The sequence below is a fragment of the Eriocheir sinensis genome, chromosome 62 (assembly GCF_024679095.1).
Source record: "Eriocheir sinensis breed Jianghai 21 chromosome 62, ASM2467909v1, whole genome shotgun sequence".
Classification (NCBI taxonomy): domain Eukaryota; kingdom Metazoa; phylum Arthropoda; class Malacostraca; order Decapoda; family Varunidae; genus Eriocheir; species Eriocheir sinensis.
In genome coordinates, this window is record NC_066570.1 from 8,262,250 (window position 1) to 8,334,338 (window position 72,089).

Genomic DNA, 72,089 nt, shown 5'->3' on the forward strand with positions numbered 1-72,089 from the left:
TATTATTATTATTATTATTATTATTATTATTATTATTATTATTATTATTGTTATGCCGGACGTGTTACTTGGGTTCCGTGTCACCGTCAGGAGACTCCGTGGGAGGGAGATATGTAAACACTTTGCACAGTTTCTGTAGTTTAATGTTCTTCCTTAGTAGTACACTTCACTCTGACTCTTCACTTACCACTAGCTTACTATCACTGGGACTAGACTCTCTCTCGCCCTCTTCTCCTATATATATCCAGAACAGTACAGTCTAGAATATTACAGTATATTTCAGATCATACAAGAAAATGTAGCAAAAATATATGCAAGTTGGCAATACTTCCCGCCTGGCGCCTGGCCGCGCCCCGTGGGGCGCGGACGGCTCGCCTTGCTCTCCGCCCCTTTGCTCGTTTCTCCGGGAGCCTTCTAGAGGCCTATGGTCGCCGGGGGAAGCTTCCAGCACAACACTATCCCCCCCCCTAATTGTGATCGTCCCGATCACACACTTAACTATGTACAAACATAAGAGAATTAATCAAAAACATAATAATCGTCGTATCGCTGTGGACGCCTGCGTTGTCTCTGTCGTCTGTTCGTTGCCTCCTGCGCGTCTGTCTCCTGGTGCGCCTCGTCGTCGTCCGCTTCTTGGGGTGTCCCTGGAACATCTGCCGAAGCCGGGAGGTTATCTCCCTCGGCTGAAAGGGCCAGGAGGCCTACGTCGTCGTCGACCTCCTCTCGGTCCTGGACGTCCCTTGCGTTTTCGTCGGCTGCTGGGTGTCTGTAGTTGTTCCAGGTGTAGTTTCCCGGACCGTGGTACCTCCATAGGCGGTTGACGTGGACAACTTTCGGCTTGGTCTTTTCCGTTCTCCGGATTCGGTAAGTCACGTCGGAGAGGCGTTCTAGCACAGTGTAAGGGCCTTCCCAGGGGCTCTGTAACTTCGGAGACTGTCCTTTCTTCCTCTGCGGGTTGTAAAGCCAGACTCGGTCTCCTTCCTTGAAGTCAACGTGGCTTGCCCTCATATTGTAACCGCGCTTCATGGCCTCCCGGAGAACTTCAAGGCACCTCGGACTTGATGGTGCACCTCTTCCAGCCGTTCCTCTAGTTGACGGGCAAAACTGGAGGCGTCCCTTGGAAGGCTTTCCCCAGGAGGCCTTCCTGTCAGTAGGTCCACCGGCAATCGCAGCTCACGTCCAAACATCAGCTTTGCCGGTGAATACCCCGTAGTCTCGTGGGCGGCAGACCTGTAGGCCATGAGAAGCGCAGGCAGCTTCTGATCCCATGAAGACTGATCATTGTTGCACTGCTTGGCCAACTCCTGGCCCAACGTCCAATTAAACCTCTCCACCATTCCATCTGACTGTGGGTGCAGAGGAGTGGTCCGGGTCTTCTTGATACCCAGAAGCTTGCAGCACTCAGCAAGGACTGTTGACTCAAAATTCCTTCCCTGGTCGGAATGGAGCTCGTTAGGCACACCGAAGCGACAGAAGAACTCCTCCACCAAAACCTTGGCGATGGTAGTGGCTTCCTGGTCAGGGATGGCGTAGGCTTCCGGCCACTTGGTGAAGTAATCCATTGTGACGCAGATGTACCTATTTCCGTTCGTCGTCAGAGGCAAGGGTCCTGCTATATCCACTGCCACCCGTTCCATGGGGGCTCCAACCTGGTATAGTTGCAGTGGGGCACGGTGACGCTTCTTGGGGCCCTTCTTTGCACAGCACACCTCACACGCGTGACACCATTCTTCCACGTCCTTCCTCATGCCAACCCAGTAGAACCTTTGGCGCAGGCGACTCAGTGTCTTCTTTACCCCAAGGTGTCCGCTGGTGATGCTGTCATGCATTTCTTTCAAGACGCCTTCCCGGGACTTCACAGGTAACACCGTGGACCAGTAGTGGTCAAGACCATCATGAGAGACCCAGCGTCGCTGCACCACCCCGTCGTCTATCCGAAGAGTGTCCCACTGAGTCCAGTAATTCTTGGTGGTAGGGCTTTCTCTCGAGATTACTTCCCACCCAGGTCGCGTTGACGACTGACTCAGCCACTCCATAATTGGTCTCAGATCTCGGTCCTCCCGCTGCAGTTTTCCCAAGTCTTCCCATGGCACCTCCGCTGTCTGTTCCACTGTCGGCGGCGGCACATATTCTGGACGCTTTCCCTCTGGAGGCAATGTTGACACTCAGGTAGGCAGGGGCGCCGGCTCAAGCTGTCCGCGTTACCGTGTGTTAGTCCAGATCGGTGCACAATAGAATAGTGATGCTGCTCTAGTTTACCTATCCAGCGAGCAAGCTGGCCCTCAGGGTTTTTCAGTGACTTCAGCCACCGCAATGCAGCGTGATCCGTGCGGATGGTGAAAGTTGCACCGTACAGGTAAGCATGGAAAAAGTCAAGGCTCTTGACTACTGCCAGGAGTTCTTTCCGGGTCACGCAATAGTTTTTCTCGGCTGGAGTGAGCTTCTTGCTGAAGTAGGCCACAACCCGTTCCATGTCGGCACATGCCTGGGACAGCACTCCACCAATCCCCTCGTCACTGGCATCACAATCCAGTATAAAAGGCTTAGAGGGGTCTGGGTAGGTGAGTACGGGCGAGCTGATGAGGGCCTCCTTGAGCTTCTCAAAGGCAACCTGAGTTTCCGCTGTCCACTCAAACTTGCGCCCCTTCTTCGTCAGGAGGTGCAGTGGTGCAGCAATCGTAGCGAAGCCTTTCACAAACCTGCGGTAGTATAAGCACACCCGAGGAAGCTCCGCAGCTCCTTCACGTTGGTGGGTGTCGGCCAGTCCCTTACCGCAGCCACCTTCTCAGGATCAGTGCGTACTCCAGCCTCGCTCACGATGTGTCCCAAGTATTGGACCTCCTTTTGGAACAGACAGCATTTCTTCGGGCTGAGCTTAAGGTGTGCAGCTCTAAACCGGGCGAAAACCTCTGATAGCCGTTTCATCTCCTGCTCGAAGGTCTGGCCAAAGACAATCACGTCGTCGAGGTAGATGAGTGCCGTCTTCCAGTGAAGTCCCTCCAGCACCCTCTCCATCAGCCGCTCGAACGTGGCCGGCGCGTTGCACAGGCCAAAGGGCATGACCTTAAACTGCCACAGGCCTTGACCGTAGGAGAAGGCTGTTTTCTCTTTGTCCTGCTCCGCCATTTTGACTTGGTGATACCCAGACTTCATATCCAGTGTTGAAAACCACTTGGAGCCCACCAAGGCGTCGAGCGTGTCGTCGATCCGTGGGAGTGGGTATGAATCCTTGATGGTGAGATCGTTGAGGGCTCGGTAGTCCACGCAGCACCTGAGGGAACCGTCCTTTTTCCTGACGAGCACTACAGCAGACGCCCACGGGCTGCTGGACCGCTCGATTAACCCTTGTTGCCGGAGATCATCCATTACCTCATCCATCTCCTTGCGACGGGCTGGTGCCATCCTTCGAGGAGCTTGCTTCACTGGGCGGTGGCTACCTGTGTCGATGTGGTGCTCTACCAGGTCCGTACACCCCAAGTCCAGGTCTCCTGTGGAAAACACATCTGCATTTCTCACGAGAAGCTTCCTGAGCTGTTCCACTTGGGGTTCCTCTAGACACTTGGAGCTCCTGTCAAACAGATCGCGCAGGTAGTCAGGCAGCTCCTCCTGGGGCTTCGTCAGGGTTCTCCTGCAGACACAGGTTCTTGGTTTCTGGTCGATCTCTTGGCACAATCCCACCATGGTCCCTTGTTTTATTTTCTTTGGGCTGAAGGAGACATTGGCCACGACGACAGGCACTTCCGCTGCAGCAGGGTCTACCAAAGTACTTCCTACAATCACCCCGTTTTCTACCGGGCATCGACTTCACTCTCTACCACACACAGGCTAGCCGGGGGGGCACCCGTAATTTGACAGGGTAACAGCATCTCCGACCTCGGGGGAATAATGGTGGTGCGCTTGACCGTCACTGGCAGGTCTTCCTTGTTCACAGTCGTCAGTGGCACCTCCTTCCTCCTACAGTCAGCTGCTTAGCGCGGAAGTCCAGCTCGCACCTGTGGGAGACAAGATAATCCATACCTAGGATGCAGGGTCATCCATGTCGGCCACGTACACAGAGAGGAACTCTTCCTTTCCTCCGAGCTCAAACTTCACGTCCACTGGGCCTCTGAGCTCTGCGTAGTGTCCTGTGACTCCGCACAGTCGATGCGGCGTCTTAGGAAGCCGACGATGACTCACCACGTCAGGCCGCACCAATGTGCGTTCCGAGCCTGTGTCGACGACCACAGGCCACAACACTCCGTCAACCTTGCCCTCCACTTGGCAGCTTGTCATGGTGGTTCTCCTGCACACTGATATCTTCGGGGCATGTACAGGACAGACTGGTCGTTGCCCCGTGAACCAGTCCTTCTTAGTTTCCCAGTGGTGGTCCCTCGTTGGGGGCACATTTTTCCGACACTCATTCTTCCAGTGCCCCTTTTCTCCACAGGTCCAGCACTTGGGTCCTTCCCTGGGCTTCTTCTTAGCGGCACCTTCATATTCCTTCTTCCTCTTATAGCATTCGTTCTCCTTGTGCCCAACCTTCTCGCAGTACCAGCACGTTCCTTGGAACCTGTCTGTGTCGCTGACAGCGCCCTTTCGTGCCCTAAAGCCAGAAGTCGAGTCGTCCCTGAAGCTTGATAAGCTAGAACTAACAAAGGACTCAAACTCCATGGCACGTGCCAGAGCTTCCTGCATTGATGTTGGCTTAGCTTCACTTGTATCTTCAGCTGAGGGCTGTCCAGGGCATCGATGAATTGATCACGCAGCAAAACCGTCAGCAGGTCAGGGTGGCACCTGGGTATGCCTTGTGCGCCATGCTCTCAAGGTCCTGAGCGAGTTCCTGAGAGACTCGCCGCGCCTCCTGTTGCGGGTTCTGAACCTAACCCTGAAGAGCTCGCTCTGGTGCTTGGTCCCATATCGTTGCTCCAGCGCCTGTGCCAGCCCGCTGTAGCTGCCCTTTGTCGCATTGTCGAGCTGAGCAAGGACCTCCAGCGCCGCCCCTTTCAGGCTAGTGGCCAGCTGTACCGCGCACTCTTGGTCATCCCATCCGTTCCGAGCTGCCAACAGCTCAAACTGAGCGCGGTAAGCCTCCCAGGAGACCTTGCCATCAAACTCCTGAGGCTTCTTTCTAACAGGCGAACCCAGCAGACCCATGGGGTTGGCGGAACTTCTTGCGGGGATAAACTCAGGCGAAACAGGGCTCAAACTACCCCGGACTTGCGTAGGAGAAGCATCTTGGGTACAACTAGCCCCTGCAGGCACTGGCTGTCCGTTTCCAGCCAAGCAGTCTTCAAGGGCCTTCACTCTGTCACTTACTTCTAGTATTTCTTTGTGTGTCGTCTCCCGTACCACCTCCATCTCTTGTTGAAGATTTGTGTGTTCTTTCTCCACTTCTATCAGGCGTTGTCCCAAGTTCGTGGTCACATCAGTCATTTCTCTTCGCACTGATTCACTTCCATCTTGTACTACTTTTAGCTGTAGCTGTAATCCCGTGAAGCGATCTTCTAGCTGTTCTTTGAGTTCTTGGAGTGTTCCTTCTTGTTGTTGCTGTGCTCTTTCTTGTTGTTCTTTGAGTTCTTGGAGTGTTCCTTCTTGTTGTTGCTGTGCTCTTTCTTGTTGTTCTTTGAGTTCTTGGTGTGCTTTTTCTTGTTGTTCCTTGAGTTCTTGGAGTGCTCTTTCTTGTTTCTCCCCCTGTAGTCTCAAGGCTTCCAAAAGTTCAGTCAACATGTCGTCCCTCTGTGCAGCTTGGGAACGAGTCTCCATGGCGAAAAACAAATGCCTACACTCCTGACACCAGTGTTATGCCGGACGTGTTACTTGGGTTCCGTGTCACCGTCAGGAGACTCCGTGGGAGGGAGATATGTAAACACTTTGCACAGTTTCTGTAGTTTAATGTTCTTCCTTAGTAGTACACTTCACTCTGACTCTTCACTTACCACTAGCTTACTATCACTGGGACTAGACTCTCTCTCGCCCTCTTCTCCTATATATATCCAGAACAGTACAGTCTAGAATATTACAGTATATTTCAGATCATACAAGAAAATGTAGCAAAAATATATGCAAGTTGGCAATACTTCCTGCCTGGCGCCTGGCCGCCCCTGTCAGGCGCGGACGGCTCGCCTTGCTCTCCGCCCCTTTGCTCGTTTCTCCGGGAGCCTTCTAGAGGCCTATGGTCGCCGGGGGAAGCTTCCAGCACAACATTATTATTATTATTATTATTATGCATTGTCGTGCACCATACTCCCCGAATGAAAGTAAAACCCCACTTTTTCTCTCTCTCTCTCTCTCTCTCTCTCTCTCTCTCTCTCTCTCTCACACACACACACACACACACACACACACACACACACACACACAGAGAGAGAGAGAGAGAGAGAGAGAGAGAGAGAGAGAGAGAGAGAGAGAGAGAGAGAGAGAGAGAGAGAGAGAGAGAGAGAAGGGTGTGAGAGGTACGGTGTGCGAGGTCAGTTGGAGACGTGGCAACAGGGTCTAGTGAACTGTCTACGTCAGAGCCGCCACTTAAGATTTGCCGGACGTGGGATTGCCTTTGTAACGGTTCCCACTTATGTCTTTTTTTTTTTATTCTTGATGTTGATTGGCGTTGTCGTCTTTTAGTTTTGTTCAGTTTTCTTTTTTCTTCTGTTCCATATTGTTGTAATAAGGATAGCTTACTAAGCATTTGTTTTACCCACAATGCACCGCGTATAGAGGGGTTGCACGTGACGTCATCATCAGCGATCAGCTGATCTCTTCTCAGCTGCCCCGCCATTTTGGGAGGCACATATTTACCGCAAGAGAGCTCCTCAGCTTTTTCCCGCCATGTTACTGTGTTGGTGTTTGTGTTAGTGGCCCATCTATTACTGTGTGGGTGTGGGTGTTAGTGTCCATCTATTACTGTGTGGGTGTGGGTGTTAGTGTCCACCTGTTACTGTGTGGGTGTGGGTGTTAGTGTCCATCTGTTACTGTGTGGGTGTGGGTGTTAGTGTCCATCTGTTACTGTGTGGGTGTGGGTGTTAGTGTCCATCTATTACTGTGTGGGTGTGGGTGTTAGTGTCCACCTGTTACTGTGTGGGTGTGGGTGTTAGTGGCCCATCTATTACTATGTGGGTGGGTGTGTTAGTGGCCCATCTATTACTGTGTGGGTGTGGGTGTTAGTGTCCATCTATTACTATGTGGGTGGGTGTGTTAGTGGCCCATCTATTACTGTGTGGGTGTGGGTGTTAGTGTCCATCTATTACTGTACGTGTTTGTGTGGGTGTTAGTGTCCATCTATTACTGTGTTTGTGTGGGTGTTAGTGTCCATCTATTACTGTGTTTGTGTGGGTGTTAGTGTCCACCTGTTACTGTGTGGGTGTGGGTGTTAGTGTCCATCTATTACTGTGTTTGTGTGTGTGTTAGTGTCCATCTATTACTGTGTTTGTGTGGGTGCTAGTGTCCATCTATTACTGTGTTTGTGTGGGTGTTAGTGTCCATCTATTACTGTGTTTGTGTGGGTGTTAGTGTCCATCTATTACTGTGTTTGTGTGGGTGTTAGTGTCCATCTATTACTGTGTTTGTGTGGGTGTTAGTGTCCATCTATTACTGTGTTTGTGTGGGTGTTAGTGTCCACCTGTTACTGTGTGGGTGTGGGTGTTAGTGTCCATCTATTACTGTGTAGGTGTGGGTGTTAGTGTCCATCTATTACTGTGTGGGTGTGGGTGTTAGTGTCCACCTGTTACTGTGTGGGTGTGGGTGTTAGTGTCCATCTATTACTGTGTGGGTGGGTGTTAGTGGCCCATCTATTACTGTGTGGGTGTGGGTGTTAGTGTCCACCTGTTACTGTGTGGGTGTGGGTGTTAGTGTCCATCTATTACTGTGTGGGTGTGGGTGTTAGTGTCCATCTATTACTGTGTGGGTGGGCGTGTTAGTAGCCCACCTATTACTGTGTAGGTGTGGGTGTTAGTGGCCCATCTATTACTATGTGGGTGGGTGTTAGTGGCCCATCTATTACTGTGTGGGTGTGAATGTTAGTGTCCATCTGTTACTGTGTGGGTGGGTGTGTTAGTGTCCATCTATTACTGTGTGGGTGTGGGTGTTAGTGTCCATCTATTACTGTGTGGGTGTGGGTGTTTAAACTGTTAGTGTCCCTCTATTACTGTGTGAGTGTGTGTGTTAGTGTCCATCTGTTACTGTGTGGGTGGGTGTGTTAGTGTCCATCTGTTACTGTGAGGGTGTGTGTGTTTGTGTCCATCTATTGCTGTGTGGGTGGGTGTGTTAGTGGCCCATCTATTACTGTGTGGGTGTAGGTGTTAGTGTATCTATTACTGTGTGGGTGTTGGTGTTAGTGTCCATCTATTACTGTGTGTGTTAGTGGCCCATCTATTACTGTGTGGGTATGGGTGTTAGTGGCCCATCTATTACTGTTACTGATAGGTGCTACACTGCCACTCGCGGCAGGTAGACAGGGGCTACCAAGTATAGGTCAGTGGGCTTTTTGCGAACCCCTTACGTTCTTATGCTTTTGCTAAACACCGCCCGGGGATGCCCGGGGTTAAATTAGTCATATATTCATTGTTCTTATCATCAAGTATATCTTGAAGTTTGATAATAAATGTATATACTGTATGTCCATCATCCTTTGGCAGCATAATGGATGGTTATATAACGAAGCCTAGCCTCACTGTCCAGATTTTTTGCATATTCACTTAGATTGTGATATGAAGACGGGAGGCACGGGCCAGCCATCATCAGAGAGCAGGGGCTCAGCTGATCGCTCTTGCCTTCCAAAATGGCTGACAGTTGTTTTTCCTAAAACAAAAGCGAAGCGGTGTGACGTCGATGCAACCCCTCTATAACTGTCTTGGTGATGGTACCTGTAGTTATAATGACAGTGAAGATCTACTGGTGGTCAAGGTTGAAGGATTCCTTGGTTCTTTCCAGTGGCTAGATTTGTTTCTTTTCCTGTTTCCATCAGGAACACCTCTCACTTTACAAAGCCGCCTGCCCTCTACTTTTTCATTAATCTACCCTGGATCCTCATCATCATTAGTGACTCATTTTCTACCATGGGGGCAGGGTCAAAAAGGTTGTGTCACCATTGTAATAAGTGTTCCAAAACAAAGAATAGTGAAGGGAGTAAGTCTGGGCATTGCTGGCTGAGCCTCACATGAAGGGCATGTCAAGGCATGATGGCCACGCGGTGGTGCTAATGTGTCGTGCCTTGCCTGTCTTCAACAGGAATTTTAGTAAAGTTTGACTCATGATCCAAAGCTGTGATTCACAGGTTGTCTTGATGGTGACTGGAGAGTAAAATTAAGGAACACATGCTATTTTCTTATGATCACAAAACTCGTCTCTCGGAATGCTTTTTTATCTTTACATAAATTCCCAAGTGGTACACTGAGATTTGAGGACATGTAAATGCAACCTGTTATAATTTTGATTGGGGGAAGAGAGGAGATGGGGGGGGGGGGTGGTGGTAGAACACGTAAGAGAAGTAGGGGAGGGAAGAAGAAGACGGGAGTGTATGGAAAGAATTGATAAATCGCCTTTGCATTACCAAACTTCTCCTTTATTCCTTTCTCCCGTTACTTCTCTCATCCCTCTAAGGAAGTGGTGACAATGCTGTGGCCCCCCCCCCCCTTCCCCCCCCAGGCTGCCGTGGTATTTGACTTGTTTGTTGAGATGGGACGTCACATGGGTAGAAACAGGAAAGTGACAACACCATAAGACATCAATTACCATGGCCTACCCCTCCCAACAGCCAGTTTGGTGTGGTTTGCCTACAGTGCGAGGTGCATGTCCAATGTACTCTTCAGTTTGAATCTTTTCCCACAAACTTCACACTCATGATTTCTTTCACCAATGTGTGTAAGGGCATGGTTCTTGAGGGTACCCTTCTCACCGAAACATTTCCCACAAACTTCACACTCATGATTTCTTTCACCAGTGTGTGTAAGGGCATGTCTCTTGAGGGTACCCTTCTCACTGAAACATTTCCCACAAACTTCACACTCATGATTTCTTTCACCAGTGTGTGTGAGTGTGTATTGTGAGGGTATTCTTCCGCCTGAAACATTTCCCACAAATTTCACACTTATGATTTCTTTCACCAGTGTGTGTAAGTGTGTGTAATTTGAGGGTACCCTTCTCATTGAAACATTTCCCACAAACTTCACACTCATGATTTCTTTCACCAGTGTGTGTAAGGGCATGTCTCGAGGGTACCCTTCTCACTGAAACATTTCCCACAAACTTCACACTCATGGTTTCTTGCACCAGTGTGTGTTAGGGTGTGTCTGTTGAGGGTACCCTTCAGACTGAAACATTTTCCACAAACTTCACACTCATGGTTTCTTGCACCAGTGTGTGTAAGGGTGAGACGTTTGGGGTTACTCCTATTACTAAACCTTTTGCCACACTCCCGGCTTTCATGAGGTCTTAAGCCAGAGTGTGTGGGTGTATTTGTTGAGGTCATCCTTCCCTGCATGTCTTTTCTCACACTCTTGGCTTTGGTCAGTAAACTTGCTCTCACTCTCAGATCTTCTCACATTTCCTTTGTGGATGAAGAGGCCAGCAGTTGTTTTTGGTGTTGGTAGTGGTGGTGGTGGTGGTGGCAGGAGTGGTGGTGGTGGAGGCAGGAGTGGTGGTGGTCCTTCTTGATTCTTTATTATTTCTGTGTACCTATATTCAGATTTTCCTGTTTTCCTTTTTTCTGATTTACCTATTTTCCCATTTTTCTTTTATTTCCCTATTTTCTTCTTTTGATCTGATCCGTTTTTTTTTTTTTTTTTTTTTCTCTCTCCACACTGTTCCACGAGAGTTGGCCGGCCTTCAAGGATGGACTCGCGGACTTTGTATTATTGCTTGGGTGATCGAAGGTCTCATTGGCTGTTGTTCTTGACATAGCCTCTCGCTCTCGCTTTCTGCTACCTCTTAAAATCAACACGTACTCTTGTTACCTAAATTTAGTTATTCTTATAATATCTCTTCCTGATGGCTATTTATTAGAATATTACCCTAAGTAATGGAAATATATTTCAGGATTAATAAAAGTACGATGAAAGAGAAGGTTCTTGCCTTGACCCAGTGTCTACGTTTTATTTTTTTTTTTTTTTTTTTTTACGTCTACGCCTATTGCGCCGGTTGACTTGCTTGAGGGGCCTGGATGGTAGTCGTCCCCAGCCTGTCATGGCGCAGGCAAGTGTATATATAGTGGCGCCATCTCCTCTTGTTACGCCCCCCCCCTCCCCAACAACAACACCGGGCAGGCAGGAGGCGTGGTTAAACACACGGTAGTGAAACCCGGAACAGGCTCCACAGGAGGGCCACCGAAACACAGAGGGAAGGCAATTGAAGGGAGGCACAAGGAAACGCACGTTAAAACTAGTTCCTCGTTTAATAACAGAATCCAACCACCGTTCACCAGTCCTCTGGGCACAAGTACCTACAGTCATTATTGGGCACACCTAAGGAGGCACAACAGGCACTTCAGGCGGGTAGGCACACAGTACACAGACGCCGCACGTGTCCTTTCACTCGTCTCTCGCAATAGTATTTTTACTCCCTTGTGACGTTTTCATGGCGTCACGAAGTAAACATGGCCGCCACGGCCCGGGTGACAGTCTATCCTTGCTGGGGGACCAGCGAGTGAGTAAGAGACCGTGCCTCGTTGGGGAATCGTAGTAAATGGAGTACTCCAAATATTATTTTTTCGCTCTCTCTGCTGGACAGAACTTATTATGAGAGAATGGTCACTTAAGGCAGGCTAAGTTGCCGCCTAAAATACGGCAGCGTTACGTGGAAACCAAGGCATGCATTAGAGGAAGAAGTGCATGGCTTTCACAAAGATGCGTACTGTCTACATACCTAACAATTACTGCATAGTGCTTCAACAAAGAATTTATCTACATATTTAACAAGAAGTGATGTTTCAGAGAGTGCCAACATTCCTCGATCTCCACTTGTACTACCACACAAGTGAACCCACTTTTTGGGAGTTGGTAAATTCACAAAGAGTGTGTCTGCATATCTGACAGTAACTAATACTTGAGCAATGATGCTGGCAACATATCTAATAATAACTAATGTGTCAAAATGCCAATATTCATCATCACACAACCCTACCATACATTAATAACTTTTGGGGCTGGCCACTACTAAAGCTAGTCATGAGGAATTAACTTTTAATAAAGGCTAAATAACGTGACAAACAAATGAAAATTCACTTCACTGTCGTGCAATGTCACCAATTTTTGCTTGACACCACTGGAATAAACTATCTGAATCTGCAGGTGTGTTATATGTTGACACTGGAAGCACCTACAAGGCCTGAGGAAACACTGTCTCTACTCGTTATTGTGTATGACTGAAACATCATTCTTACGTGTCATGAAGTGCTTTCCGCAGACTCTCCAGTGTTCAGGGTTTGAAGTATGGGCTCTGTAGATCCTCGATAACCATAGACTTTTTCTTTGAGCGATCAAATCCCTCCGCTCACCTTGCCGCGTTGGTATTTTAGATACGATAAACTTGGGTGTTTATTTGACCTATAACCACACCCAACAACGCAGCAAAGATGTGGCACCAGTGCCGTGAACACAACAAAATGAGGCTGGAAACTTGAGTCCCGTCAATCCAGTGGCCATGAAACCAAGGATTATATACTATAAGGATAGCTCACTAAGCATTAAATTTTGTTTTACCCACAATGCACCGCGGATGGCGTCACACACGACACAAATGGTGCTGGGGCTGGATGTTCAAAGAATCGTAACTTTCCGTCACTTAAGATCTTAAGTAGCCCTCTCGTAGCCGCCATTTATTTTATCGTGGGCTACGATCACCACCAAGATGTATTTTCAAAAGACCGTCCGGATGCTCGTAGCTCACGATGATGCGATCGTAAATCGTGGACAATCAGAGGGACATAATGGGTGATGAAGAAAACGAGATTTAAGAGAGGAGGATGAACCACTGACACGATCTGGTATTTACTAAAGGAATAGAACCAGTTGTAGAGCCAGATTATAAAGATCTCACATAGCAATAGAGATGGAATTGCGGGAGAACCAAGTTGAAAGCAAAGACGAACTTTATCGAGAGAATAGAAGAAACTATGCAAAGGCTAATATTTTGGTGAACTAAAGAAATATTGTGAAGAAGTAAACTGAACTATGAGTGAAGTTGGGGCATTCAAGGAAATATGAATTATTTCTAAATGCTCATGAAAAAGTAGAAAAATATGCTCCGTGGTATAAGGTCAGGAAGAAGGGCAAAAAAGACTGGTTTAATAAAAGGTGTGAAACAGCAAAAATGCTTATGAAAAAGTAGAAAAATATGCTCCGTGGTATAAGGTCAGGAAGAAGGGCAAAAAAGACTGGTTTAATAAAAGGTGTGAAACAGCAAAAACAAAGAGATGAAGAATGGAGGAAACTAAAGAGGAACTGAGCACAAATAAAGACATGAGTAATATATACCAGCAAGGAATTAACCTGTAAATATAAGAGAAGAAAGGATATAGGCTACAAGAGAGATAGAGCAGAAAAATGTAAGGACGACACGCTCCAAGTTATTCTGTTGATTTATTAATCAAAAGATTAAACAAGAAGTAACCATACAGAAATTGAAAGACGAGGGAGAAGTGATTGACAGCTATAAAAATAAGCGAAGTATTATTTAAGAGTTTTCAACATGTTTACTGACGAAAGTGACTGGTATGATTAAAATGGAGCATATTAAGGTAACTAAAAATGAAATTGAAGATTAATGAAACACCTGAAAGAAAGGAAACCCATGGGACCCAATGGTCCCTAAAAATTAAATTGAAGATAATCAAATGAAACAAGATCAAATGAAACAAGTGGAAGGAAGAATACTATGGGACCCAATGACGTATCTGGACAGGTATTGAAAGAATGCATGCAGACATCAATTGGTGAAACTTATATGACATCATAGATAGTTCTTTGAGAAGTGATATGGTGCCAATCAAATGAGAGAGCAGATATAATGCCAATGTATAAAACTGGGAACAAAGAAGAGCCGTTCTAAATTTTATTTATTATTTCATCGAACTTTAAAAAATACTTTTTACTATTGTAAAAAACTTACCGACAGCAAACGTTAATCTCCCATCCTTCCTGATTAAAATGCTTTTTGAATGAAAAAAATCGGCCCGAAAGTAAGGGAGGAGATACGCTTAGAACATAAGGAATTTAGCATGGGATTTGAGAGTTTACAACCCCCCTCAAGTGGAAGGAAGAAGCTGTTGTAGGTACGATCTTGGCTTCAAAGACAGGAGTGTTTCCCAAACCAACAACTCACTCCCAGTTAGGCGTACGGGCAACCATGATTGCTCCTAGCTCCAATGGTTGGAGGAAAACGTCCAGTGCAACGCCGCCTGCAGTCAGAGTTGTACACTCGCAGAGGTAGCAACTGCACGCTCGTGTCCACTTATGTTTGTGCTCTAGTGTGTGATCTTTGTGTTTGTAGAACTGTATTATTACTCTATTATTCATATATTATACTATATTAGTTATATTATTTATATTTGTTATTACATAATATTATTTATATTATTTATCATTGCTATTTGTTAGTAAGTTTTATTCTGAATAAAATCACAATGGGGAAATTTGTTTTGGTTTGCGAGCAAAATTCCGAAATGAATTGAGCCCGTAAACCGAGATATGACTACTTTATTGATCAGACCAAAATTGGAATATGCATTAGTAGTATGGCAACCACATAAAAAGAAACACAAAGGAAATTAGAAAAAATACAATGAATAGCAACAAAAAATGGTTCCCGAACTAAAGATTTTACTTATGAAAATAGATTGCAGGAAATAAATTAGAGAACTTTGGAAGAAAGAGGAGCAAGATAATTGGCCTTGAAGGACAGAGACAGAATCTGCTATTATCAAGAGAGCAAGGAGCAAGACAACTAAGAGGATGCAGTATGAAGTTGATGAAAAAGATGTTTAAACAATGTCAACAAATTCAGCTTTCCATAGAGCAGTAGATTTGTGGAATGGATTATATGGGAAGATGTTGTGATGGCAGAGTCAAACATTTTAAGGAAAGACTAGACAATTATAGATATGGAGACGGGACCACACAAGTGTGGCTCAGGTCCTGTATACTACAACTAAGTAAACAAAACTAGCTAAATACACACACATACACACACGTTGGCGTAAGGCGCAACTGGCAACTCCAACTTTTCTGGGTGTGCGTCACACACGACCAAGGTCGGTTGCCCGTATCCACAATGCAAACAAGCAATTCCGCCACTCCGCGCCATACATACACCAGTGTGAATGGGTTAATATCAGTGCAGATGGAACTAAATGACTACCTAAGGGAAAATGAACCAGATGTTATGGGAATTGTTGAAACTAAGTTAAGTGATTCAATCATGTCCCTAGAAATTGGGGAAGGAAAATATGTGTGGAAGAAAGACAAAAGGGTAAAGCAAGGAGGGGGAGTAATGATAAGGGTAAGGAAAGACCTGAGAGTTGAAGAAGCATGCTATGGTAAAAGAAGTGCCGAAATGATAATAGTAGGAGTAAAACAGGAAGACGAAATAGACTTTGTTGTAATGTATGTTCCACCCCAGACAAGATCTTGGGGCAGGGAAGAATATAAAAGTATGTGAAAGACACAAGTGAAGGTATGGAGGAACTAATAAGTGGGAGTGACAACCAAGCCATGATGGGGGACTTAAACTGCAAAGAGGTGTGTTGGGAGGAGTGGATGTCGGAAGGAGCTGAGAGGTCATGGGGGAATATGTTATTGAAGATGGTAATGGATAACACACTGATACAATGCATCAAGGAAAAAACAAGATTTCAAGGGAGCGACAAACCACCAAGGCTGGATCTAGTGTTTACAAAAGAACCAGAAATAGTATAAAAAGTGTCATATAAAAACCCTTTAGGAAGAAGTGATAATGTGGTTTTGAGTTTACAATGAAATATAGAAGTGAGATGAGACCACAGAATTGGGAAGTACAATTATAGAAAGGCAAATTTTGCACAACTGAAAAAGGACTTTGAACAAGTGTACTGAAGTAAATTCAACAGAGCTGGAGGAGTGGAAAAGAAGTTGCTGTCTTTACTTGAGATCTACAATGAGGAAATAAGGTGACATGTATGAAAAATGGGGAAGAGAGAGATTAGAAATAAAGCTTGGTTTACTAGATGCAAAATAGTGGAGAGAGAGAGAGATGTAGCATGGAAAAGGTACAAAAGAAGGAAAACACAGGACCAATGGGTAAAGTACAAACAAGCAAGAAATGAATACAAAAGAATATGAAAAGAGGAACAGAGGAACTACAAAAGGAATGTAATAGAAAATTATAAAGCCTAAGTAACTTCATAGATATGTCAACAGCAAGCTAAAAAATAGAGAAATGAATAAACTTAATATGGAGAACAAGGATGCGGCAGCAATGGTGGAAGCTATGAATGGCTGTTTTCAGGCAGTAAGTACTAAGATAAGTAATGAACATGAAGGAAGAGCAGAAAATATAGACTACCTGGAAGAAATACAAGTTACAGTCCAAGAAGTGAGAGAATAATGGAAGGTCTGGATGCGAGAAAAGCACTGGAACTGGATGGAGTGTCAGGTTGGGTCCTGAGAGAGTACAGTCAGCAATACACTGATAAGATCCAGTGCATCATTGTCAGTTTGATGGCAGAGGGTACATCCCGGCAGACTGGAAAAGAGCAGATATCGTACCAATTTATAAAGGAGGATGCGGGGATGGCCCTTGGAATTATAAGCTAGTTTCTCTGACGAGTGTGATAGCTAAGATTAGCAGAAAACTAATTAAAGCTAAGTAGATGAATTACCTGGAGAAGAACAGACTGATGGACAAATAGTTTGCCTTTTGAGGAGGAAGATCTTGTACAATGAATTTGACGTGTTTTTAATCACAAGTGATAAGACATAGTACAAGAAAGGGACGGTTGGGCAGACAAAATTTACTTGGATCTACAGAAAGCATTCAATAAGGTATCACATAAAAGACTGCTGTGGAAGATGGAGAACATCAGAGGACTGAGAAGAGAATTTATGAAGTGGATGAAGGAGTTTTTGGAGAACAGGGAAATGAGGACATTGATCAGAGATGTGAGGTTCTTGTGGAGGAAAGTGATCAGTGGAGTTCCACAAGGGTCAGAGCTGGCTCCAATCATGTTTGCAATTTATATTAACAACATGATGGAGGGAGTGAAGAGTTATATGAGTTTGTTTGCTAAGGATGTCAAGTTACATAAGATTGGAAGTGGCGAGGATTGTCAAGCACTGCAACAGGACCTCAGCAGGATATAGGAGTGGAGTCATAGATGGGAAATGGAATTTAACACCAGAAAGTGTAGTGTGACAATTTGGAAAAAGTAAAATGAGAACTTTAGGTAACTATACAATGGAAAATGAAAGCATTAAGGAAAAGTCAATGGAAAAGAAAATGGGAGTAACTGTATGGCATAATTTGTTGCCAGAGACACACAAATAGAATTGTAGGTGAAACATACAACCTGGTGAGGAATGTAAAAGTTGCTTTTTAATATTTGGATGAGGAAATGAAGAAACTGATTATGACAATGATACGTTGAAGATTGGAATATGCAGCAACAGTATGGTCACCGAGTACAAAGTTGAATATAAGGAGAGAGGATTCAGAGGGCAGATATAAAGCTGGTTCCAGGACTAGGAGACTTAACTTACTAAGAAAGAGGTAATTGAATTAATCAACGTTGGAGCAGAAGAGGGAGAGAGGAGATCTGATTGCGGTGTATAGGGTGCTGAATGGGATGGAGAAAGTGGACAAGGAAGATCTAAGAACATGGGACACAAGGGAAGGAAGATAAAAAATGATGCCTGTACAAGAGATATTAAGGACAGCTTTCCTCAATGAGTAGTGGAGACCTGGAATGGCCTGGAAAAGGATGTGGTCCATGGAAAGACGATTCATGAATTTAAGGCAAAGTTAGATAATAGTAGATATAGAGATGGGACACTACGAGCATAGCTGCTTTCCTGTATATCACAACTAGGTAAATACACACACAAGACATTCATTACATACTCTCCCTTTCATTTTGTCAGGACATTAGTCATATTTCAGCAATCTTTTAAAACTCGAAAACAGAAAAATCAAGAATATGGCTTCTGGGAGCATAAATTTATCAATCAATGGGGGCAGATGCCATGGGGAGGTGGGAATCACCTCACTAACCCTATCACATCCAACCTAATAGTTCCTCTGGGCAAGCCTCCATGCAGGCCCTTTCTCCATCCTAAGTACCTCATGGCAGGATCTATTGACTTGCTTAAGCCACAAACTCTGAGGGCATCCCCTTGGCCTCCTCCACTCGGGGTTATCTCTTACAGAAACACAGTGAGCAAGGTTGGCTTTTGGGTAGCGTGCCCCATGCCGATACACCCAGAGTTGGTGTGCTCAAACTATGCAGGTAATAGGTCTTGAAGTAGCCTCACAGGGTAATCGGCAGTTTGACACAAAGCCATTCATGCGATTTCCCATGATTCCGCATAGGCATTTATTACCAAAGACGTTAATCCACCTCTTCCAGTGACTGTCATGCCTCACAGACATAAGGTAAGATAGGGAGCACAAGCAACTTGAAGATCCAGGGCTTTGTCCTGCTCAGGTACTGACAACTCCTTATGCTTGTGCTTATGAGTGAGTTCATAACACCATAGGCCCAGACAATCTGCCATTAAGACTTCTTGACAAGCCCTACCATTATTCTGAACTACATTCCCAAGGTATGTGATATTTTCCAAGATATCAATGACCTCACCACATGTATGGACAAACTGTACTGTTTCAATAGCAAGGCCCCAAACTTTAGTTTTGGTCCAGGAGACCTGGAGCCCCAAGGGCTTCATCTAGTCATGCAGTGCCATAAGAGCCATCATCAGAACCTAAAAAAAAAAAAAGTGACACTGCAAGGATAACTGCATCGTCAGCAAAACAAGGTCAGTGACCCTGGTACTGCCAACTGATGCTCCACAATGACTGATACACAACTCTGCTAAACACCCAGTCCATACAAGTGATGAAAAGTGACGGGGCAAGGACACAGCCCTGCCTCACTCCTGCATTCATGAGAAATGGGACATGCCCACCCAACACTTCACAGAGCTCTCAGGCTCAGAGTACACCCTAGTCAATAAACCAACTGTCCCTACAGGAATCTCACGGAGTCACAGATCCCAGAGTGCCTCATGATGCAGTGAATCAAGTGCCTTCTTGAGATCAACATAAGACTGCATGCATCCCCTGTCAAAATTCCCATTGATGCTCCACCAGTATGCAAAGCACTAGGATATGGTCAATTGTCAACTTACCAGGCATGAACCTAGCCGGACCAGGTGCCTTTCCACTCCTTAACCATGCCACAGCTTCTCTGACCTCATCAAGAGAGCAGGCTTTCGTTGATGGGTAGATCAGTATCTGCCACATGCAACCCACTGCTGGCAGCTGTCCAATCAGAGAGTTCACCATGTACAACTGCTCAAAGTACTTACGGCCATACCATAACACAGCCTCCTCGACTGTAGAAGCTCTTTGGCCATTTTCTCATACCATAATCTTCGAGGGGCTCTCTCTGTAAGCGAAGGAAAGGTGTTGACAGGCGAAATTGTTGGAATCTGGCAAGGGGTCGAGATAGGTACATCTACGTGAGCCCCTTTGCATATTTTATGTGTCAATTCTGCATTTCTCTCATTAATATAGTAATAAATGATCCAGGAATTATAATAAAACGTATTTGATCTAATATGAATCTGCAAAAGTTTTTTAAATAAATGATATAAGATGTTGTTTAAGACTTTAGGGTTGTATCATGATTTTTAACCCTTGCCGACAGTTGCTGTGTCAACACGCCTCCTTGATCAACTCAAGGAGGTAGTCTTTTGCTATAGCTCTGATGGGGTTCAATCACTTTTCTAACGGCCCCTTGCTTGACGGGATGGTAGCGAGGGGCAGAGAAGTGATAGCGCCGGGCACATGTGGACTCCTGGCTGTGTGCGTGAGAGAGGTGGAAACCAAGGGGTGCTGACGTCACTCCCCATTCCCTAGGCCTCCCCTCTTGTAGGCCTTGTGGAAACACGGGCCGCGCAGGGATGCCAACCCTATCACTCACGCTATGTTCCCAATTATACCTATATTTGTCTTTCAATCAACCATTTTCTTTGTGATTATACATTGAAAAATATGTATGATTACACTAATATATGTAAAATGCTTCAATTATCAATATTTCCATGTAGAGACGTTTACAGAGGCTACCAACCCAACTCGGAAGAAGCTCTAGTGGAGGAAGAGGCCGAGATCACCTTATAGTATCTGGCAGAAAGGGGACACTGTTTAAGGGAAGAGGAAGAGGAAGGTTTAGAGGCTGCCTAATGGTACGGCCGTTAGCCCAGCACGCCCTCTCCCCATCATTGTCTGGCACAAGGCAATCATCTGCTGTTCAGAAAGCACTCACCTGAGAGGGAGGCTCGGAGTGAAGCTTTTTCAGGCTTTGGCAAGCAGGTCAGAGATCACTTCCATTGAGATGGCCCTCGACATCCTCAGCAAGACTGCTGACATACCTCATATATAAACAGCACGTAACATACAGTCTGACTGCTCTCTTGCAAACCAGTGGTGGTCATTTCTGCATTTTGTGTTCACTTTTGTTGTGAAGAGATGTAGCATCATGTACATGAATATTTTTAGTCTCAATATGAGGTGTTAATCCATTAGATAATTTATACATGTACGATGAATTTGGCTAATCCAGGTTGCAAAAAAAATCATGAAAGTACAGGAAATAGTAATTATTTTTTATACACAATTATGTCAATATATTATATGAAATACATTGCATACTCATAAAAATAACCATTTCCTATTCTAAAGGTCAAATTAAAAGTATGAAGTACGGAAATTATTCCTCTTACTATTTTTTATTTTTATTTTAATGCAAAGTAAAAAAAAATATTTTCAAAGCTAAATATTCCTTTTTTCCCATAAGAAAACTGCATGAAATAGCAATGGAAGATATTAAAATAATCTGGTTTTGCACAGCAAAAAATATTCCTTTTAGAAAGAGTGCACTGTAAAAGTTGAGAATATACTGTCATGCCTTTGTTGAGCATATCACAAAGTTACAACAGTTCCATCATGAAGCAAATGGAAAGCATTGTTTGACTTACCACCATATACTTGAAAATTTCATGTCTATGCCTCCGAAGTACAAGGTTTGAATATATAAAAATTGCATTGTGGGCAGCCATAGCTTGAGGCATCATCTTTGTCATCAGATTCTTGTTGTATCAGTGTTAATTTATTGCATCTAACTCCATACATCTTCAAAAATCATTAAGAGATCATGGATGTGTGCATATGGATTGAGTGATACATAAACAGACTGAAATATATGGGAAACACATCATAAATTTGGTGCCCATCGGCGAGTAACTGCACAATACTAACGAAAAATTCAAAATGCCTGTGGAATGACTCACCAGTGGGGCACACTTTTTATACCTTTATTGCATGCAGTATAACTCTCAGAGACAATGTACAAACCACCGCTTTCATAGCTGGTGGGAGACTAAAATTAAAGCTCTTGGAAATCTCCCACAGTGGGTGGGATTTGCAGTTGCCAGATGTTGCATGGAAAGTGTTTATACAGAAAATAGAGATGACAACTGGATTATTTTTTCCATGAAGTGGCAATCTTAACCCTTTCCATCCGTGACGCAGATGTCGGCATCACTGTATGGAAAGGGTCGAGGAAATGGAAGAGGATTAATCCTCTTCTAAACCTCTCAATCCTCCTCTAAATTCCTCTTAATCTTCTTCCATTTCCTCTTAAAAGGTTTAAAAGAGGATTAAGAGGAAATGGAAGAGAATTAAGAGGTTTAGAAGAGGACTAACGGTGACACCGTTGGACGCCGACGTCAGCGTCGCCGGAGTGAAGGGGTTAAACCAAGGACAATTTTGTTTCCTCTGAAAGTTTTCTGCTCAAGCTTTGTGTGAGAAATTCTGAAAAAAAAAAAAAGAGAACCTGACACAATATACATGAAACAAATAGCAAATGATTTACTGTGCAAATTTGGTATGTATGGCCTTAACAAGTCTGAACACATGATATGACTTTTCCAGTGAAAAATTGAACAACCTATTTCTTCCCATCTTCAGGAGTTTAACCCCTTGCCTTCAGTATGTGGGAAATGAGGTTTATGTTGGTTGCTTTCTCATTACTGCCAATAATAGAAAGCATAAAAAGCAGAATTCTTTTAAAAGTGAAACTTTAGTTTCCACATAGCTAAAGGATTGAGGAAGCAATCTAAGGCAATAAGTGAGGAAATTGAGGTTCTGATGGTTACTTGGAAAGGGTTTTATTAGTACAAAGATGGAGGACCAAACAAACTGTTCTGATAACAAAAAATAATAATAATAATAATAATGATTATGATAATAATAATATTTTCCCTCAACTTCTATGCAAGTAATGTGAAACTGCCATTTTATATGGAATTTCTTGGGCAAATGGAACAAGGCTCTATGAAGTGTAATGATAAGAGAGCTCCTTTCATTCTGAATTGGAACTTTTGTTCTTAGCATTGATGGATCAATTCCTACCACCTCACTAAAGCTTTTATTCTGATACAACTACTGACAAAACTGAGTTCTCATCTACCTAGATTAAAAGTATAGAGCACGACGAGCATCATGCTCAAATAAGTTTTTTAAAGAAAGTTAAGAAGTCTTAAAAATGTATAATTCCCAACCATAACAGATGATGAAACAATATACTACATGTACCTTCTGATAACAGTTCAGGATGGCGTGATCACATAAGTGCTCCAAAAAGGACAGGTGGTTGTCCTGGCGTCACAGCGGCCGAGGGGTCTGGTCTGAGGAGCATCCAGCCCTCCAGTCCCCAACTTTCCTGCTCAACATAATAAGCTCACTTGCAATCAATATGCTGGTACAAGTTGGACCCAAACCAGCAGTGAAACCTAACATAGTACGACACAGAGTAGTAATGAGAGAATTCACCAAGCCCCCTGAAGGGGCTGGGGACTAGAAGGTCCAACAGCACCGTGATAGGCTGTGAACGAATCACCAAACCACATTCGGTTGGGGGACTGAAACCCAACAGCCCCTGGTGCTGTGAATTCAGCCTACCTGGTGGCTGCTGGAAGACTGAGATGCTCATTTTGGAGCAGCTAGGGCTACTGAGCAACAAGGCCAACTTGAGTCACCTTCACTAAAACCACACTCACTCTATTACTGATAGTCATCATTCAAGTGCAGAATGTAAGTCTGTCTAATAAAACATTTGCAACCTGAGTCCCAAAAGAACTGAGAACAATTTAGTGAAGCAATATCCAAAAAACAAACTTCATTCTATCCCTACAATGCCCAAAAGGGTAGAAGGAAATCATTGGTCAAGCTACTAGTGAGTGCAGCTGGTGAGAGGTGCTCATGGGCCCCAAACTGAGATGTGGCCTCACTTCCCAGATTCACCATCACCAACAAGCTAATCAAGAGCGGAGTGCCATGCGGAAACATAACAGGGCTCCAGAGAGGCTGCAAGCTGGGGAAACTGAAACTGTTGTGACTGCTGGCGTGTGCATCGGAGTGTCACGTTAGGTTAGTTAGTCAGGGGCATGGCACAGCTAACCAACCTACTAATGGGTCTCTGCTTTGTCAACAATGATATACAGTTTGACTTTACAAATTGCTGTGGGATGTATTTCTTATTTACTTAAACAACCAGCAGTGTGACGTGTACAACTCTTTAGTATGCTCTTTTCGTTCACTTGAAAGGTTCACTCAATTACGATGTGAAGCACATGTACTGAGAAAAAGCTAATCTATTTTAACTAGTCTGGAAATTTTATTCTTGATTTTTTGTCTTCTCACCTGGTTGTAATACACCCTGCTAGTTAGCCTTGCATCAGTTCCCAATGATAACACTGAATTGGAGGGCAAGAAGCACTATAGTTTCCAGTCACTATGAGAAACTAAATAAATATTAATAAAATAAATAAATAAACAAAAAGAGCTTGGAGAGCCCATGAGGCATCAACTACAAGTCTTGGGGAAAGTAATTTTCACAACTCCCAAGGACACATCTTCAGCAATTCATTTATATTCTGATTTCTTTTTTAACTAGCAATTTCTATTTGCAGAACCAGTAAACCCGTTTTCACTGTAAGGAAATAATTTATAAAACTATTCAACAAATATTGACCTCTGTTTCTTTGAGTTTGTCCTCAAATTAATTACCGAATAAAAATACAATAACCATGACTGCATCACTGTAACCAAGGGTTTAGTGTTCCCAATAAAGAGTGCAGCTTGATCAATATTTGTATCATGAGATTTCCACAAAATATTTTAATTTCATAAAAGTGACTCCTACTATTCGGCAAACTGTATTTGAAACTAATGCACCCAAACTTCTCAACTATCCATTTGCAGTCAAGTTGGCTAGCCTCACCACCCCCTGTGTGGTCCCTGTAGCCAGCCAATACAGCTTTTTTCACCTGGCGATTGACAATTTTCTGGCCCTTATTTTTTTTCTATCCTTCCATGCATATACCCAATTAAGAGTTAAAGTTCCATTCATTGCCCAGTTACTGATATTTATGATAATTAGCAATTCCATGCACACTGAGGTGATACTTGTGGTAAATCTACAGCAAAGATTTTACATTTAATCCCATGGAACAACCTAGTTAAGTGGCCAAGGTATATGTAACTGAAGAGTGAACAAGTCTGTACAGAATTCTCAGTAATATGAGGCTGGTAGGAGTATTAATAGGACAAGACATCCTGAGAGAGAAGCCGGTCTACAAAAACAGCTTGAAGAGTACAACCGTGAGACTACTCAGCATGGGGAACAATATTAATGCTCTCATCTCTCCCAGCATCGCGTCCTCTCCTCTGGGCTCACCTGTTGCGAATTTCCACACTGACTGTTCCTTTGCTCCACTCCTTCCACCTTTTTAACAATACAAAAAATCCATTACTCTCAAGAAAAAATTATATGCATTGTAACAAAATATAAAGCCTGAAATGAACTAATACATGACAGACAACTTAATCTGTATTTATTTCACAACATACAGTAAATAGGATATAGTAATTTAACAAAGCTGATCACTGGAGTCTGCTAGTTCTCCAGGCAGTAAATAATGTGACAATAATAAATACAAAAAAATGTACTTACGGGTGCTAATGGGATCCCCCTTTCAACAATTTACAAAGTTATTTGTACAACTTGCCAAAAAATTATGTAAATGGACTAACCTGCTGTAAACATCTGTATTGGTAAAATTTCCAACAGTGCTTCAGTCAAGAACTACTTCATCTCTATACTAAACACTTTCTTACCTTATCAACTAAACAGTTTCTTACCTTAAGAGAAATTTCACAATACACATTTGTCACTGAAAAGAATGATGGAACCTAAAACACTATGATACAAGTGCTCCCACGCTCAAGAGGAAAGTTGAGTTCACACCTCCATCCGGGCCCAAGTAAGCACCAGAATTTCACTCCACAAGCCACATCCACACAGGAATCAATCCCCATGTTAAGTTCCCAACAATTTTGATAACTGTGATTTATTTGAAGCAGATGAAGGAAATTAGGAGGCACAGATGTGGCACCTGGGAGACTGTTCCTGCACACTTGAGCTGGATCAGGGCAAAGATACATACAGTCAAGTGTGGGTCCCAAAAAGCACGTATACAGGAGCAACTATACAGGCACCACTTGCTCAAACACAAGTTCCACGTATGCACACAAACGACAGTCTTGTGGGTAAACATTTTAACACTGATAAAAGAGCAATGATGGGAGACAAAGAAGTCAATAACAGATGATAAAAGATGCTTGCTGCAGAATGATGCAGTGTTAGCTTGTCCACACAGGACTAACCCAACTGTGATGGAAAACCAACAGTGTTAGGGACCAATGATAACTTCATATCATTACTGCAAATCAAAATTAAATCCACACAAAGACGATCACTCAAAGCATATATAGACCTATTAGGTGGATGCGACTATTTCCTACATCATCTTTTTTCCTAAATGTGGACATTGCTTAGCCTGAGTGGTGTTTGAAGGTTCTTGCCTATTGCAATGCATGAGGACAGCAGACTTATCTTGGGTTGTCCCAGATGTGTGTTGGTTTGCCACACAGGCCAACTTAGTGACTGACTGCGCTAGTGTGCTTAGCGAGCGAGCGAGGGAGGGTCGGTGAGGAGGCTATCAGTCATGACGAGGGCATGCGTGTGTTGCCTCACCAGCATCGGCCTGCTGCTGCTGCTGCTGCTTCTGCTGCTGCTGCTACTACTGCTGCTGCTGCTTCTGCCACTGCTGCTGCTGCCCATCCTGTAGCTCCTACCTGCTGGTTACATACCAGGACCAGGTGGTCACCTGAAGCGAGGGATCATGTGTCCACCCATCATAGGGGCGCCCATCATTGGTGGACCGGCAATCCCTGGAGCCATTTGCCCATGGCCGGGCAGCGCTGCAATGATTGAGTAACAAAACAATTAGTCATTCACTAGGTTGGAAGGTAATACCAATATACATAACTGGAAAAAAGAAAATACTATAAGAGTAAACTAAATGGAAAGAACTGAGGTCACCCAATACCATGACGTCACCATCCACAACAACAGATCATGACCAAATGCTTCATGCTGATTACATTGTGTCCTTACCTACTAGCTGACTTATTTCACTTACCCCACTGCTTATATATTTTCAGAGGAACACCAATATTCATTATCACTGATAACAGTAGTGAAGGGTTTCTTCACAATATCACCAAAATTCTTCCATGGATTTATACTATTTTCAACTTTATATACCATGATGGAAAACACATATTTGCCCTTGGCTCATTCTTTAGTATCTGCATCCACATCTCACAGCCTACACTTTGGAACTCTTCCTTCTCTTTAATCCTCCCATACCAGGTGCTGTCATATATGATGTCCACAAGAAAATTTCCGCACAATTTAAAACTTCCAAATTATATGTCCTTGACTAATTTTTGCTCAAGCACGTTGGGAGAACACCCAAGGTCACCACACAGCTTACTACCAGTTGTTAGCTACTGCACAAGATGGATACAAAGCCATCTACTATTTCTGCCGCATCCGGATCTGTGCTTCATCTCCAAGCCACTTGAGCATCTGGCTAAAAACATATTGCATCAAAGCTAAGGGATAATAGTATGTATGTGAATTACATGAGTAGCCTACCAGTAGTACTCATTTCACGCCACAGCCTCAACTCATGGGCCAGCAACACGGACAAATGGATTATGTCACTCAGGCCGGCTAAAAATAATTCCAGTAAAAATCAATATAACATCACAACTAAACAAGGACCTTCAAATCTTTGCATTCACATTCTTCACATTCCTGTCCATAAAATACATCTAACCCACATTCAAAGCTTTCAAATGTATTTGTTTTAACCACATATCTGCTAAGTTTGTTCATTTCATCCACCACCTTGCTCGTGAATTAGTTCTTGCCTATTTCCTTCCTGGACTTTAATTTATTCAACTTACACCCATTACTGTGTGTCCTCACATTATCTTATGTAATTATTTCAAGTAAATCACCCTTGCTAATCCCCTTAGTCCATTTAAAAACCTCAATTAAATCACCATGCAGTCTACATTTTTCCGTGGATTTTTTTTTTTATTATTATTATTATTATTTTTTTTTTTTTTTTTTTGTCTTTCTTGGTAAGGGAAGTTCCTAAGTCCTTGGATCATGTTACTCCTTCTTCTGCATTGCCTAGAGGGAATTTATATCTCAACTGTAACAGCAGCACCAAAACTGAATAGCATAATCCCAGTGAGGTTTAACCAGTGTCAAATACAGCTTAAAGATAACTTTTAAGCTCCAGTTGCTTTAGCTTCTCATAAAAAAAAAGTTTCATGCTTGATTATAAAAACATCTTTATCTCGGATACCCTATACTCTAAAAGGAATTTCCAGAGGGCATGGCCATGGCAAACTTCTCCAATTTTCTGTTTCGGAACTTTCTCCGACAATTCAATCCCTTGTCTGCCAAAACACACACACACTCTCTCTCTCTCCACTGAGAACGAGATACATACTATATATTTGGCTCTATACTAGTTACCAACTGCCCCTGATTGTCCCTAGTTCTTACTGCTTCCAAAGTTAGACTATGCAGACTATACTGAATATAACATGCATAGCTCAATGATGATAAGATTAACCCGAGAAAAGCGAGCCCAGGGTTGGAGAGGGCCATTGTCAGGCGACTGGTTGACCAAAAAATTGAGTCTCTCAGAATTGGAAAAACAGTACCTCAGCGCCTTTGGAATATTGGAGAGCATAGGACAGTGAAAACCAAAACATTCTAAACCTATTTGTATGGCTGTGGCAGCAGTCAATAAATGGGATTTGGCCGAGCGCTGGCAACCCCTGGGACGTGCGAGGGAGAACTACGTGCGACGAGGTAAGACGAGGGACGTGAGCGTAAGTGACACGTAGCACGTACACATATTTGTAACTACTAATATACACCTCATCTATATCTTAATTTTTTTAGTTTAACAATAATTTATAAATAAGACGTGCTACGAGACGAGGCAAGACGATTGACTGAGGCGAAATGAATGACGCGGGGATAGTGGGTAGTCCTACTGAGTGTTGCCATATATTACATTATCCAGTCCAATTTTCAGTCATCTAGACCTACTGGCGCGGTTTCTGTACGCATTCAAAAATTGAGCTCAAGTGAGGCTTGTTGCCTCTCCTCGGGAAAACCTCAACTGAGGTCTGTCTCTGTTCTCGGGTTAAGGAAAATGATAGTCTGCTTACTTTGAATCAGCTGATTTAGCATAGTTGTAGTGTGTCACACAAAACTCATTTCATAGACACCAAGAGCTTCTTTACATTACTTGCTTGCCAATACATGCCTCATGTCTACACACACACACACTATATATCCCCTATGTATAAAAGCAGGAAAAAGGAAAAATCTCTAAATTATAGACCAGTATCATTGACTAGTATAGTTTGTAAAATATGTGAAAAAGTGATAAAGAAATAATGGACAAAATTTCTAGAACATAATATTACTACAGAAAAACAGTATGGCTTTAGACAAGGGCATTCATGTGTAACAAACTTACTGAGCTTTTACTCAAAAGTGATTTAAATTACACATGAGAGTGATGGATGGGTAGATTGCGTGTACTTGGACTTGAAAAAGGCTTTTGACAAAGTTCCACATACAAGACTTGGAAGCTGGAATATAGAGGAGGATTGAAAGGGGAAATGAAAAATTGGATGGAAAGTTACTTAATGGGAAGAGAAATGAGAACAGTGGTAAAGGACATGAAGTCGGAATGGAGAAATGTAGATAGTTGGGTGCCTCAAGGATCGGTACTGGCACCAATACTTTTCCTAATATATATAAATGATATGCTGGAGAAAGTAAATAGTTACATGAATTTATTTGCAGACAATGTGAAATTGCTGAGACACATAATAAATAGTAGACTGTGAAATTCTGCAAGAGGACCTAAATAAGATTTGGGATTGGAGTAAGAAATGGGAGATGGAGTTTAATGTGAAGAAATGTCATATAATGGAAACAGGAAAGAGTGAAGGGAGACCAAAATGGACATACAGAATGGGAGATGGAGAAATATTAAAAGTTCAAGAAGAGAGAGATCTGGGAGTGATAATACAAGATAATCAACAGTCAGAGAGTCATGTGTAAATAGGATATTCAGAGATACATACAGAATGGTAAGAAATATAGGAATAGCATTTCACTACATGGATAAGGATATGATGAAAAAAATGATTACCACTATGATTAGGTCAAAGTTGGAATATGCGGAAACTGTGTGGACTCCCCATAAGAAGAAACATGTAAAAAAACTAGAAAGAATACAAATGATGGCAACGAAGATGGTTCCAGAACTGAAGGGATTGTCATATAAAGAAAGGTTAAAGGAAATGAACCTGCCAACATTGGATCCTCTGAGAAAGGGGAGACCTAATATAAATTTATAAATTGTGGAATAAAATGAAAGAAGTAGATAAAGAGGAGTTGCTACTAAAAGAAGAAACACCAGCAACACACGAGGACACAGTAAAAAATTGAGAAAAGGAAGATGTTTGAGACAAAAAAAATATAGCTTCCTGCAAAGAAGCATAGAGATTTGGAACAGACTAAGTGAGGATGTAGTATCGACAGAGAGTGTGCACAACTTTAAGGAAAAACTGGACAAGTATATATATGGAGACGGGACCACACGAGCGTAAACCCAGGCCCTGTAAAATATACAACTAGGTAAATACAACTAGGTAAATACACACACACATACCACTCACTCCTTGACCCTCACAACAGTCTTACACCACATGCTGCCACCTGCCCACTTCCCTAAACAAACACACTGCAAGGCAGCTCGCCACTGCCAGCCTTTGTACATCATGGAATGGAGTGTGTATGAGGTGAACAGCTAAAGTAATGCAAGAAGAGGATTGGTAATGATGGCACAGCTTGTAAACAAAACCACTGTAGCGCCAAAAAGGAAGCCATCAAGAAACCCATGCCAGTCAGAAAAAGACATGTTTTGGACAAATTTGAGTCAAAGAGTTGCAACTACTGCACTAAACTCTATACTATCATTGTATATGAAAATTGCATTTATTATTATCTGTCTATATTATAATGATAAAAAAATGTTTTGATGGAAGTGGTAGACCCAAGTGAAAAATGTAAGAGGGGGGCGTGGTGACAGGCCACAGTAGATTCCATGCAAAGTGCCATTATTTTTTCAGACCAGAGGAAAGTCAAATGCAAACAGGAAAAACAGAAAAACAAGTCCACAAAACTACTGCAACCCAAAAGGAAAGTGGTAGTAAATTCCTAATATTATCCAGAAACAGTTCAAGGGGTGTCTTCCCCTTGAAAGAATTCAAGTTATAGAAAGGTGGAAATACAGAAGAAAAAAGAGGTGTTCCAGAGTTTACCAGCAAAAGGGACGAAAGAATGAAGATACTGGTTGTCTTCCATAAGGGACGGATAGTATAGGGCTCTTATGCAGCAGGGCTGCAGGAGGGGTGGAGGTATGCAGTTAGCAAATTCAGAACAGTCTGCAAGAAAATAACAGAAGATAGAAAGAGATGCAACACTGCAGTGGAATATACCAGGTAGAAGAGTTAGCGATGGGAGGGGAACTGATAAGATAAAAAGTCTTTACCTCTACTGTCTAAAAAGTGTGAGTGTCAAGCCCTGATACATGAGATGCACGCTCCATGTGAAGGTGGACAAGGCCCTTGTGAATGCTTAGCATCCATGAGGGCAAAAGGTATTGCTGGAGAAGATACAAAACACTTAATCTTGATGATGCTAATTTTGTATGAGATGAAGTATGAGGTTTCCAGTTAAGGTTTTGAGTTACAGATAAGCCAAGAATGTTTAATGAAAACAAAGGGGGCAGCCAAGTGTTATTGGAGAATAAGGGATATAAGTTTGGTAGATTGTGTTGAGTTGTCAGGTGGAGAAATTAAGTTTTATGTGAAGGTTATCAAGTTCCTTAAACTCTATTCTGAAATGATATAACAACAAGCCTCAAGTCCTGTAATTCCTGTTGAGAGGGTCTTTGTTAAAAATGTTGTGTAATACAGAAGAGTCATCTGTACAGAAGTAGACAGAACAATTTGTTTTGTAAAGATTATTAACAAACAACAGAGTTGGAGATAAGAGCATAGCCCTGCAGAACACCTCTTTATAGGCTTTGGGGTAGAGACATCTACCATAGCAGAAATTGATTAGTCTTAAATAAAAATGGAAATAAAGGTACAGAGAAAGGGATAAAATATGAAGGAAGCTAGTTGGAAAGCAAAGGTTTGTGGCAGACTGTCAACAGCTTTCGAGGTGTCTGAAGCAAAGAACAAAAAGTTCACTGAAATGGCAAAGAGTCAGTTAGAAAGGCAAGATCCCCAGTAGTGGCCCTTGCAAAATTTGGATGCAAAAAAAATTATTGAAGAAATTTTCTATTAAGGATTGTTTAACCCTTAAAGTACAGGTGGCAAGACATTTCTCTGGATGCTGTGCACGGGGAAAATTTAGACATTTAAAAGAGGTGGAAATGGTGTCTTTGCAATTATTGTATATTCATCTAGTATATATGGTGGTGTAATAAAACTTCTCTCCTAATAATAATAAAATAGTTGACAGCCGAAAATATTGCGCATTTTCTCGTGGACATGACGCGTTGCATGGGAGCACCCCACACACACACACACACACACACACACACACACACACACACACACTCTCTCTCTCAATGTTACTACCATATCAGTCATCAAAGTCACTGTCACCTTGATTCGCCCACGCTCTACTTCCGCCCGGAGCAGAGGAACTGCTTGACGCATCACGAGCCATGCCAGATGTGTTCCGAACAAGAGTGGAAAATGATCTGTGGCCTTCGGTAGGCCCCGCGCTGAGACGAATGGGAGTGTGTATGGATGCCAGATGCCTCCACCATTCTTCCGAGTCAAGAACTGCCGGTATATTTGAAACGTAGGGAGCGCAGAGCGTGATGATTATATATATGATCCCCGTATGGATGGGGCGTGTGGTAGCGTACTTATATATACGATCGCCATAATCTAAGGGTTAAAAGATTTACAAAGAACATAGATATAGGATGGTAGTTTGAAGGGATAGAGCAGTCATCCTTCTTAGGCACAGGCTATACAGTACCCGCCAGTTGGAGTGTCGCACTTGGCCTCCGGACACTTCTTGTATGGATTTGGTATGAAGTGTAAATCAGAGGAGAAAACTGGCCTGGGAGAAAATGACCACACGGCAAACTTCCTCACACTCTTCTAAATCTACTAAGCAGGGAAAAACAATGACTTAGTGCTGCATTAGCTATTACCAGAGGAGGCAGTGTTGCACTTCCCATCCTGTTGGGACCCGTAGATTTTCTTGCATGCTGCAACATTCTGCCACATTTTCAGTGTGCATTATGTCAAGCCTTGCACTAGCCATGATGACATCGTGAGAGTGATAGTGTCACAGATTATGCCTAAAACCCAAGAAATTGTCCAGCAAACTGTCAATCGGGTCAATCTGTTCAGCGTATGGTGCCTAAATTCAAGGCATCCGACAGCCAGAAATGCAGTTCACTGCCATGGGGAGGACCTCACTCTGTGGTCTCTCCCAACCCTCTGTATTATAAAGAGGTAAGTGGAAGCCAATCCCACCTTAACAGCAAAGCAAATTAAGGAAAACACCTCTATGATTCTCGATAATGCCTTTGAGCCACCATCCAACGCCACCTCCACGATAACTTGGGTTACAAAGTCACAGCCCATAACAACCCCTCATTATGACTCAACAAATGGAGAAATGGCTTAGTTTTGCTGCAAAATATGGAGACTGGACCTTGGAGCAGTGGCTAAAGGTGTTGTGGACAAATGAAGATGTTTAAAGTATTGACAGCAACCCAAAGAAAGTATGCAAGAAAATCTACAGGTCCCAACAGGATGGAAAGTAACACTGCCTTCTCTGGTAAAAAGCTAATGCAGCACTAAGTCATTGTTTTCCTGCTTGTTAGACTGAGGAGAGCGTGAGGAAAGTTACCATATGGTCATTTTCTACCAGGCAGTTTTCCTCTGATTTACACTTCATACCAAATCCGCCACAAGAAGTGTCACGGGGCCAAGTGCGACACTTCAACTGACGGGTACTGTATGTAGACATACTTCCAGCAGGATGGGAAAATAGATATTGCAAGGCAGAGATGAAAGAGTTTGACTAGGTAGGGTATCAGCACAGAAGCAGTTTACAAAGACTCTATCGGGTCCATGCCTTTTGAGAAGTCGCCAGAAACAGGCATAGTGGCAAAGGGGGATATGATGATGATGATGATGATGATCATAATAATAATAATAATAATAATAATACTAATAATCATAATAATACTAATAAAATAAATGTTCCTCAAAATTTGTAATTATATGTCTGATCCATACAAAACTTTAGCACAAGAACCCTTCATATAGATAGATAAATATAGATAGATTATCTGTCTCAAATTAAGAAATGGTCCAAAAGAAAACAAATGATAATAGAGGGAACTTGAGGCAGTTCATCCTAGATGATTAGTGCTTCAAGTTACTTGCTTCCTGCAAGAGTATTGTGGTCGCTTTTCAACAAAATCCACCCCAAAAACATGAGGCTGATATGGTATGCAATATGTATTCTTTGAAATATGCCATTTCACTTTTATGGCTTTGTCAAGATGAAACCCTCAGACTAACAATGTGTGTAATCCACCAATGTCCAAACAGTAACAGAATTTATCAAATGAATTGTTAAGAATGTGTGTGTGTGTGTGTGTGTGTGTGTGTGTGTGTGTGTGTGTGTGTGTGTGTGTGTGTATTTACCTAGTTGTGGTATACAGGAAAGGAGCTTTGCTCATACTGGCCTGTCTCTATATCAACTATTATTCAACTTGACCTTAAATTCATGAATCGCCTTTGCATGGGCCACATCTTTTTTCAGGCCGTTCCGGGCCTACACCACCCTTTGTGGAAAGCAGTTCTTCTTAATGTCTCCTCTACAGGCTTCCCTTTTCATCTTCCTTCCATGACCTCTTGATTCTCTTGCATCCCATATTATTAGATCTTCTTTCTTCACTGTGTGTATGTGTTGTGTATTTACCTAGTTGTAATCTTAAAGGGCCTGGGCTTACGCTCGTGTGGTCCCGTCTCCGTATCTGTATTTGCCTAGTTTTTCCCTTAAGTTGTGCACACTCTCCGCCGATACTACTTCCTCACTTAGTCTATTCCAAACCTCTGTTTCTTTGCGGGAAGCTATATTTTTTTATGTCTCTCAAGCATCTTCCATTTCTCAATTTTTTACTGTGTCCTCGTGGGTTGCTGGTGTTTCTACTCTCTCAGTAGTAGTAATTCCTCATTATCTACTTCTTCCATTTTATTCCACAATTTGTAAACTAGTGTGTGTGTGTGTGTGTGTGTGTACATGTGTGTGTGTGTGTGTGTGTGTGTGACATTTATTACTCACATGACATGGTTAGTAATATCTTGCAGCAATATGACCTCATGAAATTATGAGTTGAAATCAAGTACAAAAACTAGAAAAGTACTACCTAACACTCAGCCCTCTAATCAAAATGACACTATAATATATTTAGTAACTAGTAATTTCCTGTTCATGCCAGCTGCACATATTTCCTTTATAACTGTAGTTTCCAACCAAGTGCTACTTTACTGCATCCACTAGTTGTAATAACGTATCAAATAAGATTGGACAACACTACTGAGGCTTAACTTGAATGACTGACACAAAACCAAGTGCAAACCATGAAGAAACCCAACACAAAATAACCCATCACCATGACGCTCACTTAACACCAATTGAGAAGCTACATGGTGTCTTCATCACGAAATATCCTATACCACCTCATGTCTCCAGCACCAGAGGTTTCAATGCTTGATCTACCTTTTAGAGCAATGCAACACAAGCTGGTACAACAAAAATAATTGATAGGAGCAGCATGAGAAGAAATAAAGGTAAACAAATTTTCATATAAAATTTGGAATTAGGGAACATGAAGTACTTCATATGGATGAAACATTTATCTAAAATAATCTCTAACTGAATGTAAACTGAAGTTTATGAGTATGAATGTTTCCTTCACAACATAATCATAACATTCTAGACTTAGCAGACATGAGTGTGATATCTTACTGCTCAGTCTTAAGCCTTAAACATGGTGTGGTACAGCAAAAGGTTCTAGAGCTGCATACTTACCACTCTCAAGGTCAATGGGAGGTAGTAGTGCATTTGGAGGATGACTTACCTTGTGGCAGACCTATGGGCGGTCTCATACCCAATGGGAGGGGGGTCCTCCAGGCATGGCAGAAACCAGGCACGGCAGCTGACACCATTGGCTGAGGCGTCATTATTGGTTGCATGTTCGGCCGCATAATTGTGGGCAGTGACACAGGTATAATATGTGTCCTGTGTGCACCATGGCTGGTGACATGGTGGTCACCATGGTGGGCACTATAGTAGACACCATGGGGGAGCCTCCACCACCACCCAGGGTGGGTGGGCGCACCACCTGGATGGGTCAGCACTCCACCCAGGCTATCGCTGCAGCAGCTGCACTTGCCTGACTGTGGCGGGCCATCTTCATGCGACGCCTCCTGCAAACAAAACACACTCATGATTTACTAAGTTTTCAAGGCTTAGTTTGGTTTAGATTTCAATTGTTGATCTTGTCAGTGTGTACAGAATGGTTGATCCTATTGCATATAAAATAATCCAGGTCTGGCAACGACACAGTAGAGGCAGGTTGCACCTGTGTCTAAACACATCGCCGTGGGTAGAAATGGTCCAGGCAGGCAGGCACAAGTTGAGAGAGGCGTGAAGGTGCAGTACTCACGGTGGAGACCCACGCTGGGAGCAGGAGCAGGCGCCCCAGCCCTTTGTGGGGAGGCCTGGGTGCCTGCTGGTATCGAGGCATACCTGCCCGCTTCTCTTCCCACGTGAGGGTGAGAGGAAGACACGAACACAATACAGCCCCGCCACAACCCATGCTGCTGCCTCGCTTCAGTCCTGCTCCCACCACCAGCCAACACAACACAAGACAGTCACAGAGCCAATCCACACCTACCTAATACTTCATACCACAAGTTCAACTCAAAAGCTGCAGACCCAATTTTTCAAGAAGCAAAATGTATATAGCCTTCCTCTGATAGGGAACAAGACTAAGTTGTTTCACAGTTTAGATAAGACGTTTAAAGCTCTTAATTAAACATTAAACACTAAAATTTTGAAAAGTGTTTTTTCACATTTCTTACCTTTTTTTATGCCCTTGAACTGACTCCTCTGCTGTAAAAAAAAAAAAAAAAAAAAAAAAAAAAACCACTATACAAGGAATTTTCGTCGTGTTTTGGGGTTGGTTGTGGAGATTTCAAACGTGCTGTACTGGACTGTAAGACTGGCCCTAAGGCTAATCACACTATTTTTCTGCAGCACTATAACCCAGCATTGCGACAAGTCATATGTGCATTAAAGGTGAATGCCAATGCCTCACAAGCTCTCTTAAAAATATTTAAAGATCAGCCAGTAAGCTTGAGTTGATAAATTACATTGTTCCAATAAACTGTATGATATTTCAGTGCTTCATTTAAATATTAAATGTAATGACTTGATCAACTTAAGAATTCTGCAATTCAAAGTTACCCAGAGTTATGTCGATATCAATAGTCCAGCCTTGTACTTTGAAGTGTGTGTACTTCATTATGGAAAATAACGAGTTGGTAAAAATAATAATAATGCTAACTGAATTTTGTGAAAACATCTGTCACTATGCTGTGGAAGGATGAGATATGACGTCACTGGCGATTAAAAAACTCGCTCACGATTTTGCCATTCGGTGTAGCGGAGCAAAAAAGTAATTTCAGGAACAATGGCCCAGTCCCACTAAAGTAATACCTCAGTCCCACCAATGTGGCAGCTTGGGCTTGGCTTGTGGAATTGGCCAGAGTTGAGGCAATGAACATGAACAGCATAGCTGATGCTCAAGGTTACTTGCCCACACATCTATTTTCATAGTTATTTTAATTAAAAATTGGTGTTGATATTATTTACTGAGTTTCTAGTTGGACTGAGAATCCCTGAACCATTGTCTGAGGTAAGAATGCTTGAAGATTGTTTTGTATAGGAGATAATATGTTAGTATGGCACTGAATCTCAACCCTTCCCTCCTTTCCAGGAAACTCAGCCAACCTTCAAATCAAGGTAAAGGCATTGTTATTGTGTGTCAGATATTCTTAAGTAAATAAATAAATAAATAAATATATATATATATATATATATATATATATATATATATATATATATATATATATATATATATATATATATATATATATATACACAGTAAACTCCCTTAAGACTGGACCGAATAAGCCGTATATCAGATAGTCGGACACTTTTTTTTTTTTTTTTTTTTAACGTATATATATATATATATATATTTTGCCTCTTTGAGTAATTTTTAGCCACTGCCAATATACTGGCTAAATTATGATCCAGCCAGGTCAGATTCCCAATCCGGACTGCTCGCTATATATATATATAGCCTATATATATCAGCAAATATATATATATATATATAAGTGCTTCCATTGAATTTCACCTCTCTGTGCCATTATATATAGCTTCCTATATATATATATATATATATATATATATATATATATATATATATATATATATATATATATATATATATATATATATATATATATATAGTAAATGCCAGTTATCCGGTGCACCATATCTGCCAAAAGTCACTAAAGTTCCATGAATGCCTCTAAGCTCTGCTGGCTGGCGATTGCACCACCAAGGTAAAGAGATTCTCTTTACCTGAAAATCATGCACCTAACAAAACAAAGCGCCTGTACGCCATTTTATGTTCACCATGGCACAGTTAATTGCTTTTTCTGCAAGGTGTCATACCTTCTCCAGGCATTGCTTTGCCTGTGTGTGTGATGTTTTAAGCGCTTACCATAGGTTGTTGTGTGTATATATATATATATATATATATATATATATATATATATATATATATATATATATATATATATATATATATATATATATATATATATATACACACACACACACAATACCGCAGGCTAATAACTTTCGATTTACATGAGTATTGTGTCCTTGAAGAGGTCGCATAAATCAAAAACAATGTAAATTAAACAAGAGGTAGGTTTCTATCGAAAAATAAATATTCACTTCATTCAGTGGAGAGAGAGAGAGAGAGAGAGAGAGAGAGAGAGAGAGAGAGAGAGAGAGAGAGAGAGAGAGAGAGAATATCCATATCACCAAGATATCCACTCAGGCACTCAATCTCAGCCTCACTCATGTGAGGAAGAAATGAGGGACACCGGTACCCAGCAGTCTGGTACCAGTACCGTACTGTATAGCTGGTACCATTAGTACTGGTACCGGTACCTGCCCACCCCTATTGTTGAGTAGCGTGGCAGCTTGGGTATTGTACTGGTGTTCTAGTGGCACACGGGAAGAATTGAGCTCAGCTGTGCAGCCGCAGCGCCGTGTGAGTCCAGTTGCGTGAGACATCTGGTGGCCACTCCTTAAAATATTGCGTATAAGTGGAAAAAAACTTGTAAATTAAGCATTTATTATATATATATATATATATATATATAAATATATATATATATATATATATATATATATATATATATATATATATATATATATATATATATGTCAGCAGGGTGTACAAGCGTTAATTACCTGTAAGGAGCGAATCTTAACAAAACACCCGTGTCCTTGGGGCCATGGCAGATGCTGACCAGAGCCCATAGCGCCCGACAATTTTTCTTAGGTTGTCGCTAATTATTGTTTGCAAGAGACGCCACAACGCCCATGTATTCACTGTGGATGGGGAAAGGCTTGCATACACTGGCATTAGTGTATATAATGTAATATTGCAGAAAACAAGGTAAAACATTCTCTGGGCGGTGGGGCAAGGCGGGCAGTTTGACGTAACCCGTAACATTTTTTCGTTTTTACGGCTATAATACATCCTTCCTGCACTCGTTTCATATATCCACGTGTGCGCAGGCGTAAAGGGCTGACGTGGGCGTACGGACGAGAGTTTAAGTAGCTCCATTTGTGAGATAATAAGGATATATATTCTCAGGGTGAGCAGGGCAGGGTAACGGAGCAGAGGCTGAAATGTAGTCTAACCCATAACATATTTTTCTTTTTTACGGATATAACATATCGTTCCTGCACTCGTTACATATATATACGTATGCGCTGGGGTGGAAGGCTATCGTGGGCTTACGGGCGTGATCTTAAGTAGCTTCGTTTGTGCCGATGATACAGTATAGCCCCACTTAGCGCGAGATCAATTAGCACGAACCGCAATTAGCGCGAGCCACCATCTACCAAGAAAAAATTTAATTAGCGCGAAAGCCTCAGTTAGTGCGAGCAGCCACCACAACCGAATTTTGAAAATTGCGCCAAACCGCCATGATGCGCGGCACAAGCCGCCATGATGAGCGGTACAAGCCGCGTGAGCCCTTATTTTAGCAGACGACGCCATGTTGATGCAGGGCAAGTGCTTTGTTTACGTTATGGATGTGGATATGGGCAACTGACCATGGCCGTGTGTGACGCACACCCGGAAAATTTGGATTTGCCGGTTGTCCAAGCTGCTGCCAACGCAGTGGGAAGAAAAGGGCTCAGTGTGACACCAGGTTACGGTGAACCGACAACTCGCTCCCGGATGGGCGCATGGGCGTTGCCAGTAGCCACAACGGTTAAAAGAAAACAGCCAGTGTGATGCTCCCTTAAGGCAGCGAGCCCGCTGACCGGGTGAGCACCGGTGATGACGTCATCGGACTCCCAGCAAATCACAAGCGTGTTTTCAGAGCTCAGCCAATCGTAGTTTTTTTTTTTCAAATGTGAGTGATTATTTTGAGTAATTATCAAACCCAAAAGTCAGACCCATGTGTACACCAAATAATTTTTTTCATGTTGGTTACTTTATTCAATTAGCGTGAATTCAGTTAGCGACAGCGTTCATCCACCTAATTCTACACTAAATGGGGCTCTACTGTATATTAAATGTGGTAGGCGAAAGTTGGGTTTTCGGTCCTTAGACTTAACCTACACCATATCCAGGTGCCCCTGTGGCTATATAAACACAGATACCCGGGGGCTTACTGTATATATATATATATATATATATATATATATATATATATATATATATATATATATATATATATATATATATATATATATATATATATATATATATATATATATATATATATATATATATATATATATATATATATATATATATATATATATATATATATATATATATATATATATATATATATATATATATATATATATATATATATATATATATATATATATATATACACACACACACTGACAAATTTGAGTGGTTCTCAGCTATAGGAGCAAGCCTAAGATGCCAAATACCAAACTAAATAAATGATTATGTGAGTAAGATGAAAGTGTCTATATATAAATCTTCCTACAAACCAGCATGGTCACTTGTGAACAAATATCTATATATAGATGTATCGCTAAATAGTCACACCTTCAAACCATCTATATATAGATCCTTCGCTGCGAAGGACTTAAGATTCAGATCCTTTATCCACTGGGAGAGTCCAACATGTAGAACTACTCAAAGTACTCACTCCGGTGAACCCTCTACCCATTTATGTCTGATACAAAACAGCCATCTGCTGTTTGCAGAGTGCTGAGGGATACTCAGCACAGTGCTTCTTCAAGGCTCAGTAGGTCAGAGGGGATTTGTGTTGTGACCCTTGATATCCTCAGCAAAACCTCTGACTCTTTATCTCTCCTTAGCAGAAGAGCTTTAGTCTTACATGACAAAGTCCTGTATTGGTCTAGATTCCCAGCAAGCCAGGCTGCATAAATTCTCAATATTTTCAAGTTTCTTCTCCAAGACAAAACCACTACTTAATTTTGGGCGCTCGTTAATGCACTCTATTGCAGATGAGCTTCACATTCTAAGGCATCTCAGTTATATAGGGTCTTCAAAGGTGCTGAGCATATTGAACTAATTTGAGACTGTCACTGCATACTCATGAGCATATGTCAAGTCTTTCGGTCCCTTGAGCTTCTTCTTGACATAACATGAAGCTTAAGTGCTGCCACAAGCCGAAGATTAGTTACAAATAACTCTGCACACATGAAAAAAAAAAAAAAAAAAAATAAATAAATAAATAAATAAATAAATAAATAAACAAATAAAAAAATAATAATAAATAAAATGGGTGCAGTTCTGAGATCCTTCAATGAGTCCTTACAAGGATATGATTAATATCCTTAGCTACCCCTCCAGCACTCCTATACCAAGTCCAACAGTCCAGCTCTGGTCTCTATTACTAAGAATCTGAAGCTCTCAACCTGCTGGATCTTGCAAAGTTCAGGAGACTGTTAGTGTTTCTGATACCAGAGCCACGGGAATCTATACATAATTCAAGGAACTCTATCAGTGCCAGTCTGCAGCAGCATTAAAGTTGACCACGGCAATGAGTGTCCTGTGGGTCGCACTGGTCTTGAAATATAAAAACTCAAAATTTGCCTTGAATGAACTTAACCCGGTAGCAGCAACGGGTCAAATTTGTGGCTTTACCGTGTAGCAGCGACAGGCCAAATTTGTCATGATATAACCCCCCCAAAATAGATGATGCATAAACTGATCACAAATGCTTTGATATATATTATGAAATGGTTTGTGTGAGGGGTGATTTTTTCTCATTTTTCTCGCTTGGAAGGACCATTAAGAAACATGATCCCCGCTGCTACCGAGTTGAAGTTTACCACGGCAATGAGTGTCCTGAGGGTGGCACTGGTCTTGAAATATAAAAACTCAAAATTTGCCTTGAAGGAACTTAAAAATTTTCCACATGTTCACTCGTATGTGAGCAGCAATGTTTTTCACCTGATGTTGCACAGCACAGTATGCATTTGATATATGAGTGAAGTCTATGTTTTCTGGTGTATGATCAACCCCTTGAAATACCAAAGACCAATAGTGACCTTGAAGAAAAGTGGAATATCAAGCCCTAATTGCAGCTTGGGGGATAGATAAGGTGGAGGAATTGTGGTTCTACAGGATTGATCCACATGTCTCAGGGGAAGAATTAATTTGCTCCACAGTAGTAAACATCAGAATAAAGAGAGGAACTAAATAGTCAGAACAGATACTCCACTGAAACAACACCAACCCCTTCCACACTAAGAGCTCTAGAAAAAATGTTAAATTATGCCCAACTTTCCTGAATACAGTTCTTAAATTCATCTACTTATATATCTCCGCTTGCATTCACTTGCAGTTTTACATGCAATTACTGAAATTTCCTATGTCAGACAAAGCCACCACCACTGCATGGGAAGCCTCAAAAAGTAGCCTAAACCCTATGGAATAAAACTGCACCTGACATGATATCCAAACATGTTGCTCTAAAATACTCTTGGAGACAAAGCATCACATTATTCCCTATAACTCTTTGACCCTTGGCTGTGTTGGCTGGAGAGGGTGGACAGTATGCGGGCAGCTGAAAGCCCAAATCACCTGTTAATTCCAAGGAGAGAGACAGGAGAGGGAGACATAACCAGGAGCAAACATACCCTATGTCTCCCCCTCATTAAATTAAGCCACATTATTGAGTAAAGTACAACTTTAAAACAATTCAATTGTAAGAAACTGTATTTAACATTAGTCTTTAAATACTTTGAGCTGTCAAATTACTAACATAAAGTTGTGTATATGTTATACACATAACTAGTATTTACTGTACACACACAGGGCAGTTGTATTTACCACAATAACTCTGGCATTACTGATGCCTTGCCATGCACCACCAACATGAACATTTCATGAGCCAAATGTGTTAACTGACAGGAGGAAAAGAAGGCCCAAAATTCTACTCATAGATAAAACATATATATAAGCAATTGTTGTTAGCAAGAGAACCACCAGCTTGCTGTTACTTATCCTACCACGCCAAGGGCAGTGCGGCATGCAGTTAGTAAACACACGTATGTAGATATTTACAAAAATTACCTTTTACCCACAGTCAACAATCAACTCTGGAAACTCATGTGAGAAAATGACAGCCTACAGCCACTACAGGGCTATGAGTCAATGTCTTGTGCCTTCCAGAACACCTTAGGTCATGGTAACTGAGGGCAATGTCATTGATTCATTGTAGCCCATGACCAATCCTGACCCTTCATCCTACGTTGCAAACTTTCACATGAGCAATGTACTCATGTGGCTTGATCACTTCTTCAAGGGGACCGTACTACTGCCCATTCACAAAATGAATGTGAATGCTCTCTGCCTGAAAGTTCTTTTCCTCAATTTTCTCCGTTCCAGAAAATAAACAAACACATCAAAATAGCATGTATAAATCTACATTGGTGTGAGGGAAATATACAATAGCAGCAAAGACCCAAAAAGATATGATGGTGGATTACAAGCTGTTGTAATACAAAAATTTTGAAAAGTCACTTGTCGCCGCCGCTCCCGCTGCTCGCTGATTGGTCCCTGCATTATGACGTAACGCCTGTGGGCGGTGCCAAGGCTGCTCCGACTCGCATTCGAATCAACCATTATTTTTTCGCCTTCCGGAAGAATATATTTTTGCATTGCATATGTCTGATTTATTGTTTCTATGCCTTTATATATATGAATAGTATGGGCACCATGCTTCAACTAAAAAAAAAAAAAAGATAATAAATATATGTATTTTTAAAACTGAATACTATTAAGCAAACTAGTACGTATATTTACGCTGCAGTACAAATGATATGTGCATGTTCTTCATTCCAAAATCAACATTGCCAGGAGACTAAACTGATCACCTGCAGTTTGATTCATGTAGTCCAATATTGGCAAGTAGCTCAAGAAGTCTGAGAGCATTGCTACATGGACTTTACTATTCATATATATAAACGTACATGAAACAATAAATCAGATATATGCAATACGAAAAGATATTCTTGAGGAATGCAAAAAAATAATGGTAGATACGAATGCAAGTTTGAGCAGCCTTGGCCCTGCCCCCAGACGTGACATCATAACACAGGAACCAACCAGCAAGTAGCAGGAGTGGCAGCGACAAGTGAATTTTCAAAATCTTTGTATTTAAACAGCTTGTAATCTGGCATCAAATCTTTTTAGGTGTTTGCTGCTATTGCATATTTACCTCACACCAATGTAGATTTATACATGCTATTTGATATATTTGTTTATTTTATGGGAAAGGAGAAAATTGAAAAGGAAAAAACTTTCTGCCAGGCAGAGAGCATTCACATACATTTTGCAGACGGGCAATAGTCTATTAGTTCTAAAACTTATTAATGCAAAAACTTGTATTCTGGAAGAGCTCTTTCAACCTTGACCTACTCCCACTCATTTATGAGATGCCCTACAGTTGTCCTCAGGACCCTTCATAATTTCCATTCATGTATCCCATAATAAACCACTGTGTTCACTCTTGGTATGTCCTCTGTTACTCTATTCAGCATTACCCTGTCCGAGTCCTCTTTTGTTCTAGCATCACATGGTGGTAAAGCAATTACTATTGCCAACCTGAACACTTCAAAAGTGGACCATTAAAATCTGGCCCTCTCTTTTGGCTACTTTTGATATTCTCTGCTTGCAGGTGCAGCACCACTGCAGGCTTGTAGCTTTTTTCTTTTTTTTTCCGACCTTGAGATGTTCTCCTTCCCTTAGATTCTGGTCCTCTCATTCTATGCATACCCACATACCTTTCTTATCAACTTCATTAAATTAATTAATTAATTTCTGTATTTATTTATTTTTCTAGATTTGTGAATGCCAAAATATAACCTGTACTCTTTAATGAATACTTTCGACAGAAATTCATTAAAATATGAAACCTCTTTCTTGCAATTCCTACCTCCACTCTTGTTTATCACTATGCAATATGCTGTCTTCTACAATACATGATGAATTTCTCATTCACTTTAGCTACACTATATTCTCCCAATAGTTCAAAATTATTTCTATATCTTGACTTACACAGTGTAACTACTATTATTTTGTTCCAATCCTCACGTGCTTTAAAAGTAATCCAATGCCTTTTGACACAGTCTCCAAAGATGCTTTCATGAGATTGTATTACTCTCCAGATTTCCAGAGCTGCATGTACCCCATCCCATCATATTATCTGCCCTCCCAACATATTAAGCTTAATGAGTGCTTCTTGAATACTATTCACCCCTTTTTAGGGTCTAATCATAATATGTCTATCAAATAATCATATATATTCACTATTTTCCTTCAACTGTAATGCCACGTAGATTTATTAACTGAATCCATAAGCACAGTGCTCCTCATCATGCTTCTTGACGCATTAGGTGACATGAGCAGAAACAAACTGACTGGTTACACATTACATGCCACTTGAAACTTTGCTTTATAAAACCTTGAACTTCACAAGTTTTTCTATACATGAATTCATTAACATTTTAAATTTCAAATGTTCAAAGTACAAGAAACATCAATTATTAATATGACAAAGGAATTTTAGAATTAAAGACTTTGTTCGGCTGTGAAAACAGTTAACTAATAGATGTGAATTGAACTGAGGGATGGAATTTCCAATACTCAGATGTCACCACAGCTTTCAAGCTTCCAAGGAATGTAGTACTCTGGCAGCAAAGTGGTAATGACTTACTGATAACTTGAGAGCAAATGCTTTCTGGCATATATATAAACTGCAGTGTTGGGAGATTAAATTATACTCCTTATTCATTCATATAGGTTGAGGGCTTCTTGTTCTTCCCCACAAAGAAAAATAATCCCAGAATAAATATCGCATCCATCGAGAAGATAATATTTACAGAAGTCAATTCCACTGCAACAGTAACACCAAACAACTCTCACTTGCCTGAATTCCTAAAACACTGAGAAGAATGTTTGCTTTCTGAACAGCTTTTCCTAAATAAAAAACTAAAAACTTCAAGTAATACAATAAAATATGAAAAACTGTCTTGCAAATGGTAAAGAATAATGAGTTCATCAGAGTAGCTACAAAAATGAAATATTGCAACACATGACTGATTAAACCTGACCCTTAGGGAACAGCTTGGTGCATCAGCCTCGAGAACAAGTCCACCTTTGTTGGGCAAGAATGGTAAGTTGCTAACCCTCATTCTCCACCAAGTGTTACAGATGAATTGAGGCATTAGTGAGTATCATCAACCAACTATAACGTGCAGCAAAGGCAGCATAGATTCAGGTAAGAAAGTCAACAATGAACGGATGTAGCCAGATGTTATGCAATGAACCATCATGATACGACTTTCTTCCCTGATTTGAAAGTTAGTACACAGCAAGAAAGTGAATGAGACGCACGCACACACGCACGCACACACTCTAATCCCCTAAGCAGTCAAATACTACTTAATCAGCTATTTAAAACTAAGCATCACCAAGAGGAAGGTTGGTGGAGTTGGGAGTTCAATACATACCAGAGAAATATCCTCCTCTGGATGTATGATACGAGAATTTGCAGACACTGTGGTTATGAGAGCTGGCTTTTTGGTCTCTCCTTTGTCAGGTGGTCCGCTGGGAGTATTGGAGGGCTGAGCGTTGGGGGTAGACTGGCCATTGGCTTGACTGTATGCTGGGAACGCTGGCTTAATGGGGCCAATCTGAGAGTTGCCAGCCGTTGTTTGCTGCTTGAAGATAGATTCAATTTAGTACTCTTTTAACCATTAATAGAAGGCCAGTTAACTGAAGTAGCAAAACCCCCATGATTAATATTTTACAGGTTCATCAAACTCTCCCCTGAATTCATTTTACAATAAATTTAATTATTTTCTACTTTGTAATGCATTCATATTTTATCAAGTGATTGGTTTTCAAGGCATAGTAGATAGGGAAAAGGTGAGAGTACAAAAATGAGGTCTGGTGGCCTGCAATCAAACTTGACCACAATAATGAGTACATCTCACACATGTCATGAAGGACTGGAGGCCTCCACCTTACCTGGACAGCTGAAGGGAAGAGTGGTTTGTTGGGTGGCTGAGTGTTGGGAGGTGTGGTTCCTGGGGGAGCTCCTGGTGGGGGCATGGGACCTAAGTGGCCCATGTGGCCAGCCATCATTCCATGTCCACCCATGTAAGGAGGCATAGGACCCATAGGCCCCATAGGCCCCATCATTGGCATCATTGGGCCATTTGGCCCCATCATTGGTCCCATGGGTCCTGGAGGACCCTGGGAAGGCACTGCTGGGGGGGGAGGATTGGACTGGCCTGGCAGACTTGACTGTGAGTCTTCATCGTCCTCTTCTTCCTGCCGCCTGTTGCTACTGCCCATCCTGCCAGCACGCTGCCGCTCATGTTCCTTGAGGTCCTCCTCAGGGATGCCCTCCATCCCATAAATTTCTATTTCAATGTTGTTACGATTGGGCAGGGCATTGGGCACTTTGTCTATGGTTTCCTTGTGTACCTGTAGAGGAAGACACACATTCAAACACTGCTGACTGGGATGATCATTGCAAGATTGAAACTTCATACATTGATGAGCTTCCTACTATATGAAAGCGCAATACCTTACAAAGTGCACCTTATTCCTCCATATAACATTTCTTACTCTCAAGTAAGCCACTAGGAAAGCACAGGAGGGACAATATTATAATTCCAAAATAAATTCCCTTCAAAATCAAACAGTGGAGGGGATTATCATTCAATTATTTATCATCTGACACATCTCAAGAGGCATCACAGAGCAGATAATAATAAAAGATAAATAAATAAATTAAAACTTTACCATATTAACTGTAGTTAGGGATGGAGAGTTAAAATGGACTCTGCTAAAAACAAGTTAAAGCACAATAAACAATCTCAAATGAAATCAACATCACTGCTGTCCAGACGCTTAATAGAAAATATGAGAACATCAACACATAGCCTTAGTGAAGTTTCATAGTGACTTCCAGACTGACGGGTGCTATCCACTCACCTGCATGCAATGGATGGATAAGCCTGGGCCAGTGTAAAGCTTCTTGTGACATATGTGACATTTGAAGTGTTTTGCCTTTTGGTGCTGTATTAAGATCTTCTCATCATCAAACTCACGGTTGCAATACCTGAAAGGAAGACATACATGCTGGTAAGAAATGAGTAATTAGATTCAACTTATCTAACTATCCATCTATCAATGATGTACACTTGCTTCTCAAAACTTGGACATAAGGCTTCAGATCAGCCAGTTCATGTGAGAGAGGTGCATCAGGGTCAAACAGAAAGGGGACACTGTTTAAGGGAAGAGGAGGAGGAAGGTTTTAGGGGAGATGTATGGTATGGCTGATAGATATTTACCCGTGTCAAACTCAGCAATACAACGGGCGTAAAACTATATAAAAACCACTATAAGCTGGGTTTACATTGGGTTTTGCAAGGAATAAAACAGCTTGATATGGCAGTATGCATAGTCAGTGGGAAGGAACAGAATGGTTTTTGTACAGACAGAAGGGGGGAGGACAACATGTTTGTAGTTAACACAGTGACTGAAAGAATGAAAGGAACGGGGGATGAAGGAATACCTTGCTTTCCTCGACATAGAAAAAGTGTATGATAGGGTAAACAGGGGTTTGTTAAGTCGATGATTGTTGACTAGGATAGGAGTGAGTGAGAGGGTAGTAGGAATAATAGATAGTATGTATGAAAACACATGGGCAGTATATAACCTAGGGGATATAGAGACAGAGTGGATCAACAGCCATAGAGGGGTTAGCAAGGGCGTGTGCTGTTTGGGCTGTACACAGAGGAGCTGACAGAGAGGTTGAGGACATCGGGTTATGGGATAAGGGTGAGGAGTGAACGGTTAGGATGTCTCCTGTATGCAGATGACATTGCGATCATGAGTGAGGATAGTGAGGAATTGCAACAAATGTTGGATGTAGTAGCACAGTATGGGAGGGACTTTGATATGAAATTTAGTAGTGAGAAGAGTCAGGTGGTTGTAATAAATGCTGAGGCTATGGACAAGGAAAGGACCTGGGCACTAGGAGAGATGAGCATAGGCCGGTACAAGTTCATACAAGTAACTAGGGATCATAGTCGATGAGAATGGGACTGATTGGACCAACCAGAATAGAATTTCTAGGGCAAACCCTTTGGGTAGGAAGGCTAGGAAGTGTGGCTAGATGTAGACCCAACAGGTATGAGGTAGTTTGGGGGATATGGAGGGGCATGGCAGTACTAGGCCTCATGTACGGCCTAGAATGCATGAGGTGGACCGTCAGAGCTAGATAAGCTAGAGGTATAGTCTAGTAAATGTAACTTGAGCCTTTAGGCACAGCTCCCCTGATAGTCCGAGAGCTAGCTACGGGTGATTTTACCCCAACGAGCCCAGAAGATATAATGCTCTAACTTGGTTAAGTTTATCACCGACAATTGAAAAAGGTTTGTCAGCTGCTTCAACTCGGGTGGGTGTTGCCCCCAGGGGGTGCCAAAATACCCCTTTTTGAGGTTGATTTTACTTTTCAAACTATACACTTCAAACTTTGTATATAAAACTATGTATTTATTCTTAATAATATGGCGATATAACTCACAGAATATTTAAGGGGGATGAAGGGGTCAGCTGCCCTTAAAAAGACCCTAAAAGTGTTGGATTTTACCCCAAAAGCTACACGAATCATATTCACTCAGTATAATGATAAAATGCAGTAGATATGAATCTACTAATAACTGACACTATTTCTCGGTGGTAAAAGGGGGTCAGCTGCCCTCCAAATTTAGTCTGATTTTGGCCCTTGGGGTAAAAATGTCTTACCCCAAGAGCTACACGTACCAAAATGCAGTAGCACAGAGTTAATCTGTCCAAATTGATAATGAGACTAAAACTGACAACATTATCAGGTGGTAAGATGTGGTCAGCTGACCTCCAAATTTTGCCCATTTTGACCCCGTGAGGTAAAAAAAGACAACTATGAGTTACAGTTTTTATATTTTACCACCTGATAATGTTGTCAGTTTTAGTCTCATTATCAATTTGGACAGATTAACTCTGTGCTACTGCATTTTGGTACGTGTAGCTCTTGGGGTAAGACATTTTTACCCCAAGGGCCAAAATCAGACTAAATTTGGAGGCAGCTGACCCCTTTACCACCGAGAAATAGTGTCAGTTATTAGTAGATTCATATCTACTGCATTTATCATTATACTGAGTGAATATGATTCGTGTAGCTTTTGGGTAAAATCCAACACTTTTAGGGTCTTTTAAGGGCAGCTGACCCTTCATCCCCTTAAATATTCTGTGAGTTATATCGCCATATTATTAAGAATAAATACATAGTTTTATATACAAAGTTTGAAGTGTATAGTTTGAAAAGTAAAATCAACCTCAAAAGGGTATTTTGGCAAATAACACCCACCGAGTTGAAGCAGCTGACAAACCTTTTTCAATTGTCGGTGATAAACTTAACCAAGTTAGAGCATTATATCTTCTGGGCTCGTTGGGGTAAAATCACCCGTAGCTAGCTCTCGGACTATGAGCTGCGCTACTGCTGAATCACCCCATCATTCTCTTCAAAGGAGCTCGCTACCCCCCCCCCCCCCTCTCTCTTATTTACGTTATGTATAATATTGTATAAATATGTATAATGATTGAGTGAGTGACCGCGGTGCTGAGCGGATGTGTTGCGCCTAGCTCCACACAGAAAGTGTCGACATGGCTGTTAGGGCCAAGGGACTGGGGGATTTGTGTTATGTTTGTGCAAAATTCACAGGCAAGAAGTGGATTGGATGCTGTTTGTGCACTAGGTGGTGTCATGTGAAGTGTGCTAATTTGCCTGGGATCAACCTGGATAATTTACCTAAAATAAATTGGATATGCACCCCATGCCTCCATAAAGCATCTCTGGCTACCAGCATTGCGGAAAAATTGGATGAATTCAAGCAAGAATTATCAAAGGAAATATCTGTGGTTAACCTTTTAAATACGTGACGCAGACGTCAGCGTCACAGTATAGAAAGGGTTAAGAGGAAATGGAAGAGGATTAATCCTCTTCTAAACCTCTTAATTCTCTTCCATTTCCTCTTAACCCTCTTCTAAACTTCTTAAGAGAAAATGGAAGAGGATTACGAGGTTTAGAAGAAGATTAATCCTCCTACATTTCCTCTCAACCCTTTCCATACTGTGACGCCGACGTTTGCTTCACCGTATTGAAAGGGTAAAGGATGAGGTTGAATCAAGGGCTGAGAAGGTGCATGAGGAGCTGGGATCAGTTGCTGACACGCTTAAAAGTGCTGAGCATGCTGAATCCAGTTGGGCCGAGGTGGCAAAGAGAGGCAGGAAAGTCAAGAAGAATCTCTTAGATGTAAAAGCTTCTACACAGGAATAGAAGGCAACAGACATGAAAGATGAAGTCTCCCAGGCATTGAATGGTATTCAAATAACTGATTCAAGATTTACAAATGGAGGTAAAATTGTCATGAACTTTGATAATGAAAACACAAGGGATGAGGCTGCTCAAAAACTGGAGTCTGTTGAGCAAATTAGTAATAAGTGTTGGAAAGATGAAACCAAAGATGCAATGCAAACCAAATATGCAATGTGCATAAAGAGTAGACCAAAGAAAAAATAAAGGAGACCATCTTAGACCGCAATGAGTTCTTACACACAATTGAGGATGTTGAGAATAAGATTGAGCTGATTTTTAGTAAGCCTGCAGCTGGTGGTACAATGAGCTACATATTGAGGTGCAACCCAACTGTGAGAGCTGATTCACAAGAATCATGACAAGTTAAAATTAGAATGGGGAATATACACAGTGAGAGACAGATACCATGCAATTATATGCTATCATTGTCAAAGATATGGCCATCTTGAGGCCAACTGTAATGCTAAGAGAAATGGAGAAGCCCCATAATGTTTCAAATGTGCTGGCGATCATAAATCGAAAGATTGTTCCATGGCTGAGAAGAAATGCATAAATTGTGTGAGGTACAAGAAGCCTGAAATCAACCACTCAGCAAATGACCAGTGTTGTGTAGTTCTCCAGACTGAAATGGAGAGAATTCGTAACATAACCGATCATGGCTATTAATTAGTGTTTGTACTCATATAAATTGTGTGTGATGAATGTTCAGTGTGTTGGAAATAATCGTTGGATGTTCAATTGTGTTACTATAATATCAGACATGAAAACTGAACCAATGGATATTTGTGATATTATTCGTGAAAGCAATTAAGACACTCACTCACTCACTAAGATGTTTGAGAATAAGTGCATCGATGATGCACACCTGAAACCTCATCAACAATAAACGGTATATTTTGCTTGGCTGCGCAAGACGCGAGAGTGAGACCTACATGAGTCTTCCGTGGTGGCGGAAGGGAGAATGGTACAGCCTGGCGGTGGTTGCCAAGGTCCCTCAAGCGGCAACGTTGCATGATCCACATTGCCAAGTGAAATGGAAGGTTTACAGAGTCGTTGTTTTTCCCACAAAACCCACCCCTTTCATAACACCAATCACTCATATTATTATTATATATATATATATATATATATATATATATATATATATACTATATATATATATATATATATATATATATATATATATATATATATATATATATATATATATATATATATATATATATATATATATATATATATATATATATATATATATATATATATATATATATATATATATATATATATATATATATATATATATATATATACTGAGTATTATTGTGTCCTTGATGAGGTCACGTAAATCAAAAACAATGTAAATCAAACAAGAGGTAGGTTTCTATCGAAAAATAAATATTCACTTCATTCAGTGGAGAGAGAGAATATCCACTCAGGCACTCAGTCTCAGACGCACTCGTGTGAGGAAGAAATGAGGGACACCATGTGCGACTGGCTAGTATTGGTACAGGTACCGATACTGGTACCGGTACTTGCCCACCCCTATTGTTGAGTAGCGTGGCAGCGTGGGTACTGTATTGTTGTTCAAGTGGTGCGTGGGAAGAACTGAGCTCAGCTGTGTGGCCGCGGCGCTGTGTGAGTCCAGTTGCGTGAGACATCTGATGATCATTCCATAAAATATCGCGTATAAGTGAATAAAATGTGTAAATTAAACATTTATTTGGATTTTGGACCCCGCGTTATTTCATATATATATATATATATATATATATATATATATATATATATATATATATATATATATATATATACATACAGTAATCCCTCGTCTATCGCAGGAGTTAGGTTCCAGAACCCCCCGCGATAGGCGAAAATCCGCGAAGTACCGACCTTATATTTTTTTATTGTTTATATATATTTTAAGGCTTTATAATCATACTATAATTCTTGTTTCGACCTTCGACATTTGCTTCATAAATACGAACTTCGCGCAGGAATTAGTTGGGCGGAGCGGAAGAATACTCAAAGAAAGGACAATATGAGTGTAGCTCACTTCTTTAATATCACAATTAGGTAAATACGGAAGGGGAAATGGAGGAAAGGCACAAAGTGAGTCATGAAAAAAAATACGGATAGAGGATGCAAGAAGGGAGAACAAGGAAAAGTAGTGGAGGAAACAGGGAGAGATAAAGAGGATGAAAACAAGGAGAAGGGTGTGGGGAAGGAGGGACAGTGGGGAGAGTCATGTCAGGTCCTGAGGGAGAGTCATGTAAGGGCTTTGGTTATGACCTGACTCTCACTTCTGCCCCTCCCTCCCCACACCCTTTCCATTTCACCTTCTGTGTGTGTGTGTGTGTGTGTTTACCTAGTTGTAAACACACACACACATACAGAAGGGGAAATGAGAAAGGAGTGACAGAAGGGACTCAAGTCAGGGCTTGGGTTAGGACATGACCTGACTCACTTCTGTCCCTCCCTCCACACACCCTTCCCATTTCCCCTTCTGTGTGTGTGTGTGTGTGTGTGTTCATATCATCTAATGGGGAAGGAGAAAGGGAAGAAGAGTGATAGAGTGAGAGATAAGACTAAAGATAAGAGGGTGTGAGAAAGGAAGAAACAATGGAAATGAGTGGAGGAAATGGGACTGGAAAAGAAGAGGGAGGTAGGGAGAGTCAGGTAAAGGTGAGGAAAGAGGGGGAGAGAAAGACATTAAAAGAGAGAGGTAGGGAGGGTCAGGTCAAGGTGAGGAAAGAGGAGAGAGAAAGGGTGAGTGGGTGGGAGAGAGATTAAAAGAGAGGTAGGGAGGGTCAGGTAAAGGTGAGGAAAGAGGGGGAGAGAAAAGGTGTGTGGGAGGGAGAGATTAAAAGAGAGGTAGGGAGAGTCAGGTAAAAGTGAGGAAAGAGGGGGAGAGAAAGGGTGTGAGTGAGAGGGAAAGATATTAAAAGAGAAAAACTGGGAGGGAGGTGAAAGGAAAAGAAGAAAGATATGAGAAGGAAGGGCAAAAATACAGGGACGGAGAGGGAGAAGAAAGAGGGGAGGAGTGAACCAGGGAAAAGACTAACGGCACAATAGGCCGCGACGGAAAAAAAAAAAAAAAAATAGGTGGGTGAGTAAGTGCTTTTTTAGGTGTGTTCCTAATTACATTGATTTATATCGTTTTCATTTTTTAGGCTAGAAAATGCTTATTTTACCGCAAAATCCCGCGATATAGTTAAAAATCCGTGATACGATACAATTTAAAAATCCATATATATATATATATATATATATATATATATATATATATATATATATAAATATATATATATATATATATATATATATATATATATATACAGTACCCATCAGTTGAAGTGTCACACTTGGCCCCGTGACACTTCTTGTGGTGGGATTTGGTATGAAGTGTATATCAAAGGGAGAAAACTCGCCTGGTTGAAAATTACCTTCCTCGCGTTCTCCTCAGTCTAACAAGCAGGGAGAACAATGACTTAGTGCTGCATTAGCTTTTACCAGAGAAGTCAGCATTGCACTTTCCATCCTGTTGGGACCCACCAATTTTCTTGCATACTTTCTTTGGGTTGCTGTCAATTACTTTAAGCCTTTCATTACTAAACGCTCGCAGCGAGCATTAGGCGTATTTGCTGGTGGTGCTAAACGCTCGCTGCAAGCTCCACCCACACTCAAATCTCCCGCATATGAAAGTGTTCCAACACTAATTCTCACAACACAGGATTGCCAATTGAGTGGGTTCTTCACTAAATTTGGTGGCAAATCTACGGACCAGTAACTGGTGAATGTTCTTGCCCAATATAGCGGCATTTTTGCATAGCTTCACCTATCACCTGACTGATCCTTTGACCATAGTTGTAAATATTGCAGTTGGCAATACTCCCTTGCCAGAATCTGAAGGAGAGATGTCCGCAGTTCTCTCAGTATGTCTGATCATCCCACACGCACCGACGTAAGTGTTAACATTCAACACTCCCTGCATATATATATATATATATATATATATATATATATATATATATATATATATATATATATATATATATATATATATATATATATATATATATAGGTAACTCAATTCTGTAGTATTGTGTCCTTGAAGAGGTCGCGTAAATCAAAAACAACGTAAATCAAACAAGAGGTAGGTTTCTATCGAAAAATAAATATTCACTTCATTCAGTGGAGAGAGAGAGAGAGAGAGAGAGAGAGAGAGAGAGAGAGAGAGAGAGAATATCCATATCACCGAGATATCCACTCAGGCACTCAGCCTCACTCGTGTGAGGAAGAAATGAGGGATACCATGAGCGACTGGCTTGTATTGGTACCAGTACCGAGCAGTCTGGTACCGGTACCGTACCGTATAGCTGGTACCGATAGTACCGGTACTGGTACCTGCGCACCCCTATTGTTAAGTAGCGTGGCAGCGTGGGCACTGTATTGTTGTTCAAGTGGCGTGCGGGAAGAACTGAGCTCAGCTGTGTGGCCGTGACACCATGTGAGTCCAGTTGCGTGAGACATCTGGTGGCCACTCCATAAAATATCGCGTTTAAGTGAAAAAACGTGTAAATTAAATATTTATTTGGATTTCGGACCCCAGGTTATTTTAAAAACGCATAAACCAAACTCGCGTATATCGAGTTACCTGTATATATATATATATATATATATATATATATATATATATATCTATATATATATATATTTTTTTTTTATTTTTTTTTTTTACAGCAAAGGAGACAGCTCAAGGGCACAAAAAAGTAAACATTAATAAAAAAATAAAAAAAGCCCGCTACTCGCTGCTCCTAAAAAGAATCCAAGGAGGTGGCCGAAAGATAAGTCAGTTTCGGGAGGAGAGGTGTCCTGATACCCTCCTCTTGAAAGAGTTCAAGTCGTAGGCAGGAGGAAATACAGATGAAGGAAGATTGTTCCAGAGTTTACCAAGCGTGAGGGATGAAAGAGTGAAGATGCTGGTTAACTCTTACATAAGGGTTTGGACAGTATAGGGATGAGCATGAGTAGAAAGTCAGTGCAGCGGGCCGGAGGGGGAGGCATGCAGTTAGCAAGTTCAGAAGAGCAGTCATCGTGGAAATATCGATAGAAGATAGAAAGAGAGGCAACATTGCGGCGGAATTTAAGAGGTAGAAGACTATCAGTATGAGGAGGAGAGCTGATGAGACGAAGAGCCTTTGCCTCCACTCCACGGTATATATATATATATACCGTATATATATATATATATATATATATATATATATATATATATATATATATATATATATATATTACATATATAGATAACGTACAGACTAACAGTGAGACATCGCCATGCGCAGGTCATCGCTAGATGTGTAAACAATGGGGGGTTCCCCGGGCCAAACCACAGGGCTCAAGTTACAGTCAAATGACAATAGAACTGAACAGAGTAGAGTAGGGAGGCTGGCTCTGGGTGCCAATAGGTATGCAACAGTAGATGCAGTGTAAGGGGAAGTAGGCTGGAGCACCTTTGAGGAAAGAATAGGTAAAGCAGTTTTAGGGTACAAAGTTAGGCTAAGAGAGATGAGTGGGAATAGGTGGACTTGAAAGGTATCTGAGTGGGCGGGACAGGAGACGAAGTGGAACAAGTCTAGCATATGCTGGGAGAAGAGATGTAGGCTGGAGGGCTTCACACTCTCTGAGATGATGCTAGGGAGGGAGGAGAAGGAAGTGAAGCATAGAATGAATGACAAAGTTCAGGAGAGGGGCAAGGTAGACTGGAGCCAGAGGGTGTGGGCAAAGAGTTCTCTAGAATGGTACAAGCTGAAAGCCAAACCCAAGTGTGAAGCTTTCTATGATGGTAGCCTAGGGAGTGTGTTCTTCAAGGCCAGGACCAAATCATTAGAGATGAATAGTAGGACATATAAGTGGGCCAATGGGGGAAGCAAAGTATGCTGTATGTGTGAAGGGGGGGTCGACGAGACCATAGAACATATGAAGCGTGTCGTGCAAAAGGGGTCTGACCCTCAAAAGTGGCGGGTTGGAGTTACGGGCGGGAACCTGTTGTCCTGAGGTTCAATTATCTTGTAGTGATGTTGGAAAAGGCAAAAGCAAACATCCAGCAGGGTGTACTAAGGTCTAAAGTGGCTTGTTTTGGTCCTACACGTGGTGCGGACTAACTTTAGACCGAGAGCGAAAGTTGTGGTCGGCCGATTTAAAAAATGTATAAAATCAGGAATTAGACACAGCAACATAATTTTTTTACAGAACACTTTATATTCCGTAGACTCCTTAAAAATGAAACTAAAAAAAAAAAAAAAAAAATAGTGCGGGAGGAAGGAGTAAATAAAAAAATTTGACCATAACAAAAAATAAATAAATGAAAAACTCAATGGCATGAAAGATCTAGCTTAAACATTTAATTTGATGTATAATAGTAATACACTGCACAACTTTATTCGGTAGTAATCAGTAACTAACTTTTGACTGCTAATTATTCAAAACTAAGGTCAGGCGGGTTAGACCACTTTCGCATGATGCGCCTCATATGCTACTAGAGTGTCCTAGGTATGATAAGGATAAGCAGAGTATGATAGAAATAATAACACAGGAATTAGGAACACAAGTGGAATAGGATGCAAGAGGGGAATGTAGAAAGGGTGACAGAATTCTTGATAGGTCTGAGTACACTGCACAGTGACCAGAAGACCAATAGAGGGGGTAATGGAATTCCTAGAGAGCCTGGGCAGTGCGCCCCGGACAGGGTGAACCCCTGTAGATGTCCCCGCCTGTGCCTCTACAGGCTCTCTCAACTAAAGCAGTATTCATTTGGATTTTCTGGGTGTTTGCCCTGAGGGAGTAAGCCATTACAAAAGCTGTAGTTAGGACCGAACGGGACAACTACCTCCTGAACCAAGACTAAGGCCTTGCTCTGCAATCTTGCATTGTGTAATTCTAGGTATTTACATTACTTTTGGCACTTATCCTAACATAACATGTGACCAAGGGGGTTTACTGTGTGCTGATTTGATTTCTATTCTCAAAATTATAGCAAATCACATCTTACTATCAAGTTTAAAGACCTAAGTGGAATCCTGACCCTTGTCTTTCCCACGATAGTTATGTAAGTGCCCCCCACCATTGCTGCAGTGTGAGGCATACGAAGCTACACATTCAGCAGACCCAAGGCACACACCACCACACCAGCATTGGCCCGCGGCGTAGCACGTACTCTGTGTGCACGGAGGCCACCCGTACCCTCCCCCGGGCCACCATGGCCACACTTGGCCACTGGGTCACAAGGCGGGAGCGGCGCCCCTGCCCCCCGCGCCAATACTTAATATCTTTGTAAGTTTACAGGGGCACGGATATGAGTCTGGCAGCATGCAAATGACACGGGACGAAATGTGTGAGGCAAGAGACGGAGGGAATCAATTTGTGTAGCATCGATCGGTCCACCTCTTGGAGCCTCCAGTGTCCATGGGCAGCACAGGGCGCCAGGCACGCCCTGCAGCACCTGCCTGACGCTGCGGCAGTCCAGGCATACTCACCAGCACCAGGGCTTCGTCTGCTTCTTCTTCTTCCGTCCCATTTTAATTTACTTGATCGCCGAGGTTTCTGCTACACAATATGGCAGCTGCGTCGTCCTCCCTGGGTGGTGTGTGCGGCAGACAGGCAGCAGAGGGCAGCAGGGGAGCGGCGCCAAATTTGACTCCAGAGGGACTAGAAGGGACCACGCAGCTACTGATTGATTGATAGTTGCAGGTAAACAACAAGGGAGAAGGGAGGAACATGCCATCCCAACCCCCAGGCAGGACAGAGTGTGATTATACAACTATTAATACATGTGTGGGCAGCACCATGAAACTAAAAAGATACAATGGTTAAAGTAATATCAAGTTTAGTCCAAGGGGCATACCAGATGAGAATGATATATACCAGCTTAACGGAATACGGTACTCAACCTCTTCACCCTGTAGTTAATCCTTGTGTTCCCTGTGTGGTAGAGTTTACCTGCAGTTCCTGGTGCTACTTCCACATGTATCCTTGGTTGTATAATCACACTGTACTGCCTGGGGGTTGGGATGGCATGCTCCTCCCGTCTCCTTTGTTGTTTACTTGCAAGAATAAACTATCAATCAAGTGACAAAATCGCATTGCAGGAAAATATGTAATTGAAATGATTCTTTCGGTTTTCCTTTACAATTTCTAAATAAAGCAAAACAGTGGGCGAAACAAATCGATATGTCAATATATCAGATTGAAAAGGTTAGTACTTGCGTTACAACTCATTTGGTTAATTCCTACACGGCATGCACATGGTATTTCTACAGTTTTTCTATGCCTAAGCTTCAAAATATTGAAATTTCAGCTTTGTCTGGTTTTAAAGGTTTCAAACTGAAAAAAAACTAAATTCATACCTATATATATATATATATATATATATATATATATATATATATATATATATATATATATATATATATATATATATATATATATATATATATATATATATATGTTTCCTGTTGCATTTATAAACTCAGAGTAACAAATGTGTAACTATGTGATAGAGCAAGGGAACATAAGTATATATTTTGCAAGAGGTCGGTAGGCTAATATCTTGGAGGAAGAATATAAGGAGAGGGCATGACGTCACAGAAGTGAGGCAGTCTTGCCTTGGCTTTGCTCCGCCCCCTCCCTCAAGTCCACCCATAACATTGCCCGCAAGGTTCCTTTTTTAGGAACCTTGATTGTCCGGCTGGCCGAACGCGCGACACCCACACACTTCAACATTTTGCCTTCATGTCGGCTTACTCTGCCTTTGGTTACGCCCACAGAGACGGGGATGGCAGCATAACGATTCATCGGTAAGACAAAATGATATAGTATGTGGTGAAACATAATATGAGAGGCGAGAAAACTGCTTCATGAGCTTGAAAAAGAGCGACACAAAAGAATGTGCATGAATGGTTCCTTAGTGGAAATTTCAAGGAAATCATCTGTAATTCATCTTCCATGGCTTTTACACACAAACAGGTCAAATTACTGGAATGAAGTGGTCTTTGGGTACTATCAGAAGTACAATGCATACATAGTTATTTTGCAAAACATGTAAAAATAAGAGTGTAAACCTTGGCAAGTTGCCGAGTCGATTCAACCCACGGGCACTCATTTGCCAATATTCTCATTCTTTCATTCTTATTCTCTCATTCTCATTCTCTCATTCTTATTCTCTAATTCTCATTATCTCTCTCTCTCTAATTCTCATTCTCTCTCTCTCTCTCTCTCTCTCTCTCTCTCTCTCTCTCTCTCTCTCTCTCTCTCTCTCTCTCTCTCTCTCTCTCTCTCTCTCTCTCTCTCATTCTCATTTTCTCTCCTTCTCTCATTCTTATTTTCTCTTATTCTCATTCTCTCATTCTTATTCTCTCTTTCATTTTCTCTCTCTCTCTCTCTCTCTCTCTCTCTCTCTCTCTCTCTCTCTCTCTCTCTCTCTCTCTCTCTCTCTCTCTCTCTCTCTCTCTCTCTCTCTCTCTCTCTCTCTCTCATTTTCTCTCCTTCTCTCATTCTTATTTTCTCTTATTCTCATTCTCTCATTCTTATTCCCTCTTTCATTCTCTCTCTCTCTCTCTCTCTCTCTCTCTCTCTCTCTCTCTCTCTCTCTCTCTCTCTCTCTCTCTCTCTCTCTCTCTCTCTCTCTCTCTCTCTCTCTCTCTCTCATATTCTCTCGCTCATTCTCATTACCTCTCTCATTCTCAGTCTTATTATCATTATCATTCTCTCTCTCTCTCTCTCTCTCTCTCTCTCTCTCTCTCTCTCTCTCTCTCTCTCTCTCTCTTACAGGAGTAATCTTCTATTATTTATTCCACTCTCGTAAGTCTTTTTTCATCTCTGGTGATCAAGCCATCTCCACCACTCCACAACCATTTCTCTCCCTAAAACATGTATAACCAACCCCTCTCAGTACTTCCAGGTGCCTGACCTGTATGTTGCATTTTTTCCATTTATTGGTTAATATACCTCTAACAATGATATGCATGATTGTGTAACACGGTTGGTTGACGTCGAGTCAAATATTGACTATTATTTGCGTATGGTTAAGGTTTTCTCCTTCATGCCCCAATACTTCCTTCTGTTTTCTCGTAGTGAGTTTTGATCACATCTGAGACGCTCTACATAGTAGGCTGTACATGGTCCTACATTAAAAGTGAGACCATGGTCAATATATAATGACCATTATACAGAGGAAGTGTGAGGGATCAAGGCGGATGTGGAACATTTCTTCTCAGCTTCAACGGAATACAGACAATTAAGGAAATGCTGGTGTTTTTCTATGAAAACCTGTACATACATCCTTAGTGCATATACTGCAGCAGTTGAATAACTGAACACATATGATATGTGGAAGAAATAAGGCAGACAAGCTCATTTACTCCGACGATCAGGGAGCGAGAAATGCAAAGTTTTGGGTGGAATTGCTGGCCCCGGCCACCGGCTAATTATAATTTATAAGCTCCGCCCACCCCTACCCCCCCATGCTTCGCCTCACAATGAAAAGCGGCCCGCTGAGGGCCACTCCATATATATTATTCCTCCAAGGTTCACGCGCAGGAGGTGTGGCAGAAGAGCTAGGTGACGTCATACTGCCTCAGTGGGTCCGATCAAGAATTTTTATAGACTACAAGGATAGCTCATTGAAACGTTATCGATGACTTCATGACTGCGTAATGGTCATCTGGTTCACTCTCTCCATATAAAATGTATTAGAAAACCATTACATATTAATCTTGTCACTCATTCATAGTCAGATTTTGTGCTTTTTTATTGCTAAAGATATGTAATTAAATTAGGTAGCTGTTGTGTTGGCAAATAGTATACAGTAATAAAAATTATTTGAGAAATATGTTAGAAAAAGGTACTGAGAAATATTGCTGTCTACCATATATCGATGCTTACGTTTTCTCGAATTTCATTAATGTAACTGTGGTATCAATATACCTCATTATACCTCATTGTTATTACGTAAAACATTAATATGTAAGGAATTTATATGGTGCTATAGAATTTATAGGGTGCTATACGGGTAAACTTCTATGGTGCTATTAGAAGGCAACATATATGTGCCGTTAAGAACGCTTACACGCAGCCACCGACGTTCTTTTGTTTGGGTTATGCGGGCAGCAGGGTTGTCGTTTATAAGTGGATGAAATGTGGATTCAGCGATATGGAGCGGTGATTCAATCCGTGACACTGAAGGTCAGTATCTTTTGCTAATATTTCTATTTTATAACACAATGTTAAGCTATGTAGTGTTCACATACTGTGTATAAGAGTGTTAAGAATAGTTTAAGCTATGAAAGCAATAATATATGATTTAGGCTTCAGTGCAAAGAGCCAGAAAGTTTGGGATGTGTGAATTGATGTCATCATTTTCCCCTATAGTTTCACGGCACGCCTGGGGCATGTACGGCGCACAAAATGGAGGACTCTTTGTCCAACGCCACATCATAGGAATAAAGGAAAATTATAACAACGAAGTTTCCATGTCCTGCTGGCAGTCCATGATGTCTGCGTGTCTGTGTAAACCAGCCCAAAAGGGTGACTGTTCCATGTCCGCTTCAATTAACATTCATTTTCTACAACTTTACAAGGGTAACCATAATTTTGTCATCAATATAGTTATAGATAATATAGAAGTTGGTATAGTCTTTGTGTATTCTTACATATACATTGATCCCTTTATACATTATTTATATTAACCATTGGATATGATTTTCCTGATCCAACAGTAATACTTCAATTAATATATATCTAAGTTAGCTATTTTGATGACAGGATTAGATACCCCTGCAAAGTTGTAGAAAATGAATGTTAATGAAACTTGAGAAAATGTAAGCATCGATATATGGTAGACAGCAATATTTCTTAGTACCTTTTTTTATAACATTTCTCAAATATTTCTATTACTGTATACTATTTGCCAACTCAACAGCTGCCTATAATTTAATTACATATCCTTAGCATTCAAAAAAGCGCAAAATCTGACTATGAATGAGTGACCAGATTAATAAGTAATGGTTTTCTAATACATTTTATATGAAGAGAGTGAACCAGATTGTATACGCGGTGCATTGTGGGTAAAACAAATGCCTAGTAAGCTATCCTTATTATATAGGTTGAGCCACTGTAACACCCATATACAGCACAAATCACCATTTTCACTGAGCACGCTGCGGTGAGCACACAGTGAAGTGAACTAGTTTCACGCACAGCACCATTTGTGTAAATGTGTGACGTCATCCGCGGTGCATTAATTGTGGGGTAAAACAAATGCTTAGTGAGCTATCTTTTAGTATATAATCCTTGGGTCCGATGAGGCCCCTTTCACACTTGCGGGCAAGGCCCACGTCCGCGATTATAACGCGGACCCGCGTCAACTTATGACTGATGTTTTCTATGGAACCTTTCACACGCCGGGGACGTCGCCCGTGCGCGGGCGAAATTCAACACGGGCCCGCGTCCGCGCATAGCAGCAAAGGATACAGTGTTCAATGTGTGCTTTCACACGGCGTGGGCGATGCCCGCAGCCCGCGCATCTCTCCCAAGAAAACTCATTCAGTATCCTGGTTGATTTCAATTTAAATGGATTCTTGTAAATAGAAGATCTTTGTTGTGCGTTCATTTTCCTATTTCACTTTTTATTTCTAACTTTATTTATAGGAAGATGCTATTTTGATGCTCTTCTCCCTCGTGTTTACTTCCTCATCTTCCCTCTCCCTTCTCTCCTTTTTCCCATTTTGTCTTTTCACTCTGCCATCTATCTTAACTTTTGGTCTTTCATTTTATTAATTTTATTCCTTTATCTCGCTTCCACCTCCAGCTCTATTTTTGTCTCTCCTTTCCTCCAATGGATGACCTTGCTTTCCCTGGTTTTCCTTACATTTTCCTGTCTTTCTCCTGGCTCCTTCCACCTTCGTGCGGGTGGCGGGCAGTTTTCACCCGCGCCGTCTGAAAGGATACGCGGGCCTCGCCCGCAAGTGTGAAAGGGGCCTGACAGAAAACGGAGTAATTGATGGGCGACTTGTATTTTCTTTTGTCCACTGTGTGTGTGTGTGTGTGTGTGTGTGTGTGTAATATATATATATATATATATATATATATATATATATATATATATATATATATATATATATATATATATATATATATATATATATATACTACCTTTTCAGTCATACTGTTTTTCCTTTCCTGTTTCCAAGTATACCATTCTTATTAAAAAAATTATATAAGTAGTAATTAAGATTAAAATGTTACTTTTTCTCTGTCCTGCCTGGGGGTTGGGATGGCATGTTCCTCCCTTCTCCCTTGTTGTTTACCTGCAACAATAAACTATCAATCAATCAATCAATCTCTATTCTTCTTGTTCTTATTAATTAAAATTTAGGCCCCCACACACTAGCATGCATGCATGCGCATTCATGGTGCTTGCGCATGCATAACCACAGTGTGTGGGCATTACTGAAGACATGCGCATGCGATTGAAGATGAATGATGAGGGTCCGACACGGATGGAGTTTTAACCGTCATTCATGACGGTTGCACATGCATGACTGACAGTGTGTGGCGATGAATGAGCAAACCGTCAATCTTCCACCACCAACCATGGTTCCACAGCTCCATGCTCTCAAGGGAAAGGATAATGGCAACGCAAGCAGCCTCCCTGCTCATTTTGACTGGCTGAGCGACGCGCGCAAACTGATGCATGTGCACTCATGAGTGACAAAACCAATGATTGACGTGTTTGCGCAATCATGCATGAATGAGCATTCATGCATGATAGTGTTTACTTAGTTAATAATACCTACTGGTGATGGGGGTGGCCATAGGCGCACCTAACATCAAGGCAAGTATCTATAGAGAGGTATCGTCACTCTCATAGAACGTGAAGAACCAAATTTTGAAATGAGCTTTTTTATTAGGATCGACCTCTTGGATGTTTTTTTTTTATATAAACTACAATAAAATAAAATAATGTGGATTTTTTGTTATATACCCTATGAAGCAATTGTCGGTGAATAAAAACTATAAACAGAAATGTTCACGGCATCTCATCGTGGACGATGATTGGCTGGCGTCTCGTTAAGCTCCGCCCTTTCCTGGAACCTAATTAAGCCCCGCCCCATCCTCGTTGTCTGCCCAAACAGACTTCACACACCTCACTCTCACCCTGTTTCCTGACCCCAACATTCAGTTTTACGAATAACTGAGACCACCATCATCTTCCTGAGAAAATTCTGCATCACACTAGCATAAAATTGTAAACATAAAGTAAAATTACACATACGAAAATCAAAGTGAAGTGAACTATATGGAGTACACCTTTTCTTGCACTTATTTCCCTTCAACTCCTTAGTACTCAGCTGGTTTTCGTCGCATCACTCTTTTAACCCTAGAAAACAAACGTTGGGTCTATCACACCCGCGAGAAACTTGATCACGTGACCACACTGTGGTGGTTGTCTCAATCAGAGTCAATCTGCACGTTCCCCCAGCTGAGCTCAGGTTTTGTTCTGCTTTTGTGGTGAGAAGTAATGTGCGTCCGCTCTCGTCATTTATCAGGCCTATTTTTGGTCCAACACGCCTGACGTTTGTGCCCACGTAAACCTTTTTTTCACTGCTCTAATACACTCGACGTTTGTCGTTGTAAGATAATGGTGTTTTGTGCTTTCTTTGCAGGTATACAAACCTAATATTTTCACAGGTTCACAAGGTTTTCAGAAGTTCGTGATCATGTGTTTAAAAATTCAATTTTTAGTTTATTTTCTAAATTCAATTTATTAATATTAAATATTCATTTAGCTAAGTAAACAGAAGTGGTGATAAATAGAGGGAGAGTTATTGTTTCACTGTATTTTATAAATTTGAATAAATTGCAAGGTTTTGTCCGTGTTTTGATTTTCTTAAAAATGGGTCTGAGACACCCGAGGATTGTGTTTGTGTTCCGTGAAAATAACGTTTTTGTTTCAGGGTTAAGCCCAGATCCTAAATCTGCATGCTTTTCTGCTTCTCATTTTGTGTGGTACGTCCCGAGGTAAAAATATACATATGGTCAAAATCGCCTCCGAACATGAAGCGGTCGTGCCGTGACGGCGTTCATTCGCCTCGGCATTTGTTTACTCAAAGTCAGACTCACCGCTCATGCACAGACCGCTGTAGGGAGGACCAGAAATGTGCTACAGTTGTGATGTTTGCGTAGCCATATATGAAGGTATAGTACCTACATGGGTACATGCTCTCTCTCTCTTACTTCCTTCTTTCCTTCACGTCATGAGAAACCCATGTAGGTACATATGGCTACGCAAACATCCCGTTAACTCTATTTGCATGGGGAAAACTGCCATCACAACTGTAGCACATTTCTGGTCCTCCCTACAGCGGTCTGTGCGTGAGCGGCGAGTCTGACTTGAGTAAACAAATGCCGAGCCGAATGAACGCCGTCACGGTGCGGTTTATGTTCGGAGGCGATTTTGACCATATGTATATTTTTTACCTCGGGACGTACCACACACAATGAGAAGCAGAAAAGCATGCAGATTTAGGATCTGGGCTTAAAAAGTGATGCGACGAAAACCAGCTGAGTACTAAGGAGTTGAAGGGAAATAAGTGCAAGAAAAGGTGTACTCCATAGTTTACTTAACTCTGATTTTTGTATGTGTAATTTTACATTATCGTTAAAATTTTATGCTAGTGTGATGCAGAATATTCTCAGGAAGATGATGGTGATCTCAGTTTTTCGTAAAAATGAATGTTGGGGTCAGGAAACAGGGTGGGAGTGAGGTGTGTGAAGCCGTCGGCTTGGGCAGACAACGAGGATGGGGCGTGGCCAAGCGTGGTTAAGCTATGGGAATTGCCAACGGGTGATTTCCTCGCGCCCGTATAACGATACCTTCTCGATACTTGCCTTGCCTAACATCACCATAGCCGATCCAGGATTCAGTGCGTTTCCTAACTTGTAGGCGGTAATGTTATAATTGTAATTCATAAAGAATCCTTATAACCAAAAGCTAACTAAAATTATGAGTGTTCTTTTTCTTGGACAAAAACACGGAATAAACAACAGAACAATAATATGAAAATACGTTCATATTTTTTACGACAACTGTGGCACGAGGCAGCAACGCACGCCATGTTCCGAGTATCAGTTTCCTTAAATAAGCATATTTCAACTGCGTAAAGCAGGTGATGTCACAATGTGACTTCATGAGGTTTCATATTTATCTATTTGTGTATATTTCATGGAGGCATAACTTAAATTAATGCTTTCAATTTTACTAGTGACACGAATTTGTGACGGTTTATTACAATAGAATTTCACTCAATTAAGTGAATCAGACACCATAGAAATATTACCAGTGTGTGTGTATGAATGAATACAAAGATAAGCACATACTTTGATTTAACTCTAGGATGTCTTGTGGATCATGCATAAATAAAAACAAAAATCTGGATAGGCTACTCCTTAAGCCTCGTGGATCATACATAAATGAAAACAAAAAATCCGGATAGGCAGCTACTCCTTAAACCGCGTCCACACTACGACTCATGAGGCGACTCGTGCCCCGCCTCACGGGTGTGTGTGTCCACACTTATACTTCGTGACTCGTGAGGTGGTGCATGAGTCGCCTTGCCAGTCATTTTTATCTTTATATTGTTTATTTTTCACCTGCCAGATGCAGCGGTGCTACTTCAGAACATCAATCAGCAAGTGAGTGTTGCCCCGAGTCCACTCGACGTTGTCCTCAACGTTTTCAGCCATGATCTGAGAGCAGTGTGCAACCGATGTTCCCCCGTCCACGACTCATGCCCCAAAATGCGGCTTAAATACCTCTCGCCAGAGTTGCCGGCAGCAGCCTCATGCCCCACCGTTTACTATTGTTTTTGTGAGTCCGGGGGCACGAGTCGCCTCATGTGTTGTCTCGTGAGGCCTGGCCTCACGAGACAACAATCACCTCTGTGAAGCGCTGGGCACACACTGAGGGGTCTCTCTCCTGGAAGCAGTAATCATTCCACGGGAAATCGGAAAACTACATCCTCAGGTCGTCCCACCGAGCTGAAGCAAAATGCCAAAAGCATCGCCTCTTTGGTGGGTCCAGAGGATGTACAGGAGCGATAGGACAGGATACAGAAATAAGGTTGTGATCAGAGGAGCCCAACGGAGAGAACAGTTTGACAGAGTAAGCAGAAGGATTAGAGGTAAGGAAGAGGTCTAGTATGTTGGCCCTGTCTCCAAGACGGTCGGGAATACGTGTAGGGTGCTAGACCAAGGCCTAGCGCTAGACCAACTGCTCTAGATCGTTGAGGAGAGCAAAGTTGTAGGCTTGTTCACCAGGCTGGTCAGTGAAAGAGGATGAAAGCCAAAGCCGGTTGATAGTGGAGTGTTTCCTGTGTGGTATTGGTATGCTGGATTTCCCTTCCCATGGTGCATGACTTTACATTTTTTTTTCAATGAATTGTAGCAGCCACTTTTTGTTTCATTTCTGTAGCTTGGTGATGTCTTCTTGTAGGAAATCCACAGTCAAGGGGTTAAAAAACATAGCAGGTTATAAATTTAAGCCTTTACTCCTATTGTTTTCAAATTAATGTTCTAATGTTCCTATCATATAGATGAGATGGTGATATATCACAAACAGCAATCAACATTAATGATTAATGATCCCAGTGGTTCTTTTGTGACAGCTGAGAGAAACTCTTTTGTATGCCTAATGTTATATGTATATTTGGGTTTTGATTTTCATCCATTACCATTCCTATGTAAATTATATTTTAAAACTTCATTATACATATTGCTAAAACTGCAAAGAGACTTTGCTTTAAATAAAATCCTATTTTAAGCACTATGCTTGGTTCTTCTTGCAAGAAACATATGTTAGCTTAATTTTTTTCTTCTTCTTGTAGATGTCTTGAATCTGCCACTTGAATGAAGTAAATACCTTTATTGGCTAAAAGGTTAAGGAACCATGAATTACCTAAATTTTGAAAATTTTTATGGTTAAAAAAACTGGATCTGACGTTTCTAATATCCTTGTCACATTATCGGCAATATTTTTCTTTATTATACACTGGCAGTACAATGATTTTGTCAATAACTATCTAAAATTTTCAGTGTTTTTTTTGTTTTGTTTATTATTAATACCTAGGAATTGATCATTTCATTAATATTTTGTTAATAAAAAAATGTAGCTGTGAGCTTCACATGACTTTGTCCATGTGAATATCTTAAAATCAAAATTAAAAATAACCAAATTCAATAAGATCTAGTATACACCTATGATCTGAGGTCCTTTTTTTTCAACAAATTGCAAAATAATTGAAGAACTATCTTGAGTTCAAATCTTGAATTAAACTACAGATGTACCATCTTGAGTTCAAATCTTGAATTAAACTACAGATGCACTAGCTTTAGTTCAAATCTTGAATTAAACTACAGGTGCTACAAATGCTACACATCGAGGTGGGTCATCAAGTCTCTCAGCTGTTCCAAAATGCTTTCCTTCAAGACAATTTTGCTCTCTTCTTGAATTGTCAGTTTCTGATTGAAGTTTTCCTTTAAGTTTTCCAGCTTCTCAATCTCAAAAAGCTTCTTCTCTAGTTTTCGCTTATTCTTAATGTAGCCACCCATATCAAGCCTTTGGATTTTTTTCTCACAAACCTGTGGATCAAAAATGTTTCATTTAATAAAGTGGCCATATACAATTTTTAATTGATATATCCTACTTGCCATTATATTTTACTCATCTTGGATAAACCCACCCAGGACTTTTACTAACTTGCTGATAACTAAGAGTCAGTGAAATCCATGATCAGGTCGATTAAGGTTGAATATTAACCGACTAAAAATTACTTTGCCAATACAAAGCAAGAAAATATTCAGAATTTTGGAACTGCACCAGTCCTCCGTTTTGGAGCCTTCTGATTAATGTAAAATCACTTAGGTTTAAGGACAGACCACCAAGTCTGGACCATGGGGTCTGTGTGGTCTGATTTTCTATGTAGTTCTATCTATCTATGTAATTCCATGGTCCAGTGATTAGCATGGCTAGCTAGGAATCCACAGGCCCAGGTTCAAATCCCGACCCGGGCAGTTGGCGTGTAGCTCACCCAGCTGTTCATCCTCCCTTTCAGGCTGGTCAATAAATGGGTACCTGGGGAAACCTGAATAAGGTAAACTGTGGTAACCTGAATGTCACACTGGCCCTGTGTCCCGGGGTAATGGGTTCTTCCCATCACATGCTTGAGGGCCAATGTGAAGGAGATGAGCACCATAGCCACATGCAGCTGTAGCGTATGGCCCCCCACTTTGCTACTTTTACCAGTCCTGATTACATTACTCCTGTTAAGGAGGTTCTGACAGACCCATCATACTGCCTTGAATCATGGACCTCTGGATAATACAGTGGACAAGTGCAAGCCTTGGAGAACCTTGCATCTTGGTGGTGGAAGAATGCTCTGAACTAATAATTCATTATGCAGAATAAAATCAGTGGTGGTTTAATGTTGCCACAGATCCTGGTCTGGGATGAACCTCAGGTGGGTTGTTCATGTTGGTGGCTAAAACACTAACAACCTTTTATATGATTAAATTCATCTGATACTTTTTGTTTATGTACTGTACTGTTTATGTACATAGTATGTAGTACAGTATATAGTACATAGTGATCCTTAATTAGAAAAAAATAATGAATTGCATATAATTGTCAAACTAAAGGATGTTTTCAACATAACCAATCAACTATTTAACAGATGAAACTACACTAAGCAGCAAAACTTTTTACCCGAGGGTTGTTGGTGAGGTTCTTCAAACTGTCAAGCTCTGTTGGATGGTCAGCACTTGAGACAGAAGTTCCACAAGACTGTTTTCCATCTTGGGACACTTGTCCAATATTTGTGTCTGATTCAGCACTT

General features: G+C 41.6%; 2 protein-coding genes and 2 long non-coding RNA genes across 6 annotated transcripts in view; all 4 read right to left on the reverse strand.

Annotated features, from left to right (window-relative positions):
* Positions 1 to 20,803: 20,803 nt before the first annotated feature.
* LOC126986742 (uncharacterized) lies at positions 20,804 to 25,333 on the reverse strand. The gene is made up of 2 exons (XR_007739926.1): positions 22,816 to 25,333; positions 20,804 to 22,032 (listed from the first exon to the last, which is right to left on the reverse strand). It is a non-coding gene; the product is annotated as an uncharacterized LOC126986742 (long non-coding RNA).
* An 8-nt stretch (positions 25,334 to 25,341) lies between these two features.
* On the reverse strand, positions 25,342 to 35,953 carry LOC126986741 (uncharacterized). The gene is made up of 3 exons (XR_007739925.1): positions 35,934 to 35,953; positions 32,419 to 32,601; positions 25,342 to 26,544 (listed from the first exon to the last, which is right to left on the reverse strand). It is a non-coding gene; the product is annotated as an uncharacterized LOC126986741 (long non-coding RNA).
* Positions 35,954 to 47,140: 11,187 nt separating this feature from the next.
* LOC126986740 (BUB3-interacting and GLEBS motif-containing protein ZNF207-like) lies at positions 47,141 to 59,843 on the reverse strand. Its single transcript, XM_050843116.1, has 4 exons — positions 59,676 to 59,843; positions 48,711 to 48,837; positions 47,736 to 48,197; positions 47,141 to 47,425 (listed from the first exon to the last, which is right to left on the reverse strand). The coding sequence occupies exons 1-4, from the start codon at positions 59,714 to 59,716 to the stop codon at positions 47,156 to 47,158; spliced, it is 900 nt and encodes a 299-aa protein (XP_050699073.1). The 5' UTR covers positions 59,717 to 59,843; the 3' UTR covers positions 47,141 to 47,155.
* Positions 59,844 to 69,727: 9,884 nt separating this feature from the next.
* The window catches only part of LOC126986743 (protein D7-like), a 46,112-nt gene continuing 43,750 nt past the window's right edge, over positions 69,728 to 72,089 (reverse strand). For all 3 annotated transcript variants that reach the window (XM_050843119.1, XM_050843118.1, XM_050843120.1), the window contains exons 7-8: positions 71,960 to 72,089; positions 69,728 to 70,836 (exon numbers count right to left, since the gene is read on the reverse strand). The exon at positions 71,960 to 72,089 is cut by the window's right edge and continues 25 nt beyond it. In XM_050843119.1, the coding sequence (XP_050699076.1) occupies positions 70,627 to 70,836; positions 71,960 to 72,089 (340 nt within the window). In that variant the 3' untranslated portion in view covers positions 69,728 to 70,626. The remainder of the gene's footprint in view (positions 70,837 to 71,959) is intronic.

Bases quoted from the DNA above. Each gene is read 5' to 3' on its own strand.
- LOC126986740 (XM_050843116.1), bottom strand. From the start codon at position 59,716: ATGGGACGGAAGAAGAAGAAGCAGACGAAGCCCTGGTGCTG. The intron at 48,838-59,675 runs GTGAGTATGCCT...TCTTCCTTTCAG, and splicing joins CAGACGAAGCCCTGGTGCTG to GTATTGCAACCGTGAGTTTG. The intron at 48,198-48,710 runs GTGAGTGGATAG...CTTCCTCTACAG, and splicing joins TATCCATCCATTGCATGCAG to GTACACAAGGAAACCATAGA.